The 72,089-nt window shown below is 41.9% G+C and overlaps 1 protein-coding gene across 1 annotated transcript; it reads left to right on the forward strand.

Annotated features, from left to right (window-relative positions):
* Positions 1–2,674: 2,674 nt before the first annotated feature.
* Positions 2,675–49,698, forward strand: LOC148013854 (uncharacterized). Its single transcript, XM_087666986.1, has 4 exons — positions 2,675–4,679; positions 4,949–5,547; positions 48,102–48,305; positions 48,422–49,698. The coding sequence occupies exons 1-4, from the start codon at positions 3,101–3,103 to the stop codon at positions 48,620–48,622; spliced, it is 2,583 nt and encodes an 860-aa protein (XP_087523112.1). The 5' UTR covers positions 2,675–3,100; the 3' UTR covers positions 48,623–49,698.
* Positions 49,699–72,089: the final 22,391 nt, after the last annotated feature.

The raw sequence follows: 72,089 nt of genomic DNA on the forward strand, positions 1-72,089 counted from the left end.
ATCTTTGCATTCTAGGTAATCATAAATCTATAGGAAATCCAAAATGCTTGATCCCTTGACCCAAACCAATGTCTATCAATCTAAGTCTAGCAAGATACCATCATCATTATGATATAGCTTCATCACTTTAACTTGTCCTGACTAACTTTGAAATCAAACTCATTATAATTCTTTAATAAATTGGTAATATATCCACATTAACTTTGAAGTTAAATTTTTTAGAGAAATCATTGTAGACCTTAAATAATTGTTTTAGTTTTATTATATGCATAAAGGGTAATTTATGAACAATGTGAATGCATTGGTTTACCATGTATGGATTAGGGTTTGTTTCATATTGTAGGTTATCGAAAACCCCTAATGCTTTGTGAAAGTAAACCCCTAACCCTAATTTTGTGAAACCACAAAGTATGTTATGATGTATGAAATGTCATGCACTAGGGTAAAGGGGCCAATACTAGAACAACTAACATGATGCACTATGCTTTTGTCAAGTAATGAACAATTTGTTGCCCTTTTGCCATAGATCCATTCACAACATGAATGAGAAGTGGGGAAAAAAAATTTGCCCATGTGATGAACGATGATATCATGCCAAAGATTAGACATGAAATTACATTGAACGAAAACGAGCCTTGCAATTCCAAACACACAATGGCCAAACATTCTACAAGGTTGGACTAACGATGAAATTGGGCTTTATTCCTTCATCCTTGCACAATGTAGCTATCCATCTCAATATAGCAACTTGCCTCTCATACACTTTTATGTTGGGAATAGGGACAAACCATTTTATTATTGGGCCATAGTAGCACCAAGAAGGTTTTTCATAATTAGCACATGTTTCATAATTGGCCCCTCACCCTATGCTTTCTCCCTTATAACTTTTCCCTAGAAGGAAAAGTAAAAGCAAGAGGAGCATTGTTTACATGTGCAAGTTGCAAAAGAAGGGGTATTATATACATACATCTATATCTATACTATATATATATATTTTGTGACTTCGGTAATCCTTGAACCAGCATAGCTTCTCCTGAGCCTACAAGTTTCGTTCAAACCTCCCAAACCACTTTGTCTAGTCAATTTGAATTTGAAAAGAAGCCAATACATTTAATGAACTCATCAACTTTTTGATCATTTTTTTGTTTTTCTTCTTCTTCCTCCCTCTCTCATACCTATTATCTCTCTCCTGTGCATCCTCGTCCACCTCATCCACCATCAGTGCATGAAGCCATGGAATGAAACCAACTATGAATCACACACACACACACACACACACACACACACAGACAAAAGAAGCCCACATGGATGGGATAGGATGAAGTCATGGATGGGGCAAGTGAGACACAAATGATCTCTCTCTCTCTCTCTCTCTCTCTCTCTTTCTCTCTCTCTCTCTTTGTGTGTGCCATTGGGAGTGGTGACAACACCAACCAATGGTGGGATGGTGCCTAGCAGGAGTGGTTATAGCAAACAGTGGTGGGAGTGGCAATAGTTGCATTGCAAATGACATGAATGCATCAGCTCTATCTCTCTCTCAACCAAGGGGAGTGATAGGCCTAGGGGAGGGCATGCATGTTTATCTTCTAAATCGAAGGCAATGTGTGAGGGGGTAAAAAAAATAAAATGGAGGCAGTGGATTCTGATCGAAAACTTGCAAGGGAGAGTCACACTAGCAACATGGACATCGTCTCTCTCTCTCTCTCTCTCTCTCTCCTCTACCAGCAAGACTGGTGATAACAGCCACTAGGGGGAGGGGACTTGGTGGTAGCAACTGATGGCAACACAAATGGTAGCAGTAGTGGAAGCACGCAAAAGAGAGAGAGAGAGAGAGAGAGAGAGAGAGAGAGAGAGAGAGAGAGAGAGAGAGAGAGAGAGAGAGAGAGAGAGAGAGAGAGAGAGAGAGAGAGAGAGAGAGAGAGAGATTGCCATGTGAAGTTCGGGAAAGTGAAATAAAATGCGTGGGGAAAAAAAGTGAGGGGAGACAATGAGAAAAATGAAATATAGTGTATAAGGAAGAAGCGAAGGAAGAGAAGCGAAGTTGTTGTGGGATAGCATGGCAACTTTGCTTCCCTATCGCACAACAACTTTGCTTCCCTTGCAACGTCACACTGTTGTGAAGCGGCATAATGTTCCTTGCATAGAACAATAGTACTAACAAAGCCACAATATGCAAAGATCCTCTTAGAAAGATTTGGTTGGCTAGAAATGAATTTCCTTTTAAAGGGAGGAGAGTGTAGGTCTCACTTAGTAAGCTATCACATAACATGTCACATCATTCCACTAACACATGTTACATTGCTCTTCTCCATATTCATAAAGATTTGGATGGCTAGAAATGAGATTCTTTCTAAAAGGAGAAGGAGAGCGCATTTGTGCTTAGTACATTATCACATGACATGTCATATCATTCAGTTGAGGAATGTTACCTCACACTTTTCCAAATAGAGTATCGGTGAGTCATCATAATGGAAACCTCTTTGTATGGCACACGGTATGTTACACCATAGGGTAGAGGGGCCAATTATGAAACACTTTCTTGGTGCTGTCGAGGTCCAATCATGAAACATTTGGTTCCTATTCTTGATTCAAAAATGTGAGGGGCAAGTGGCGATATTGACGTGGATAATACCATCGTTTAGGGTGAAGGTCTAGGGTTTGCAAGTTTGGAATTGCAAGGCTCGTTTTGTTCAATGCGATTTCATGTCGATCTTTGGAGCAACATCATTGTTCATATCATACGAGCATGTTTTAGCTAGCTCTTAGCCAGTCCCAGAGCTAAAGCGCTCAAAGTACTAGACCTTTCTTGATTCATCTCTCGGACTACCTTAAACCACGAATAATAATTGCTTCCACCCACATTATTATGTAAGCCACCTTGCTTGATGATCTTCACGCGTCTATACCATCCTTTCTTGCTCGTTGCAGAACATCCGGAGATGTTTAATCAAGCGGTCGTTTATGAGCAGCTTCCTAGCCACAATCCTCCCCAGTAGTACGCTCAACCTGAAGGATGGGGTCGCCTTCCGTAAATTCTTAAGCCTCTTCTTCCAAGCAGCATTGCTCCCTGTTTTACAGGAATTCATTCTCGGACAAGGGGATGGAGATCCCCTTGCTTACAACCGCTGTTGTTTCCATCAAGTCAGGTGCGAGGCTTGATGCTTGTGACATGCCGGTTGAAATTCCGAGTACTGGTGGGAAAGACTTGGGCAACAGACGTAAAGTCTATTCGGTCCTCCGCCATAACAACTTAAGCACAGTAAAGAAGCAAGCTTGCGACAAAATGTCAGATTTCAAGCACTGGTGGAGAGATATACATGAAGTATATCGAAAGGACACATCCACTTGGGGCTTTGGTACCAACCCCATCTTCACAGTATACGAAGGGCCTGATGGTGGGATAACGAAAGTCTTGATTGACGAGGATGAGATTCAAAGGCGCGCTGGAGTTAATCCCTCCCAATCGAATATCGAAGCACAAGAGAGATTTTTACTTGCAAAAACTTTAGCGAACGATATGGAGACGGGAAACAAGAAACCACCAAATAACAGCACAATCTTTAAAATCGTGAAGCATAGGAAAGAAGGCAAAGACAGCAAACTCCTTTACCACGTTGAGTCTGTTATAAACAAATCTGCGCCAGTCATTAGATCTGTCTCTTCTCTTGTTTTGCCCATCTATGGCATTTGCATCCTATGGGGAGCATACAAGCTGCACTTGAAGCGGTCTAAGGGGGACACTGTCACAAAGGACCAATCAGCAGCCAGACTCATGAAGATGAAAAACTGGAAAGCACGGATTGACGGAAAAGAAGACATGGAAACGATAAAGAAAGTCCAATACTCGGCTGATGTTCCATCTGACTTTATGAAAAAAGTGCAAGAAGTTAGGGACATGGCAAGACAAGTGAAATATGAGCAAGGCATCGCTCTTGAAACACAAAGCTACTCAGGCTCTTTTACACAACCAATAAATGGGCATATGAAGCAGACAGAAGTATGTGAAACAAGCATAGACAACAAGGAAAAATTAACCAATGCATGCCCGGCAGTTGATGCTCCAGCAACAGATCTACCTCCAAGGGAAACTTCTGCACATGTCAAGGGGATGGTGGACAACATTGATGCGCCAGTAATAGAAGTCACTGTTCAAGGTGATGGCCTTGGTAACATGTCTAAGCCATTGTCAAAATTGAGGCCTCATATCATTATGTCTTTGGAAGAAGCAAAGTCTACCCTTGCTAGTAGAAAAGCAAGATTTAAAAGACCTGCTGGTGTTGCTACACCAACAGATAAAGCAAACGATTCACCTCTCGTAGAAACGAAATCAACAGTTGATGATGGTCTTGCCTTCCACAAGGGGATTCAAGAAGAGTGGAGTTCTATGAGCAGATCTTCTGCAAAGTTGCATGTATTGAGCACGTCTGCTGAGACTACAGGGTCGAGGGGTGCTGACATAGCAACTGAACTTGATCGAGATGAAGATTGCAAAGAACAAGCTGGACGAAGGAGAGAGGAAAATGAATTAAAGAGCATAGTAGCTCATTCAGAAGATAGTGAATGGAAGGTTCCTGGGGTTGATCCGGAAGGCATGGAGATCAAACCTTTGCGTGGAATCACATCTGTAGTGCCGGAGAATGACAAGCCCGGTGGAGAATCTGTAAAGACTGTACATTCAAGTAAGGGTCTAAGCTTGATAACCAAGCCATTGCAGTGATGGTTTGAAGGAAGTATTTGCTGTAAAACCATTGTGTTTGTTGTATCCACTTGATCAAGCATGAAGAGTCCTGCTGGTTTGAGAAATTGTATTTCAAATTTTGCGATTGTTTTAATTGAGAGAGAGAGAGAGAGAGAGGCCAATTTTATATATATTTGTCTACTGCAAGGGAAAACCTTAGGTTTTGGATGCCTAAACTCATCCACTTTTTTTTCTGGGTGTCCTGCTCAGATGATATCAAAATGAGGCATCCTGTGGAGGAGTACTGGAAGGATCCCAACACAGCAGCCCGTTCACTTTTGCTGAGTCAACCCAAGGATTTTGAACAGGATGTACTCCATGATCTGACAGGGGATGCTAAAACTTCATACCCCCACATTGAAAGACTGTCAAATACAGCTGTGCAGTCTTCAAAGCCAGGAAAAATTTTAGTAAGAAATGCATCAAGTAAGCTTCATGATACAAGGGATGTAGTTGGAAGTGGACAACCATTGAGAAAAGAAGAGACATTTGCAAACACCAAACGCTGGGGGAAGGAACTGCAGAAAAAGTATGACATCGAAAGAGATCCGGAGGTTAGAGAACTAATGAGGGAAATTGGGTCTGAATTGGATAGCTGGGTTACAGAGCAGGAAATAGAGGAGGCAGGAAGGCTAGCTCTGAAGCTAGAAGAGGGAGGAGAGGATTTTCTGGATGAGCACTTGAAAGTGCAGCAGAAAATAAAAGAACAAAAGCAGAGGTTTGGCATTGAAGCTGTCTTGAATAAGTATAAAGAGTATCAGCCTGATCGAGAAGACAAATTATGGTGGCTTGATCTTCCTTGTGTACTGGTATGTTTCATGAAACCACCTTCTTTCATGCCCCCTCCCCTTTTTTTTCTCTTTCCTCGAGGAATCGTTTAGTCATACTTTTCAACAAAGTCATTGTGCCTAGGAGAGAGATTGTATTTGATGAGCGGGACACTGTGTAGCCTCTTGCACTAGTGGACCCCTCTTCATCCACATCTATGCTTACATCTCCAGCAATTGTGCCTTTTGAGCTTGGCCTACTTCCAGCTCCTAACCCATCTGAAGAGTCTTCAACTCTATGGCCAACTCCTAGGGACCTGTTTGGGAGAGTGCAACAGAAAGGAACAATGAACACAGAGTCAATAGAGAAGAAGGAGACAAGAAGAACAAAGTAAAATGAAGGAACGAAATTGACAGAAATATGAGTGATACAAGGATGGTCTGAGTCAGCCCCTACATGCAGCACCGAGCATCAGTGAGGTGGTAGACAGAGGCAAGAGATGAAAATGATGAGGAGGGGGGTTGATACAAGAACCAAGTGTGTGACTGAAAGTGGAGTGGCAGAGCAGCTATAAGTAGGACAAAATGAGAGGTAAAATGCACTAACCGCTGCCTACCTCCCCAATAACCTGAGCCTGCCCAATAACATGAGCCGTGCCCATGGAAATAAATGCTTGCCCAAAAGGTACGAGGGAACCACTAGAGGAGATGGTGGGGGATGGGGGGTGCAAAAATTGGAATGGGTGTTGCAATGGAAAGCTGACTTAGAGGTTCCTTTGCACTAAAAGGGGAATGGAGCAGATAGAGCCCCTTCTCTTACCAACTTGTCACAAGAATGGCTCCTGGTGAAGAGTTCTCAACAAAGATGGTGTGCTTGGTGAGGATAATCTAAGTATTGAGTCATATGACTCAAAGCTCTGTTGTTGATGAGCTAGGGCCTCTTGGAAGACGAGTTAGTTGAAGAAGACTTCTCCAACTAATGGAAGGAATGTTAGACTTTCTCATAACGGCGGATGTAGAGTTAGATATAGACAGATGTTGTGTTGTCGATACTTTCTTTGTGCTTGAATGAAGGTGAAGAGGATGCGTCATCCAATACTTCTCCTTGGGATGCGAGATCTTCTCATCTTGGGATATCCTTTGTGCTTTCCCTCTATGTTGGCATCAGAATCGGAAGATTGATTCTGATTTCTTTGACTTCTTCTTCTCTTTTTTTTGCTTGGATTGTCCTATACTTAATGATGATGTTGCAAAAGCATGGCTTTGTGCTTTGGTTCCACAAGAATGTCTCCTTGTGATGCATATCCTGCTCTAGGGCCATAGGGAGTAGCCCCTCCCAAGTGATACTATCCTCTGTACAAGTGTTGAGAAGACTTGTATAGGAGACACCATACTTTGTAAGGGAGATGTGGCTGAGGCATCACAACTAGGTCTTTCGAAGCCATGATCTTCCCAAGGGATACAAGCTCATTCCGAATCTCCTACATCTTGTTGATTTGGCCCTTTGTTGTGGGGGAATTCGCAGATAGAGAGTTGTTGTAGCTTCAATTCAAGAGCCACTCGATGCTTAGATGTTCGAACTTGATATAAGGTTGCCAATTGGGTCTGGACCTTTGTGGCGGTGTGGATATGCCTTTTATCACAAGCACAAAAAGTGTACAGCTCATAAAGGGAAATGAGTGGGTTTTGTTATTGAGCTGATCCCATAAAGCTGCCAAGTCTTGCATTGCTACAACTTGGGGATCCACGGTAGGGTGGTGATGAGGGACTATGATGGACTCCTAGAGGTCAAAAGTGTGGAGGATGCACTCAACTTTGCATGACTAGAGTGAGTAGTTGGTCCCATCTAGCTTTTCAGAAGCGGGGAGAGAGGGTTGGATAGGCACCAAAATAAGGGGTGCCATAATACCCAATCATGGACTCAAAGCCATGGAAGGGGGAACAAGGAGAGAATGGTATATGAAGGTGGTCAGGAGAGAACTTGGTCACAGTTTGCCTATTGATCCATGTCATGATTTGTGTCTCATTCTTTGGCAGTCTTTGCGATAATCCTCATGGTCACAATGGTTGGAATGCTAGTCTTCTTGGTCTCTATCATTACTTCAATGGTACTTGCGGTCCTGATATGCATGATTCTGCCGGTTGTAGTGGTCTGTCATTGAAGCATCATAGCTACCTGCAAAAAAACAAGGAATAATTCTGCTGCTGATGAAAATGGCGTGAAAAAGATGTCACCTGCCTGCAAAGGTCTTGCCTAGTGCTCTATAGCAAATTTGTGATGATGACAGCAGTGAGTTTGCGGAGGAAACAGGGCAGACCTGTCACAATGTAGACGTAGGAGGATGATGGACTGCAAAATGTGTAGGGTTGTTGGATGTCTGGGACAGAAAATGCAGCTATTGGAGAGCTGGTTCTAGTCAACACAGCTTGAAGACACCCAGCCTGATGAAACACAGTGCAATCAGCACCAATCTGATATCACCCAGCAATCTGAGATGGCCCCAGCATGCAAATGATGCCTCCCAGCTAGGAGATGATCAACTAGTTGCTCCTCTTTAATCAACTTTGGTTCCCATTGAGGTGAATGATACCATGCGAGAGTGCATGATAGAAATGAACAATGAACACGGAATGAATAGGGGAGAGGAGACGAGTGCAATGAAATGATGAAACAAAATTGACAGAGATTTGAACGGATACAAGGCTGGTCTCGGTCCCCCTACGCACAATATGGAGTGTTAGTGAGGGTGTTAGATGGAGGCAAGAGCAAGAGATGAAAATGATGAGGAGGGTTGGCACGAGAACTGAGTAGGTGACGGCAAGGCAGCTATAAATAGGACAAAATGCTAAAATTGGTTGATTTGTATTGAATGCAGGTTGGACCTGTAATAAATGCCATAAATGCTAGATGAAATGCACTAAATGCCTACCGACCTACCCAGTAATGGCTGCCTTGCCGATGCCAATAATTGCTTGCCTAGAAATGAGGGATACAGGCTGCTAGGTGACAAATACAAGGAATGATCTCCACATAAGGTTCGTGGGACAAATGAATTGACAGGCAAATACACTGACAAAGTTTCCAATGTCCTTGTTTGACTTAAATTGAGGCTCACACGCAAGAGACAACCATACATGAGTTGTGACACACAACTGTTAACAGTGTTACCTTGTTGGTCATTGGTAGATCATGTGGGATTTGGGGATCCTTCCACTAGATTCCATCCTAGGGGGTTTGAGATGAACTTGTCATGGAGAAGGAGCTAAGAGCATTGACCAAAAAGGGATTGGGACCTTGGTGATTGTCTAGGTCACTAGAAGGTTATAGGTTTGAAGTGGATTTTTCGTGCGAAGCTTAATGAAACCAGCCTTTCTTCTTCAAAAGGGTTGGCGTGACTATACACTAATTACAGCAAGCCATAAATTTCAATTTGGATGGATTGACCTCTTGGAATTTTTCAAAATGCCCAACTTCCAACAGCTGATTCCAAGTGGTATGCCTTCAATTCTTTGGTAGGGGACCCGAGGTGGCTAGTGAACCCTAAATTCTATAGTAAAATAGGGTTTACAGCAGCAAACACACAACTGCTTTTCACCAAGGCTTGAGAATGGCTGAAAATTTCTGAGAATGGTTGAGAATTGGTTGGACATATGTAGAAAATGCTGAAAAGAGAGAAAATTGAGAGGGTTGTCACCAAAATTGGCTGAAATGTGTTGGTGCCCAACTGTGAATTGTGTTGGGTGTAAAGACCCTTTTGCTACTCCCGTGTATATATTTACTTGTACATGTGAACACACCCTTGCAAGTGTAAGTGTACCATACCCTAAGTATAAATACATTCTCTTATTCTTTGTGTGTACCATACTGGTACACACCCATCTTGAGTCTCCATTCTCTTCGCACACTCTCTACTACTAAATACACCTCCTTTGTCTCGCACACTACCTGGGGCACTTCTGCTCGCCCTTCAAACTGGTATTAGAGTTGCGGCAAGAGTGCTTGTGCGAAGGAGGAGTGAGCTCGCCATCGTTCTGCCTGTTCAGGGGCAGTTGGTGTTCGTTTTGACCAATCTGCAGTGAGTTGATTTGCAGATGGCAGTTGGTGTGAGGCGTAGTTAGTTGCAACAGTGCTTCAGGGAGTTGGCGGTCAGTTTTGACCAGTGGTAGCAGGTGCAGGTCACGAGCAGGCGCAGTGGTGTCATTTCAGACAGTCTTCGTCACGTTTCTAGCTAGGCGGCGACTAGGTGCAGGTAATAGCAAGTCACGAGAGGCTGTCACCAGGACGACGACAGTATTGTGGCATATTTTAGGCAGTTTTCGTCATTTTTTTATATACATTATTTTATTGCCTGCAAGCAGGTCCCCTACTCATTGATGGGGGTTCACACACGTAAGCATAGTCCTTAGATTTGTGAAGATTTGTACCTGGAAATTTGGGGCTTTTCCTAGATTTGATGCTGTTTATGCAAAATAGTGACATCTGACCCAAAAATTGCAGACATTGTGCGATTTGCTTCAAAAATTTGGGGCTTTTCATGTACAAGTGAAATTTTGCTTAGTCGAGCCGATTTCATTGAAATTTGTGCACATTTGGACCATATTTGAGGGTTTTGCAGAATTTGTGAAATTTCTGCAACATTTGTCCGTATTTGACACTCGAGATGATGTATTAATGCAATTGGGGCAGATTTATTGCAAAAATTTTGGGGCTTTTTGCATCGGTGATGCATTTTAAGCCAATTTGTGCTTTGATAGTGAAATTACAGCAGATTCATTGCCAAGTGGGAGAAATTAGGGACTTGGGATGTATCAAATATTGTAAAAGGGCAACTTTTGTTGGTACATGTATTGCTGAATGCTCATTATGTAGTGAAACAATGGTACATACAATACTTGGGTTATTGCATTTGGGCATTATGGTGATGTATTATTGAAGTGGGAGTTGTCTTTTATGCATATGTATCAGATTGGGTTCATGTGTATGCTGTAATCAGCCCTAGGGACTGAAATTGCAGTATGATATCTGCTTCTTGGGCACTTTTGGAAGTACAAGTGCGTGCACTTGCTGTTACTTTTAGTAACCTTGCTCTTGGCTGAAAGTATTTAGCAATTTATTGCTAAAAATGGCTGGCGGTGCATCTACATCTGGCACAAAGAATCTTTTTGAGATTCGTAAATTTGACGGCAATGGCTTTGATCTTTGGAAAGATCATTATACAGGGTATACTTTTTTTGAAGGATTGTGATGATGCCTTGGTAGAACATAAGCTTGTTGCTTTATCAGATGAGGATTGGGCTAAAATGAATAAGAAAGCCATTACTTACATCAAAATGGTAGTCATAGATGATATCTTTATTGATATCAAGGGACTTCCACTCCTTATGTAGTTTGGGAGAAACTCAAGGCTATGTATGAGAATGTGACTCTTGTTAGTGAGGTACATCTCATGTGAAAATTGGTTAACTTGAAACTTGATGAGTCTAAGCCCACCTTAGAGCATTTAAATGCATGCATTGGTATTTTGAGTCAATTACAGGATGCATGCTTGCTGGCTTTTGATCCTAAGCTGAAGGCTATCTTCTTGCTCATGACTTTGCCAAATTAATGGGAAGCATTGGTTGTGTCATTGAGCAACAATCCCAACTTGACATTTGACAGTGTGAATGGTTCTATGTGTGTATGGTTCTATTCTCAATGAGGAGATTAGACGCAAGCAAGTGGGGAAAACAATGGATCAGGTTGCAATGTAAGATGATGAACTGAAAAGAGGTCAAATGCTGCAAATAAGCACAAAAATCATAGCAAAAGCATCGAAAGATAGCAAGGTGTCACTTGCTATGAGTGTGGATGCAAAGGGCATAAAAAGTCCGATTGCAGGTACTAATAACTATGAAAAGGAGCAAGAATGCAAGAGGCAGGCTAATGCAAAAGGCAAAAAGAATGAGAAGGATGGCAACTCTATCCCTACAGAAACAGAGAAGAAAAATGTGGTATCTAATGTTATTGAGGAGACAGAAGAAGATAAAGATGCTAATTTACCGGTTGCATCTTCAGAACCACATGCTATGACAGTGGAAGACATGTATATCACTAAAAGGGATGTGATAGATGCCTTGTTATCTGCTCATGATGGTTTGTCACAATCGTGGATTGTTGATAGTAGTGCTTCATTTCATGTAATTCTATCTTTGGAGTGTTTTTCTTCTTATGCAGTAGGTAACCTTGGGAAAGTCTACCTAGGGAATAACTATGCATGTGATGTTGAAGGAATAGGCACTGTACACTTAGCTCTTGAAAATGGTCAGGAATTGATTCTTTATGATATTCGGTATGTATCTGGCATTAAGAAGAGCTTGCTTTCTGTTGGATAGTTAGATAGTAGGGGGTTACTTCACTACCTTTGGTGGTGGAATGTGGAAGATATAGAAAGGATCCATGCTAGTTACTAGAGGTGGTAAAAAGGGAACTCTATATTATCTTCACTGCAAGGCACTTCCTGGAAAGTTTGTTGCGGTTGTTGAAGTGCAGTCACACATAAAGTTATGGCATAAGTGTCTTGGACACATGAGCCAAAAGGGTTTACAAGCACTTTTTTCACTTGGAAGAGTTGATGTGAAAAACTCAAAGCTTGACTTTTGTGATGACTGTGTTTTGCAAAACATGTAAAGAGTTCATACTCTCATGGAGCCCCTATGAAAGCATATATTTTGGATTTAGTCCATTCTGATGTATGTACCATGCCAATAAAAACTCATAGTGGTTTCTGTTATTTTGTATCTTTTATTGATGACCACTCTAGAAAGCTATGGGTTTACTTGCTTAGGCAGAAAAGTGAGGCATTGGACACCTTCAAAAGGTTTCATGCATTTGTTAGTACTCAAAAGAGTTTAAAACTAAAATGCTTAAGAACAGACAATGGGAGAGAGTATGTATCTAAAGAATTCACTAAGTTTTGTGATGTCAATGGCATTTTCATGAGAGCCTACAGTTCCATATTATCCGTCATCTAATGGTGTGGTTGAGTTAATGGATCACACTTTATGTGAGAAGGTTCGGTGTATGCTGTCCACAGCTAATCTCCTGCAATCGTTTTGGGGGGAGATACTTAAAACCGTGGTGTATATTTGCAACTGATCTCTGCATCGTGTACTTGAAAGTGGCACTTCTGAAGAGGTTTGATATGGCAAATCTGCTTCATATGACCACTTAAGGGTCTTTGGCTGCGAATGCTATGTACATGTACGTGTTGATAGCAGAACTAAACTTGACATGAAATCCCATAGAGGCATCTTCATGGGTTATGGAGATGAAGGTGAAATGGGTCCAAGCATGAACAAGGTACTACATAGCCAAGATGTGGTATTTAATGAGTCAAAGCTGTTGAAAAATATCACATCTAGTGATTTAGACAAAAAGAAAGTAAAATTTCAGCATGATCAGCCACTGAAAATTCAGCTACATTTGATGCTGGTTTTGATAAGCAGCATGTCATTATTGAGCCAGATGACAATGGGCAGCAAAGGGATGCTGAAAATTAGCTTGGGCAACAAAATCAACATGCTGAAAATGAATTACAGCAGCCTAAAAATGTATTACAACAACCTGAAAATGTAGTTCAGCAGCCAAATAATGAGGTCATTGACATTCCTTTGGATGTGGATCCATTACTTGATAATATAGATCATTGGGTTAGAAGGTCTACACGTGTCAGGAAACCTATACAGGGGTTCGATCCCTCTTTGGACTGCATTTTACTCATAGATTAGGGTGAGCTGCTCACATATAAAGAGACATTATCGTGTGAGTTAAAGAAAAAGTGGGAGCTAGCTATGCAGGAAGAAATGAAATCTTTGTATCAAAATGATACTTGGGATTTGGTTCCATTGCTCAAAGATAGGAAAGCTATTCCTAACAAATGGGTCTATAAAATCAAGTGTGTGGATGGCAAACCCAAATACAAAGCTAGGCTTGTGGCTAAGGGTTATACACAGAAAGAGGGGATTGACTTTTAGGAAGTCTTTTCACCTGTTGTCATAATGACTACTCTTCGAGTATTGTTTGCTATCGTAGCATCTATGAATCTTGAAATTGATCAGATGGATATTAGAACTGCATTTCTGCATGGTGATTTAGAAGAAGAGCTATACATGAAACACTAAGAGGGCTTTGTTATGCCAGGAAAGGAGCATTTGGTGTGCAGGCTTAAGAGAAGCTTGTATGGTTTAAAACAGGCTCCTAGACAACTGGCACAAAATTTTTTATGCCTTTATACTCTCACATGGGTTTAAAAGAAGCAATGTAGATCAGTGCTTATATATAAAGAAGGTGAATGATGGAAGCCTTATAATACTTGTGCTTTATGTGGATTGTTGGGTTTCACTCACGCCTACGCTCACAAAGGAGTGTTGGTGATCAGTAGGATACTAGGGCACTTTTTATTCTCGGTATGAGAGGTCTTTTCCCCCAGACTTATTGTCTTCTTTCGTATGTGCTTATATCACACGCTTATGGGTACTTATCGTGTTCGGGTGTGAACACCCCCTACAACCCTAAGGTTTAAGGGTTGTACTTTGTACTTTTAGGTTACACTTTTTCAGTCTATTGCATTGGGTGTTGTGCTTCACTCTACACACTGTCTATTGGACTCTCAGTTGAGCTTCGATCCTCTTACTCTCACATTTGGTATCAAAGTTGAGTTCAGCTGAGTTCAGCTTTGCTCAGCCTCCGGGAGTTCTTGCTCAGTCCAGCTCTGCTCCCTATTGCCATTGCCCAACAGGTCTGCTACGTGCATCGCCATGTCCACTACATCAGTGCCTTGTCTAGCCCGTAGCTCTTACCAACTGCGCCACCCAACGCCTCTTCCAACTCGTCTGCAGTAGAAACGTTGCGCCCAGCACCGCCTGTGAGCCAATGTCCGCCTTTGCCTTTGCACCGCCGCCTGCCTGCCTTGGAGCCCACCGGTTTGCTTGGGGACGCCACCTACTAGTGACCACACTGCCCGCGACCCCTCTGACTTGTTGCCTGTGCTTGTGCTAGCGCCCACACCGCCGGCTAGTCAGTTTGGAAGCGCCTGAGCTAGCTCTTCCCACTCCCGCCTTTAGCACCGTCTGTGTTTGAGCCAGCTTTCACCACTCTCGTCTCTAGCGCCGCTTGAAGCCTTGCTTTGTGGCCATCGAGGTAAATTTTTTAAAAAATAAAAAATTAATAATATTTTATTCCAGATTCATTTGTGGACAAGGACAGACACAGAAATCAGGATACGTGTCTAGGACACGATTGATGCAAATTTCTTGACAAATAAGTTAAGAATTTTGGGGCTTTTGGGGTTTTTGAAGATATCGGCAAATGTACTGCAGTCTCAGTCAAAGATAGACTGTTTTTGACATTTTTGGAGCAAGAAATTTTAGGGTTTTTGCTCACATAGTGTTGCTGAGCATTGAATGCACCTTGGACTACGTGCATTCTAGACAGTTTAGACAGAGTGTACCTCAGTGCACTAATTGCAGTAAGCTATTTGCTGTAATTTTTGGAAATTTCGGAGATTTTCAGGTTGTTCTAGCTTGGACATTGCTCTTTTGCCCTCTTTTGATATTGACTATCATGGCAAATCAGGGAGGGGATGTATTTACCTATGTAACCAAGGAGGATAGATTGGATGGTAACAACTACTCACTTTGGTCCTTCATGATGAAGAATGTGCTGGTTGTGAAAAATCTTTGGAACTAAGTCAACGGAGAAGAAATTAGGCCCAGAGTTGTGGCTCCTGCTACTCCTTCTCTAGGAGGACGTGGACAATGGGCACCTCAGCCTGTTTAGCTTTCTCCACTTCAGCCACTTTCCCAAAGATCAGCAACTCAAAAAGCATGGGATACATGGGATGCACAGGCTTTGTCTCTGATTGCATTGGCAGTTCAGCGGTCCCCATCATTCAGCACATTCGGTTTGGAGCTTCTTCATGAGAAGCTTGGCTAACTTTATTGCAGATATTTGTTGGTAATAATGAGACCCGCATCTCTTTCTTAAAGAAAGAGCTTGAGACATTGAAGATGGATGAGGGAGATTCTATGTAGGATCACTTGAATGAAATTTAGGACTTGCATGAGCAACTTATGAATGTCGATGAGTACTATTCAGATGCACAACTGATATCTACTAGATTGAACTCACTACCTTCTTCGTACTTGGCTTTTCATACGGCCCTAAACCTCACCATGAGGATTGCCCCATAGCCTATTACTTTTCTTCAGGTAGTCAGTTTGCTTCTAGAGGAGGAGCAAACAAGAAGAAATAGCGGTGTGGATGTCACAGCCTCTGAGCAGGCTTTTATGGTAAGATAGAAGTGTAAAGGCAACCAAGTAAAGAATGCTCCGTTGAGCTCTGGGACTTGAGGCACTTCACAGGGTAATAAAAAACAAGGGGACACGCAAGCCAAGAAGAAAAAATTCCATTATTACAAGAAGTCAGGCCACTACATCATTGAGTGTAGAAAGCGCATTGCCAAGGAGAAGAAAAAGGAGACAGGGATGTCTGTTTCTGATGCTCTTTCCACTACTGCTGAGTTAGCGTCCTTTGTTGTAGACAGAGACTATTGCTTTTAGACATGCAATTATGACTCTTCTTGGGTTGATAGAGCATTTAGCTCTATTGAGGATGCAGACACTTGGTTTTTTGACAGTGGTGCTTCTAAGCACATCACATATCGCAGAGATTTATTTTCTTTTGTTGATGCAACTTTAGTTGGCCAGTCTGTACAGTGTGTCAACAATGTATCATACCCTGTTCAAGGTATTGGGGAGATTGTGCTCATAGCCATTGATGGCTCTATTCTCCGCCTATAGGATGCTTTGTTTGTGCCAGGTATAAAGAAGAATTTGCTCTCTATTTCTTCTTTGGCACGTTGTGGATTGCAGGTCACCTTTGATGATCACAGATGCATGGTGAGAGATAAGGAACATATGACTTTGGTCTTAACTGGCACTTTATGTCATGGGTTATATGAGTTGGATGCTCTTTCAGTTGATCAGTTAGCTTACTTAGCATCCACTCTTACACCTGTATGTTACAGGCAGAGTTATGGCATGTTCGTATGGGGCATGTGAAATATGGTAGCTTGATGCTCTTACAACGTATACAGATGCTAGATGGATTACCTCTTTTGGAGAGGCCTCCTGAGCATTTGTGCGAAGGATGTATTTTGGGAAAAATGCATCGGTTTTTGTTTCCCCGTGATGTTGCTTTTAGAGCTACAGCTAGGTTACAGTTAGTGCATTCAGATGTATGTGGCCCTATGCAAACAAAGTCATTGGGTGGATATTACTACTTTGTGACTTTTATTGATGACTTTACACGATTCTATTGGGTCTATTGTTTAGTGAAAAAGTGAGAAGTGTATGATGCATTCTTGGCTTTTGTCGCACTTGTTGAGAACCAATCTAGCTATAAAATAAAGACTCTTTGTTCAAACCAAGGGAGGGAATATATGTTCTCTATGCTGAATTCCTTTTTGAAGCAAAAGGGCATTGTGTATCAGTTCACTATTGCTTATACTCCACAACAGAATGGGGTTGCAAAGAGGAAGAATCGGTCACTCATGGAGATGGCTAGATGTATGCTGAAAGCAAAGAGCTTGCCACAGTTTTTGGATGGAAGCCGTAATGTGTGCTTGCCATGTTTTAAACAGATGCTCCACCAAAGCATTAAAGAATGTTACGCCTTTTGAGGCTTGGAACAGCCGGAAACCTTCTGTTGGGCACTTTTGTACCTTTGGGTGTCTTGCATATGCACATATTCCCTAGATACTCAAAAAAAAGTTGGATAACAAGGCTGTCAAATGCATTTTTGTGGGATATAGTAGTGAGAGCAAAGGCTACAGACTCTATGATCCTATCTCTAAAAAGGTGTTTGTCAGTAGGGATGTACTCTTTGACGAAAAATTAGAATTATATTCCTTGCTGGTTTTGACACATATCAGGCTGCCTTTGATGTATTTGAAGGGTTGCTGCCCATTTCATTTGGTGATTCAGCTGGAGTTTCAGCAAGTGAACTTAATGTTCAGCCAGTTGCTCCATTGGAAAATGCAAAAAATCAGCCATTGGCTGATCTGAAGATTCAGCAAAGTGCTGAAATTGAAATTCAGCAAGAGCTTGTGCACAATCAGGAGGCAAGACAAATGCCTACGTGGTATTTACATATTATAAAAGATAATCATCTGGATGCACCCATGGTTGGTCGTACTAGAAGGCAAGCTCATATGCATGATATTGTACATACGATGGAGTTTGTTATAGCAACAAGTACGATTGATGATGAGGAGCTTGAATGTTTTGAGGATGCACAACAAAGTGTGCATTGGATAGCAGCAATGCAAGCTGAATTTGATCCTATTATTAAGAATCAAACATGGGATTTAGTGTCTTTGCCCTTTAGGAAGAAAGCCATTGGAACAAAATGGGTCTACAAGCTAATACAGAATGCAGATGGATCCATTGACAAATATAAGGCAAGGCTTGTAGCTAAAGGCTATGCACAGAAGAAAGGCATTGACTATGAGGAGACATTTGCTCCTACCTCCCGAATGACTACCATCAGGTCTATGGTTGCTTTGGCTGCCCATTATGGATGGATTGTGCATCAGTTAGATATTAAAATTGCATTTTTCCATGGGGAATTTCATGAGGAAGTTTATGTACAGCAGCCCATAGGTTTTATAGTTGAGGGATCTGAACACTTGGCTTGCAAGCTGAAAATGGCTTTATATGGCTTGAAACAAGCTCCTAGAGCTTGGTATGCAGTGAATCATAATCACCAACCCAATCAGAATCACTGTAAACATGTAACTGTAGTGGTCCCCCCTTGGCATAAAGCAATCCAAGAGATCTAGTACCCTGCAACTAACAAAAGACTCGCTTGACAGCTTGCCAATGTGACATGCATGGCTGATGCATATATCTGCTCGTGGCTGAAACTGCAAATTGTATGTCCGGCCTAGTGTTGCATAGGTAAATAAGGCATCCAACTGCTGGAGCATATGTGTGTATATCAAACAAATCACTTTCATCATGTAATGACAGCTTTAGTCCAGGTTCCATTGGTGTACAAACTGGCTTGCAATCTTATAAGCCAAACTTCTCAAGAAGTTTACCGATGAATCTTGATTGTGATAAACCAATACCTCTAGCATTATGTATGAACTGAATGCCCAAGTAATAATGTAAAGACCCCGAGTCTGACATCTCAAAAGTTTGCTGCAAATTTCGTTTGAATGCTGAAATTTGATTAGCATGTGTCCGTGTAAGCAAAAGATCATCAACATATAGACAAATGATCAGCATGGATCCCCCCTCTTTACATACGTAAAGGGTAGACTCAGATGAGTTGTTTATAAATCCTTGGCTTAGTAAAAAGGCATCAATCACTCCACTAGTGGCAATTGTTTCTTTCTTGGCCCATCTTGCATATCTTGGCTTAGCAAGAAACAGTCCACTGTTGCCACATCGTCATGTGAAGCTGAATATAAGGCAACTTTCACTACCACAGCTGAATGCGCATGGATTAGATGCTTGCTAGTTGATATAGATGTATTTGTTATGGAGCCTACTCCTTTGTTCACTGACAGTCAGAGTGTCATTGTAGTGGCACGGAACCGAGTGTTTCATGCACACATGAAACACATTGAGACACATTATTACTTTGTTAGAGAGAGGCTACATGTAGGTGATATCAGCCTTGTCTATTGTCCTACCACCAGTAATGTGGCAGACATTTTCACCAAAGCTCTTCCTCATGACAAATTTGAAGCATTTCGCAATGCTTTAAATTCGATCTCCTTTGGTGCGGATGATCCTTGTATATTTGATCACTCTTCACTCCAGGGGGGTTTGTTGGGTTTCACTAATGTCTACGCTCACAGAGGATTGTCGGTGATCAATAGGACACTGGGGCAGTTTTTACTCTCGGTACGAGAGGTTTTTCCCCCAGACTTATTATCTTCTTTTGTATGTGCTTATGTTACACACTTATGGGCAATTATCGTGTTCGGGTGTGAATACCCCCTACAACCCTTTGTACTTTGTACTTTCAGCTTACACTCTTTCAGTCTATTGCATTGGGTGTCGTGCTTTACTCTCCACACTGTCTATTGCACTCTTAGCTGAGCTTCGATCTTGTCAGTCTCTCACATAGATGATATGCTTATTGTTGGAAAGCATAAAAGCTAGGTTAATGTACTAAAAAGATAGCTGAATTCAGCCTTTTCCATGAAGGACTTGGATGCAGCTGAATACATTTTGGGCATGTGTGTGACGAGAGATAGAAAGTAGCAGCTCTTTATTTCTCTCATAAGAAAAGTACATTAGCAAAGTACTTGGTAGATGCTAAGCCACTTGGTGTTTCTTTACCACCATACCTTAAGCTTTGCAAAGCAGATTGCCCAAAAGATGATAAGGCAGCCAACACTATGAAGGGTGTTCCTTATGCTTCAGCTTGTGGATCACTCATGTATGCTCTGGTTGCCACTAGACGTGACATTGCTCATGCAGTGGGAGTTGTGAGCAGGTTTATATTAAATCGTGGCAAAGCATATTGGGAGGTAGTGAAATGCATCTTTTGGTACCTTAAAGGCACACAAAGAAAATGTATTTGCTATGGAAAGGGTATATCAGATTTGCATGGATATTGTGATGCAGACATGTCAGGTGACTTGTGTCAAAAGATGACGTATCAGCGAGACAATAGGGTTGGCGGGGAGGAACATGGAGTGAACTTGGCAAACATGGAGAAGAGAGAAGGAACTCTGATGAATGGAATGATGAAGTTCCGAATCATGGAGTGAATGTGATACAAGAGAACAAGGGTGCTGTAGCACAAGGAAGATGATGATGACAGCCACGAACCACGAACTGCAATGTCCTCCTAAAGGGGTGTGAGGGTAGTGGAGAGGCTGGGGAGAAGAGGTGATGGACTGAATGAATCAACCGTAAGGAATGAATGAGAGAGTGGCCTATAAATAGGCATAGTCATTCTAGGATGGCGCCCCTTTTTGGGGCTGCAAACCCTAAACGCAAAATGCAAAAATGCAAACTGCGGGTGAAGGGTTTCTCAACACCCCCTCTCAGGCCCAAAAAGGGGGAACAAAAGAAGAGTGAGGTGAAGATGCAATGCTACATGTTGAAGAATGCTCATGCAGCAGGTGCTACTTGGACAGTGTCCCGCGTAAGGAAATTGTTCACTTGCCCAAGCGCCCTAGTACAAAGATGATGAAATCATGCAATGTAGAGGAGGAATGTCGGACTTTGTATGGTGCCGAGAACCATAAGGATATGGCCATACTTGATCTTGGGAGGTGGCTCCATTCTGACCAAGTGACCAAGGCAAGAAGAAGAGGAGGAAGAAGATGCAAAGGATCCCTAAGATCCAAGATTTTCATTGGAAAGATAACTTGTAGTAAAGGACAGTAGACAGAGTGAATTGGAGAACCCGAAACTCATCCTTGGGAGAAAAGCCACTAGCTCTGTGCATCCATGCTGGAAGGAATACGAAGGTCTCGTCACCAAGTCACGGCTGAACCTCCGAGGTCCCGATCTAGGTGGTACCTGAAGATCCTGGATATCAGTAGAAGAGATGACTAGTCGAAGACAGCCACCCTAAGAAAGTAGAGGATGGGTGAAGAACTTCATGTGAAGTAGGTTCCTCCTCTGAGGTGGGAGGTGGAGAGGCCCCCGCTGAAGTCGAAGAAGTAGATGCCCCCTCTGAGGGCAAAGAAATAACATCCCCCTCTGAATCCCCCTCTGAAGTAGATAGGGAATCCAAAAACTCATGGATCATAGACTCAGAAATGTTTGATGACGAAGGAAGTGCTGCCGGTCATACCGAAGAAGGTATCTGGGGTGTTGAAGAGCTTCCAGAGGTAGCCTCTCGAACCTGAGTAGTCGAGGGTAGGGAAGGGTGGGGCTCAGAATGAGCAAGAGGTGGGCAAATAGTCGCTGTCTCTTAGTAGAGCAGACTGGGTAGCCAAAGAAGAGAGGAGTCGAGCAGCCACTGTCTCTCAAAGTCGCAGACTAATGAGGAGACGGTATCAAATAATCATTGTCTCTCGATAGAGCGGACTGTAGAACCGCGGGGCCGTCGTAGCCACTATACTCGAAAATAGGTGGGAGAAGATTGCCGCTGACATTGTGACGATCTCCAGGAGGTCGTAGCACCAATCGATCCTCCATGTGCTCGAAAGGAATTAGTGTGCATCGGATGTGTCTTATTGCCTTGAGTATAGTACTCTGATAACAGATGTAGAATGATCTTTGTGGCCCAGAAAGGAGAGGTGGCACAAGGAGTGCCTGGTGGAAGATGCATATACTCCGGAGGGGTGGGGAGCAAAGGTCAAAGTCGGCAAGCATTGGTGGTGTGTCCGGTGATGCCATAGTAGGAGCACCCAGTAGTTTGGTTATCTGTTGGTAAAGAAGCCATGGATACCAGTGTGCCTTGCTGAAGAAGGAAGAGGTCAGCCACCACCATGAACCACAAACCACGAACCGCAATGTCCATCTCAAGGGGTGTGAGGGCAGTGTGAAGCACGAACCGCAATGTTCGCCTCAAGGGGTGGGAGGGCAGTAGAAGAGCTGGAAGGGAGCTGCTAGTGGGAGGAGGATGCTACCAGCAGTAAGAGGTTGCAACTAGTAGAAAAACACAAGTGAGGAGAGAGACTTAAAATGCTGGCAAGACAGCCTGCAGGAGAGAGAAAAACTAAAAATGCAAGCAGGAGGAGAGAGAAAGAGACTAAAAACATAGGCAGGACAGCCTGTAGGAGAGAGAGAAAAACTAAAAACGCAGGAAAAAATAGCAGCAACAGTCAATATGCTGAAATCAGCTCCGAACAGTGTGTGATAGGTTGGAAACAAGCACCAAATTGTTGTAGACAGCAATGGCCAGCTTGGACCACGATGTCCTCTGCGTCCGAGGTGTGGGTAGCAAGTTGAAATACTTGAAATCTGCAAAAACGAGATTTTGATGCAGCGGAAGAAGAAGAGAAGTGGATGCGGAACCTGCCACTGGTCTTTGCCTTCACTGGAGTGGAGGATCTTTGCCGCTGTTTGAGCAGAACCAGAACTGATACCATGTCAAAAGATGACGTACCAGCGAGACAGTAGGGTTGGCGGGGAGGAACACGGAGTGAACTCGGCAAACATGGAGAAGAGAAGAGAAGAGAGAAGAACTTTGATGAATGGAATGATGAAGTTCCGAATCATGGAGTGAATGTGATATAAGGGAATAAGGGTGCTGTAGCACAAGGAAGATGATGATGATAGCCACGAACCACGAACCACAATGTCCTTGTGAAGGGGTGTGAGGGTAGTGGAGAGGTTGGAGAGAAGAGGTGACGGACTGAATGAATCAGCCGTAAGGAATGAATGAGAGAGTGGCCTATAAATAGGCACAGTCAGTCTAGGATGGCACCCCTTTTTGGGGCTGCAAACCCTAAACGCAAAACTCAGAAACGCAAAAAATGCGAACTGCGGGTGAAGGGTTTCTCAACAACTTGGATACTTGCAAGTCTACTAGCGGGTACATATTTACCTTGACTGGGGAGGGCGGTTTCTTGGTGCTCTAGATTGCAAAAGATAGTAGCACTTTCTAGTATTGAGGTTGAATATATTTCAACCACTAAAGCTTTGAAAGAAGCTATTTGGCTTGGTCGTTTGGTCAAGGATTTTGGGCTGCCCACCAAAACACATGTACTTGGATGTGATAGCAAGAGTGCTGTATGCCTGGCTAAGAATGCCATGTTTCATGCACATATCAAATATATTGATGTGCGGTATCACTTTATCAGATAGGTTCTAGATGATGGTCTAGTTACACTCACTAAGGTCAGAACACAAGATAACCCTGCAAATGTTCTCACTAAAAGTCTTGCAAAGGCTCAACATGAGCATTGCATTCGGTTAGTGGGAGTTGGTTAAAGGTTCGCTTAGGACCTTTAAGTGGGAGGTTGTTGGCTGTAAAGGCCCTTTCGCTACTCCTGTGTATATATTTACTCGTACATGTGAACACACCCTTGCAGGTGTAAGTGTATCGTACCCTAAGTATAAATACATTGTTTTATTCTTTGTGTGTACCATACTAGTACATACCCATCTCAAGTCTCCATTCTTTGCACACTATATTGCTGAATATACCTTCTTTGTCTTGCACACTACCTGGGCACTTTTGCCTACCCTTCAAAAGATGGCTGATCAGCTGCAGCCCAACCTCCACTCCACAGGAGCTCAATATGCTGTTGTTTGCCCCTAATAGCACCAAATCAGCTGTTGCTTGTAGTAATTGACCTCCTTGATGGCTGGAAATTGCTCCTAAACAGGTACCTACTGCAGGAAATAAGCTTTCCTTCCTCTATTAGCCTTCAAAATGGCTGGAATGACCCTCAACTAGCTCTCACAGTCTCTCTTCTAGCTCGCAATGGGAAAGTTTACCACTTGGCAGCTTTCTAATTGAAATTTTTAGCCATTTAAATCAATTTCTAGAATTAATAAATTTGAAAATCAATTTATCCTTTTGTCCCTACGCAGATGCATTTATTAGTTCTTGAAGTGGCATTGATTATTAAATAATGCCTAGTTCCTAGTGTCACCATTGATATTCATTGGCCAACTAAATGCCCCAAGCCAACGTTACACTAAGCAGTGAGGCATCCACTAGTACTTGAGAGGGTCTTTGGTATGTAATTGTGACTAAATTGACTTGCACATCACATGTGTATATTTACTTAATGTTCAAGTCAAATGTTAAGTTGAGCATTAAAAATACACATTCCTATGATACTTAAGTTGATAGGATTTTAGATATATACAAGGCTCGCATTGTTATGGAAGGGTTTTGCCAAAAGCATGGGTTTGATTGAGATGAATAAAGTATGGATGGGACTTTTATTTAAAGTTATTTAATGGCATATTGTTTGCATAATGGGTTAGTGAATCAATGGAAATAGCAGCCATAGCTTGAAAGATCTTGCAGTCTTAGTTGTGGTGGTCCACCCTATTTCACAATGTTGCGAGGTTTGTGAAGGTGATGAATGCTAGTGCACAAAAGTTCCAATCAGAAAGGACAAGATGGAGCTAACACCGGTATTTGCACGATAACCATTTGAAAAGTAGGGGATAGATTTTGTGGGGTCTATAAGTCTTGCAACTCAATATTTACAGGCTAAGTATATTATTGTTGCAATTGATTACCTAACCAAGTGGGCTGGGTCTAAAGGGATGAACAACAAGATTCTTATGGGACTAGGTGATCTCATAGTTCGACTATCCCATTGAGATTGCGAATGTCGAGGGTACTCACTCCATTAATGAGGTACAATATCAGCTTAGAAGCTGATCTAAGAAATACATCTGGTTGATCGTGCACTTATTATCTACCTTTATGATTATACATCGAAAATCTTCCCTATATAATAACAGGGAATGGCCATTCCGAGGCCCCGAAATGCGGGAATGCTATCCTGAACAGATGGGCTGAATGGGGACACCAAAATGGGACGGGGACATCCCATGTTCCGTCCCCTCGTCCCAACCGTCCCCTACCCTATCCCCTTGTCACGTCCCGTGTTAGGAGATGTTTTTAACTTTTTTTTTTTTGGTGGAGTGGGTGTCTTTTAGGGGGTGGTTTTCTTGTGGGTTTTTTTGTATGTTCTTTGGTAGCATACATTCACCCACACACACAGTAACATGGGACTAGTTTGGGGGATAGGGATGGGAATAGGGACGGGCCCACGGGGACAATAATAATAAATTGCCATCCTCTGTTACCATGAGAGGGGGTTCTAACATGGGGATGGGATTGGGATAGGAAGCTACAAAATGGGCAGCCCCTATTACTATGCCCACACATCCATCCACCACATCACATGCATACATTTTCAAATGCTATTTATGTATGCCATTCCCTCCCGTGTCCCACCCCCCGTCTTCGTTCCTTGCTTTTAGCCATCCCCCGTCCCCGTCCCTGACCCTGTCTCTGTCTCCGTTCCCGTTCCCCGTTCCATGTTACTATAAAATGGTCAAGCTAAAGCTACCAACAAAATCCTAATAAACGTGCTCATAAAAATAATCTCTATTTCTCAAAGTGATTGGAACAATAAACTTATGGGAGCATTGTGGGCATATCGCACAACCTACAAGATTGCGATTGGCCAAATCCCCTTTAAATTGACCCATGATATTGATGCAATCATGCTGATGAAATTGTTTGTCCCAAGCCTGCGAGTGGTTGTGCAAGAAAGGCTGGAAGACCAAGAAGCTTGGATCAACCACTTAATGGAATGTAATGATTACTTGGATCTTGATTATTGGCAACACATGCTCTTATCTGTGAAAAGGCACAATGAAAGGCTTGGCTCAACAAACATGTCAAATAACAGGATTTTGAGAAGGGTGACCTTGTGTTGTATTAATCCATCAAAGGGCATAAATAGAAGATGAAATTTAGAGACCTAGGCCCTTTCCGAGTACGTGCAATCAGTAGAACTAGCAATGTTGAGCTTAAAACATTGGATGATGAAGGCATAGGCTTCTTCAATGGAAGCTAGATCAAGAAATATCACCCCCCGTTACATCCGTTGTTGCAAGAACCCTTGATGGCACTGCTGCCCCTCATCATAAAGGTTGTTAGAATCATCGAGCTTCATATTGAAGATGAAGATCCTATACCCATAGCTTACTTCAGAGTCACATGGAATACAAAGATATTCCACACAATCAATGCTCTAATCGATGAAGGGGTTGATTGTGATGTTATGATATATAATGAATGGATAAGTATCAGACCTCTACTAACTTTGACAGCTACAAAGGTGAATCCATGGGGAGAAACTTCTTACGCATTATTAGAGGAAGTTAAATCATGTTGATTATTGAGACTAAAGGTCTATCAACTATCTTCTACATGTTGCCTAACACCGAAGGAGTTAACAATGAAGTACTGTTGGGATACCCATTTAAATAACTAATCAAATGTATAGTCGACCTTGAAATGCAATGAATTCGCTTGGAGCTACCTAACATCAAGATTATAACAACTTTTAGTAAGGGTTCTAGGGCTTCAACTACGAAAGTAATGCCACTGACACCTTTAACATCTCTCAATTTACCCTTCATGGAGAGTAATGATACTCTTTTCAAAGATCTGCTCACAATAGCAGATAAATTAGCTTGTACCTAAAACAAATCTATATCACCAAAAGTAAATTCTGAAATTGTCATGTAAAAAGGGATAAGGCCACTTACAGACTAATTGCTCGCAAAAATCAATCCACAACCAAGAATGGCGAAGATGCAACGTTACCCCAATCTAACTAGATAGGTTCTTAAGGCTCTCGTCAAGGCCCAAGGTTACTATGCTGGCAAGAAATAGATACGATTGCTAAAACTTACACAGAATGCTTTCACAATATTCCACTTGCCTAAAATCAAGAGCATGAGACTTCCACAGCTAGGACAACAAGCACCATGACTACGAGTACCAAGTGTTATACCTCAACAACTCTACAAAACGAAAGAATAGAAGTCATAACTGGTCAATCCTACGAAAAGCTTGTAGGCGCGGGGAAGAACATTTAAGAATGACAATAGTTTAAACTTAACCAATTCGATCAATTATCACCATGAAAATGAGAGAGAGAGAGAGAGAGAGAGAGAGAGAGAGAGAGAGAGAGAGAGAGAGATCAATACCAGGTTGAGAGGGAAACCGGCCCCTCTCCGTTTACAAGAATTTATTAAAACAAAACCATGGGTACCAAGTGTCTGAACCATATATAAAATGTTGACTTGCTACAATTTTGAAAATTAGGGTTTTAAAACCCAAATTTTTGCAAACTTGGGCAGCAAGCTGATTTTCTTCTTTAGTGCTTGGATTTGATCAAACTAAGTAGAAAGTGCTTCTTCGATAAGAGAGAGATAGAATATGAAACTAGCCTTCCTTCCGTGGATGGGTGGTAAATCCCTGATTACAACTTAATTACAGCAGCATACAATTAATACAAATCTGAAAATACAAATTTATCTATTGATCTTGGACAATGCACACCCGATTGGCCCCAAAATTGACGCCCCTTTCGGTATTTCTTTAGCTTTGTTGAAGAAAAAGTTGATTCATAATGGGATTCTCCCTATCCCCTTCGCAATCCAAACTCCTGTTACTGTCCAAAGTGACCAGCAAGTCTTCAATCTGATTTGCCCCTTGATTCAGGCTCTTAATTGGCCTTCACTTGCTTTGATGGAGATGGAAAAAGCCCCAAGGTCAATTATTTGCTGGTCCATCCAGGCTAAAAACAGCTTCAGCCCTGTTGAATCCAAGTCTTGGAGCTTCCAATTTTTGGCACGTTTCACAAGGCTGCTGGTAAACCCTAATTTTCAGCAGAAATTAGGGTTTACTGCAAAGAAATTTGCAATTTCTCAGCCTCCAAGGGTCCAAATGCTGAGATCTTCAGAGCAAGGCTGTGAAATGGCTGGGAGATGAGAGAGAAAGTAGTAGAGAGAGAAAATTTAGAGTTTTGTCACGAAGAATGATTGAATATTAGTCAAATGCAGCTGCTGGCTTGCCACAACAGCTTGTAGATGCAAAGAACTGAAGAAAATCAGTCATTTACTACTGCTGCCCCATCTCAACATCTTGTAGATGCTGTCACCTGCTGTTGATTGGTCTTCTCTTGCCCTTGGCTACCTCAAAAGGTCCTCCAATGGTTGCAAATTAGACCAGTAGCCTCTTCTCCCTCTCTCTGGCAGCTGAATACACTAAAAATGCCTCTCTTTAGCCTCTCAAGACGTTTTTCAGTCTTACATGGGCATTTTTGACAAGTGGCAACCTTTCCAAATGGTTTTTTCAGCATTATTTATAACTAAATATTAATTTTCAGTCTTTAAATACTGAATATTAATCTAATAATTATTTCGGTACCGTGAAAATTAATCAGACTAGCCAATAGTTAAATTGGCTAGGCATCTTCTGCTCCTGAGTGTCTCTGCGCTCTCGTTGGCCATTAGATTGGTGTTAGGTACCATTAAATGCCACTTCTCTAGTGTCACCAACCGACACTTATGGCCAAATGAATGACCTAGGCTAACAACTGGCACCAGATACCACCAAGTATTTGTGCGGCATAACTTGTAGTAACTTTTACTTTTGACATCCTATGATTTCCTCGAGTCTCGGGCTCGTAAATTTACTTTAACCCCAGTTGCACCTCACATGTGCAACATTTACTCAATCATGTGATTAAAAATTAATCCACATGTTTAGTGAGGTTTCAAAAATACATGTTCTCATGACAACCCTCCCCCTTGAAATCCTTGCAATCGTCCTTGCTTGCACTGCCAAATGCATCAAAAGCAAAGTACTAGACTGGAATTTCCATAGGGCATCATAGTCAATACAACATTGCACACTGTTGTTTAACCATTCCATATGCCCAACATATGCTGAAAATTACCAGCCAACTAACATAATATAAGACTCACAAAGAATCTCAAAAACATTGCTAGATTATCATGTGACATGTCCATTTCTCATGAGCTCAACGCATCTGGCAAAACCAAACCATAGCATAACATAACTAAGCATAGACCATGGCTAAAACATCAATGGCATCATAATATATGTTGTTGTCCATGGATCTAGATGTAAACCTTTGAAAATTGAGCATAATCTGATCATAAATTGATCACTTGTTGATCTAAGAACTGATCACAAACTGCTGCAAATGTGACCCCAAAGTGATCACAAGCTCATTGCAAAAACTGACCAGCAATCAATGCAAAAAATGATGCAAAACTGATCCAAAAAGTGACCATAAATGGTTCTCAAGCTGATCAAAAACTGAGCTGAATAGCACTGAATATTAATGATCATACTTTGAAAACCAACATTTGATAATCAGCCCCTGATGATCATTAACTGATGCTACACCAAGCATAACCAATGCCATACGAAGCATAATTGATTACACACCGAGCATAATGGATGCAAATGTACAGTTTCAGAGTTGCAGTGAAAACCATACTGATTTACATACCAAACATAGTGACTAGTACATTGAATAGTGATCCCTTGGCAAACATACTGTTTAGCTATAATAGTGTGAATGTATGCTGAATACATTCAAGATCCACTACTTCTAGAGCTGTCCATTACTGAGGAGCAGAGGTGCTAGCTCCCTCACAAGCATCAGGTAATACTCTGGATCTCTGCTTTGCTGAACCTTATTGAGACCGAACTAAAGTCGGTTCTAACTGGAAAGCATCAAGGTAAAGCTACAACAACTAAGGATGGTCTACCAAGTCATCCTCCTCCATCCATTTGGTATCCATTGGTGAATAATTTTGAAACTTCACTAAATACCTTCTGGAACTCTTACCCCTGATATTCCTCTCTTTGTGTGCCAAAATCTGCTCTGGTACCGGTATTTCATCGAGCTCTCCAACCTTTGGCTGAATTTCAGCATATACATCCTTTGATACATCTCCATGAAAAGGTCTAAGCAAGCTCGCATGAAAGGCATTGTGTATCGGCCAGTGTGGAGGTAATTTCAGCCTATAACATGTATCACTGATCCTCTCCAACACTTGAAATGGCCCATAGTATCTCATAGACAACTTTGTATACAATTGCTCTTTGCCCTTCATTTTTTTCAGCCGTGCCTTTTCAAATCATAGCAATACATAATCGCCCTCTGCAAAGTGCAAAGCACGCCTATGACGATCAGTTGCTCTCTTTTGCTTATCCTTAGTGAAAACTAAGTAAACTGAAAGATGATTTTTCATTACTTTGGAAATAGCAGAAGCAGATAAAACAGGGATAGATTCCCCTTTCAATTGTACATCCAAAGTATGAACTTTGCCTCTATGGAAGAGGGTCACAATCTTATTATGAGAATCAATCACTACATGCACATGATGACACCAAGGCATATCAAGCAAGACATCACATCCTTCCAATGGAGCAATAAAAAACTCTTCACTGTTCACATAACTTTGAATGTGCAAACAAAGCTTTCCAATGATAGGAGTGACCAGCTCTGCATATCCCTTGCATGCCATACCAATCTCACCCATGGGCCCCATCTCATCCTCTCTAATGCCTAAATGGGTTGCCATATCAAGAGATGAAATTTGACCGTGTCCCTGGATCAAGAAAAATCAATGCATGCTGATCTCTGATTTTGCCCCATGTCCTACAAAGTTCAGTACTATCTTGATTAGGTTGATCTGCTACTACATCAAGCACTAAACCAGCAGTGGTTTTGCCTTTCTTTCCCTTATTATCATACTTTTCAGCTTGCTGTTTATTAGGACAGCTGCATGCCATATGCCCTTCTTGCTCACAAATATAGCATTTATTTGCAACCATCAGCTCCCTACGTCGTGTATCACTTTTCCCACTCTTTCTTTGCGATCTATTCCTCTTTCCAGCCCTATTTTCAGATCTGCCCTGATTTTCAGCTTTATTTTCAGATTTACCCTTTTTCTCAACCTTTGCCTCTTTGACATGTGACGCGGCATCATCATCGTGGAATCCTGCATCCTTTCCACGCCAATGTGTCGGCTGTAGTAGTAGTTTCTATAAGCTGAGACATGCTGGGATCAGTGGACTTAATGCAAAAATCTTGAATACCCTATGGCAAACCACAAATATACTTCTCTATCTACTCATGGAGGGGTATCGTGCGATAAGAAGTAACTGGCAACAATGCATCCCAAAACTTCTTATTGTACTGATCCAAGTTCTTGCAATCTTTGGAATTCAACTAATTCCAAGCTGTCATAATGTCTACTTCAAAGGTACTTATCAACCAATTTGAAGCAAACATTTGCTTGAATTGGATCCAAGTGGTAGGTGACTTCCCTTGAATAAGAAGTGTAGTCCACCACTGCAATGCATTTCCCTTAAAAAACGTGGCTGCCTTGTGTATCTTAGATGCCTCCAGAATAGGCTGCATTAAACTGTCGAATAAAAACAAGTGCTTTCAGCCTATCTTGTGCACCACTGAAAGGTTTAAACTTCACACTTTTGCCTCATTTGCTTTCAATACTTATCAGTTGCTTTCTTTTGTTTTTTTAAAGATCTTTGGATAGCTCGTCTAAGTTGGGTGAAAGCTATATTCATATCACGCATGAAATCATCGGCATAAAATATCTCCTCCTTGGTTTTGAGAATAGGTAACAAGAGTGGTTTTCCGTATATGATCTCAAATGGTCATTTATCTATAGAAATATGAACTGTGTTACTATAGGTATATTCTACTAAAGGCAAATACTTTTCCCATTGTGTGTTGGCTCCATGGCAATAGTACTTTAGCATATCCAATATTGTGAGATTGACTATTTCACTTTGACAATTTGTTTGAGGATGATAAGAAGAAGAAAATGTAAGCTTTGTACTTAAATTTCAAAAAGAGCTCACTTAAAGAGACTAGTGGTTTGTGAATCTCTATTACCCACGATGGATTGTGGTAACCCATGATACTCAAAGATTTGTTGAATAAATATTCTAACCATATATTGAGACTCGATGGTCTTCTTAATTGGAATGAAATAAGCTTGTTTGCTAAACCTGTCAATAATAGTTCATATGCCATCATTGCCATTTGTTGATTTTGGCAAGCCAAAAATAAAATCCATAGCAATGCTTTTCCAAGGTTTGCTCGGAATTGATAATGGTTGTGGCCATAATACCATGATGAGCCATGTAAAGAGCCGTATGACATTTTTCCATTACTTTAGGTCTGAAGTCTTTAGTAATATCTAACCTATTTTCCATTAAAAGAAATCCATCTTTGATAACATAAGAGTTTACCATTTTACCAAGTTGTAAAATCTCGTAAATAAATTTAAAATCTTAATCAAAAGCATATACGTCGCTCATACTAGTGAAATTTGTATGATAAATCATGGACACTGCATGAATATGAGGTCTTCTTGATAGGGCATCAACTATCTTGTTTTGCTTTCCAAGAATGATGAGAAATTCTCCACCTAAAAGATAGTGTCTTCAATCTTTTGAAGCTTGAATGATGGCCATTAACTCCTTTTCATTGGTAGTAGTATTCTTTTCCACATTTTGTAACCTTTTGTTGTATAGGCAATTGTATGCTCTTCCTGGTTTAAGATTGCACCAATGTAGTCTCCTAAAGCATCACATCTCATAAAGAAAGGTTTCGACAAATTAGGTATAATCAAATAGGTCCGTTGCTGATATAGAACTTTAAAGCTTCAAAAGCCTCCTTCTCTAGTTTGGTCCATTAAAATACCACCACTTTCTTGGTTAAATCATGCAATGGTTGAGCAACCACTGTAAACCATTTAACAGATCTTTTGTAATAAGAGCATAATCCTAAGAAACTTCGAACTTCATGAACACTAGTCAATTCTGGCATCTACAATAGCCTTGACTCTTTTTGGATCCATCCAAAATCTCATCTTTGGATATAATATGGCCCAAGTAGTGAATCTCTTCTTGGAAAAATTCACTCTTTTTCCCATTTACATAGAAAATACATGTAAACTTTTGATGCACTCTAAAGATTATTTCCATCATTGTATGAAATGTTATAGAAGCATTAGTGAGACCAAATGGTAGCACAAGAAACTCAACAAACCAAAAGTTGTCCTGAATGTCGTTTTATGAATATTTTGAGGAGCAATCCTTATCTAATGGTAGCCAGTCTTTAAGTCAATTCGACTGAATACTTTGGACCCATCCAATCTATATAAGATATGATCAAATATTGAAATGGGAAACATTTTCTGAATTGTAATTTTGTTGAGGGCCCTATAGTCCACACACACGCGCCAAGATCTATATTTTTGCACTAAGGGGATTGGAGAGAAGAAATGTGAGGAATTGGGTCTTATTAGATCTTTCTCCAAGAGCTCATTCACTTGCTTCATAACCTTCTCTTATTGTGTTGGACTTACTCAATAGGGTGGCCTATTTGGAGGTGAGCTTCTAGAAATGAGATCAATGTGATAATCTTCTAGCCTCTCTGATGGTAACTCGTCAGGTAAAGTGTTTGTAAAATAGTCTTCATACTTCTTTAAGAAACTGATTCAATCCTCATTCATATTTGTGATGGACTCTTTAATTCTAGACTCTTTGTTAGAATCTTTGACAAAAGTCAAGTACAAGGAAATATACTTTTTCATTGCTTTATAGATTGTACATGGGATAAGATGGAAATAGAGTTTCCTTTCACTTCCACATCAAAAAATACATTTTTATTCTTAAAAGGGAATCTATCAATGGTTGGGTCTATTACTCTATGCCAAGGTATTTCTAATCTTGACATCTTGTTCTGGTGGATTGTAACTGTCTGTTCTGGTGGATCTAGCCCACACTTCAAGGCATCAATCCTTTCTGTGTGCGAGTCTAGCCCTGATATGCGTGAGTTCTAGTCACAGGCGCCCAATCGGGCCATATAGGTGGAAGTGTGAACTATCTTTTCTCTAACCCACCGCGTGGGTCCACCATAACGTGTGACCACTCATCAGTGGCCAGCTCCAATGCACTTTTCTTTATATCTAATTAGTGCAAAGGAAATAAATTTAATAAATCATTATATAGACAAATTAATGAAAAAGGATACAAATTCTGTTTCTATAGAGTTGTGATTTTCTTTGTTTCCAGAAACGTGTATGAAATAAATTTTCATAATTAATTATTTTTTCAAAAGAGTTTTTTTTTTCCATTCTGAGTCTCTTATCAGAATAAATACTGTGACTATTCTACCATTTAGATGTGCCCATCAGCGCCTGACCCTAAGATGGGTATAATCCAATTCTATTACCAAGGAACATTAGCATGGCGTACTCCTCCTGTCTCAACTTTTGGGATCAAATTCTTTTTTGGAAGGATAGACAAGGCGATTCAGGTGAAATCCTATGGGGATTCAACTTTCTATTCTTTTTGTTTCAAAATCATTTTTTCGAGTTATGAAAAAGATCTATCAATCATTTTGATTTGAAAATCGAGGATAGGTATACCCACTCTCCTCCTCTCTGCTTAGAAGGAGGCGGATAGCGGGAATCGAACCCGCGTCTTCTTCTTAGCTGTCACAACTCTATAGAAACAGAATTTTATCCTTTTTCATTAATTTGTCTATATAATGATTTATTAAATTTATTTCCTTTGCACTAATTAGATATAAAGAAAAGTGCATTGGAGCTGGCCACTGATGAGTGGTCATAGGTTATGGTGGACCCACGTGGTGGGTTAGAGAAAAGATAGTTCACACTTCCAATTGTGACAGGATCTTGTCACCTAGAAAAATTCTTGCAAAGAAGAAGTCCTTGCTCTGATACCAATGTAAGTGTGGGAAAGAACGCGAGAATGACAATACTTTGAACTTAACCAACTTGATCAATTATCACCATGAGAGAGAGAGAGAGAGAGAGAGAGAGAGAGAGAGAGAGAGAGAGAGAGAGAGAGAGTCAATACCATATTGAGAGGGAAACCAACCCCTCTTCTTTTACAAGAATTTATTGAAACAAAACCACGGGCACCAAGTGCCTAAACCATATATAAAAGGCTAATTTGCTGCAGTTCTCAAAATTAGGGTATTGAGATTCAAATTTTTGCAAACTTAGGTAGCAAGTTGTTTTTCTTCTTTGGTACTTGGATTAGATCAAGCTAAGTAGAAAGTGCTGTGAGACACACACACACACACACACACACACACACACACACACACAGGATCAAAGCTCGGTTGAGAGTGCAGTAGACAATGTGTAGAGTGAAGCATGACACCCAATGCAATAGACTGAAAGAGTGTAACCTGAAAGTATAAAGTACAATCCTTAAACCTTAGGGTTGTAGGGGGTGTTTACACCCGAACACGATAAGTGCACGTAAGTGTGTGACATAGACACATATGAAAGAAGACGAAGTGTGGGAAAAAAAACCTCTTGTACTGAGAGTAAAAAGTGCCCCTATGTCCTATTGATCATCGACACTCCTCTGTGAGCGTAGGCGTGAGTGAAACTCGACAAATCCCCTTGGAGTGAAGAGTGATCAAAAGTACAAGGATCATCCGCTACCAAAGGAGATCAAATTTAAAGCATTGCGAAATGCTTTAAATTTGTCACGAGGAAGAGCATTGGTAAAAATGTCTGCCATATTACTGGTGGTAGGACAATAGACAAGGTTGATATCACCTACATGTAGCCTCTCTCTGACAAAGTGATAATGTATCTCAATTTGTTTCGTGCGTGCATGAAACACTGGGTTCCATGCCACTACAATGACACTCTGACTGTCAGTGAATAAAGGAGTAGGCTCTGTAATAGATACATCCAGATCAGCTAGCAAGCGTCTAATCCATACGCATTCAACTGTGGTAGTAAAAGCTGCCTTGTATTCAGCTTCACATGACGATGTGACAATAGTGGATTGTTTCTTGCTAAGCCAAGATATGCAAGATGAGTTAAGAAAGAAAGAATTGCCACTAGTGGAGTGACGTGAATCATAATCACTAGCCAAGTTAGAATCACTGTAAATATGTAACTGTAGTGGTCCCCCCTTGGCATAAAGCAATCCAAGAGATCTAGTACCCTGCAAGTAATAAAAGATACGCTTAAGAGCTCGCCGATGTGACATGTGTGGCTGATACATATATCTGCTCAGGGCTGAAACTGCAAACTGTATGTCTAGCCTAATGTTGCATAGATAAATAAGGCATCCAACTGCTGGAGCATATGTATGTATATCAAACAAATCACTTTCATCATGTAACGACAGCTTACGTCTAGGTTCCATTGGTGTAGAGACTAGCTTGCAATCTTGTAAGCCAAACTTCTCAAGAAGTTTACCAATGTATCTTGACTGTGATAAACCAATACCTCTAGTATTATGTATGAACTAAATGTCCAAGTAATAATGCAAAGACCTTAAGTCTGACATTTCAAAAGTTTGTTGCAAATTTTGTTTGAATACTGAAATTTGATCAGCATGTGTTCGTGTAAGCAAAAGATCAATAACATATAGACAAATGATTAGCATGGATCCCCCCTCTTTACATATGTAAAGGGTAGACTCAAATGAGGTGTTTATAAACCCTTGGCTGAGTAAAAAGACATCAATCTTTGCATACCAAGCATTAGGAGCTTGTTTCAAACCATATAAAGCCTTTTTCAACTTGCAAACCAAGTGTTCGGATCCCTCAACTGCAAAACCTATGGACTGTTGTACATAAACTCCTCATGAAGTTCCCCATGGAAAAATGCAATTTTAATTTACAGGACTTGGGCTCAAGTTTGCTGCGTTTTTCTTTACGAATGTGCACAAAAGCCTCGCAGCCAAACACTTTCAGGTGAGCATGTAAAGGTGGCTTGCCCGACCACACTTCTTGGGGAACTCCCCTCCCAAAGACCTGTTTGGTGACCGATTAATTAAGTGTACGACTGTCATAACAGCCTCTTCCTAAAAACCACGGGGTGATGTAGCATGAGACAGCATCATATGAACCTTATCCTGTATGGTCCGATTCATACGCTTTGGAACTTCATTTTGGGGTGGATTATGAGGGGTTGTGAGCTCCCTCTTTATCCCTTTGTTGTCACAATGCTTTAAAGGCCTTGGATACATATTCCCCACCATTATCAGAGATAAGACACTTAAGTGTCTTATCTGTTTGATTTTTAGCCAATGCCAAGAATTTTTTAAATTTGTCAAGTACTTCATCCTTGCTACGAATAGGATAAACCCATACCTTTCGTACAGCATCATGGACAAAAGTGACAAAATATTTCTTTTCTCCTAAAGATAATCGTGGCATTTGACATACATCCGAATGTACTAACTCTAGAGGAGAAGATTTCAAAGAAAGAGACTTTTTATGAGACGCCTGTGCATGTTTACCATAAATACAATGATCACAATGCTCAAAATCAGCATTACGAAGACAAGGCAAGTAATCCAAATGAGAAAGCACTTCCATTCCTATTTGACTCATGTGTCCCAACCGGCCATTCCACAAAGAAACGCTTGGCTGCTCGGTCACTACAACAACATGGTCACGCACATTAGATACATGAAGTGGATACAAAGTATCACTTTTGCAACCTCTGACAATCACTCTAGATCCCTTACAGATCTTCCATTTTCCATCACCAAAGGTGGTATGAAAACCATCATCATCTAGCTGCCCTGTGCTAATCAAGCTCTTCTTGAGCTGAGGTACATGCCGTACATGCTGAAGTGTAAAGACAGAGCCATACTGAAACTGCAATTGCACACTGCCAATACCTGCAATGTCACATACATTGTTGTTCCCAAGATGGGCTTTCTGTTGTGATCTGCCCCTAGTATGCAAAGCATTAGAAGACTTATTGGATACATTGTTTTGCCGATTCATTTCTTCCATGAGTAGAGCACTCTCTACGTCAGCATACAAAAGAATCACATTGGAATTGCTCATAGCAGTCCTAAATGTATCCCAACTCTCTGGAAGAGTGCAAAGCAAGAACGTAGCCTTAAATTCTTCATCAATCAAGAACTTCAAGGTAACCGGCTGGCTGAAAATAGAGTTAAACTCACTCAAGTGAGTAGACATTGCTATACTCTCCTTCATACGCAAATCCATAAGCTTTTTCAGCCAATACACTTTACTTGCAGCACTCTTCTGTGCATACAGTTCTTCCAGTCTAGTCCAAATAGCATATGCAGAATCCAAACCTTCAATGTTGAACAACAAGGCATCAGAAATCGATAGCTCGATGGTTTAGTGTGCAAGCTCATTTAACTCATCCCAATCGTCTTGTTCCATATCTGCGGGCTTTGCCCCTTGTGTCTTAATCGGCTTTGCCTGCTTCTTTTGCAACAGGATATTGTAGCACTGTTTTCGCCAAATTGCAAAGTTATGTGCTTCTTCAAGTTTCTTTATGTGCATAAGATTACTGTTGTCACTGCTGCCAGCCACGATTTTCAGCCCAAATGTGACGAAAAAACAGCAAATGCAGGCCCAAAATTGTCACCCAAGTGACCAAGGTACAAACAAATACCAACCAGCAATAAATGACCACGTAGAAGCACAAGTTTCAGACCTGTAATGAAATTTTTAGAGGCACCGAACCATGTGCTACAGCATTCTATAACTGATTACAGCTGTTCCAAGGGCATATGCATCACGTTACATGAGAAATCCCAAATTTTAGCTGCAATTTTTGTTGTACATATACCCATGGGCATAAAATTTGATACGAATGATTAAAAGCCCTAAAATTTTGTGCTCAAAGCATCAACCACACATCTGCATTTTCTCTGTCATGCTAAGAACAGGCCAATTTTGCCAAAATAGAGCAATTTCAGCAAAACCCCTAAATTTTACCAAGTGTTGATATCCAAATTGCGTGGAATTGAACCTACATGTACATAAAATGACCAAATGCTGCACAGATCTTGCCGAAACTGCAAAAGCATCTTTAGGTTTTTAGATAGATATATATATGTAAGTACAAGTGCTAAGGGTGTGTTCACACCCGAGCACATTTAAAGGCACGAGGACCTTTATTCCCAACACCATCTAGCATCTGTGTATGCTATAAGAGCATCAAGATACCATAGTTCACATGGCCCATCCGAGCATGCCACAACTCTGCATGTATCATACCAAGAGTAAGAGTGGATGCCAAGTATGTTGATTGATCAACTGAAAGAGTATCCAACTCATATAACCCATGACATAAAGTGCCAGTCAAGACCAAAGTCATGTGTTCCTTGTCTCTCACCATGCATCTGTTATCATCAAAGGTGACTTGCAATCCACAACGTGCCAAAGAAGAAATAGAGAGCAAATTCTTCTTTATACCTGGCACAAACAAAGCATCTTGTAAACGGAGAATAGAGCCATCAATGGCTGTGAGCACAATCTCCCCAATACCTTTAGCAGGGTATGATGCATTGTTGGCACACTGTATAGACTTGCCAACTGGAGTTGCACCAACAGAAGCAAGTAAATCTTTGCGAGATGTGATGTGTCTAGAAGCACCACTGTCAAAAAACCAAGTGCTTGCATCCTCAATAGAGCTAAATGCTCGATCAACCCAAGAAGTGTCATAACTGCATGTGTAAAAGCAATAATCCCTGTCTGCAACAAAGAACATTGACTTAGTTGCAGTGGAATGAGCATTAGAAACTAACATTCTTGACTCTTTTTTCTTTTCCTTGGCGATGTGCTTTCTACTCTCAGTGATGTAGTGGTCTGGCTTCTTGCAATAATGGCATTTTTCCTTCTTGTTTTGCGTGCCTCCTTGTTTTTTACTTCCCTGTGAGGTGCCTAAAGTCCCAAAGCTCTGCGGAGCATTCTTTACTTGGTTGCCTTTGCCCTTCTGTCTTGCTATAAAAGCCTGCTCAAAGGCTATGACATCCATACCACTATTTCTTCTTGTTTGCTCCTCCTCTAGAAGCAAACTGACTAATTGAAGAAAAGTAATAGGCTGTGGGGCAATCCTCATGGTGAGGTTCAGGGCCGTATGAAAAGCCAAGTACGAAGGAGGTAGTGAGTTCAATGTAGGAGATATCAGTTGTGCATCTAAATAGTACTCATCGACATTCATAAGTTGCTCACGCAAGTCCTGAATTTCATTCAAGTGATCCTGCATAGAATCACCCTCATCCATCTTCAATGTCTCAAGCTCTTTCTTTAAGAAAGAGATACGGGTCTCATTCTTACCAGTAATTATCTGCTCCAAAGTTAGCCAAGCTTCTCGTGAAGAAGCTATCGAATGAATGTGGGGGATGAGGGATCGCTGAACTGCCAATGCAATCAGCGACAAAGCCTATGTATCTCGTGTGTCCCATGCTTTTTGAGCTGCTGATCTTTAGGGAAGTGGAGCAAGCTGAATAGGCTTAGGTGCTCGTTGTCCACATCCTCCCGGAGGAGGAGTGGCAGGGGCTCTTCTTCGCCATTGACATAGTCCCAAAGATTTTTCGCAACAAGTACATTCTTCATTATGAAGGACCAAAGTGAATAATTGTTACCATCCAATCTGTCCTCCATGGATACAAAGGTAAATACATCTTCTCCCTGATTTGCCATGATAATCAATACCAAGAGAAGGGAAAAGAGCAATGTCCAAATTGAAATAACGTGGAAATCTCCAAAATTTTCAGAAATTACAACAAATAGCTTGTTGCAATTAGTACATTGATGTTTACTCTCTCTAAATTGTCTGGAATGCACACAGTCCAAGGTGCGTTCATTGTTCAGCAACACTGTATGAGCAAAAGCCCCAAAATGTCTTGCCCCAAAATTGTTCAAACCAGGCTATTTCTCACTAAGACTGTTGTACATGTACCAATGTGTTTCCAAAATACAAAAGCCCTAAAATTTCTGATGAATTTGCCAAGAAATTTGCATCAATCGTGTCCCAGGCACGTACTGAGAGTTCTGTGCCTGCCGGGCAGAAGCTCTTCTTTCCAGAGGCGAATCTGGTGTATAAAAAAAAAAAAAAAGACCTCTGAAACTAGTCGACTAGGTACAGTACAGACCACAGGGTGTGGTGGTGCAAGCAGCACTTCAGGCGGGCGTGGCACAAGGTATGGGCGGTGGACAAAGTATTGACGGGGGCGGACTCAGTGGCAGGCGATGCAATGTCAAAAGATGATGTACCAGTGAGACAGTAGGGTTTGCGGAGAGAAACACAAAGTGAACTCAGCAGACACTGAGAAGAGAAGAGAAGAGAGAAGAAACTTTGATGAATGGAATGATGAAGATCTGAATCATGGAGTGAATGTGATACAAGGGAATAAGGGTACCGTAGCACAAGGAAGATAATGAAGACAGCCACGAACCATGAACTGCAATGTCCTCTTGAAGGGATATGAGGGTAGTGGAGATGCTGGAGAGAAGAGGTGACGGACTGAATGAATCAGCCGTGAGGAATGAATGAGAGAGTGGCCTATAAATAGACACAGTCAGTCTAGGATGGCACCCTCTTTTTGGGGCTGCAAATCCTAAATGCAAAATGCAGAAACACAAAAACGCAAACTGCGGGTGAAGGGCTCCGTGACTCCATGCTGGAAGGAATACGAAGGCCTAGTTACCAAGTCGCTACTGAAGACCCAAGGGTCCCAAACTAGGTAGATCCTCTAGATGTTGGGTATGAGTAGAGAAAATGGTTGTTAGGAGAGCCACTCCTCAAAAGTGAAAGGTGGTGGTGTGTGAAGAACTTCATGGCACGTAGGGTCCCTCTTTGAATCGGAAGGAGAAGTAGGATCCCCCTCTTAAGCCAAAGAAGAACTGGAAGCCCCCTCTGAGAGCGAAGTAAGAAAATACCGCTTTGAATCCCAGTTTGAGAGAGAAAGGGAATCCAACCGCTCATGGCTTACGGATTGCGAAGCATTTGATGACGAAGGAAGTGCCGCCGGTCATGTTGAATAAGGTATCTCAGGCTCGGAAGAAGAAGTCGGAAAGCACCCAAAAGGGGCGTCTCGAACGAGAGTGGAAGAGGGTGGGGAAGGAGGCTCGGGATGAGCCAAGGGTGGGGAATAGTCGTAGGCTCCTAGGAGAGTGGACTGTGGAGGAGATGTGGGCCGTGGAAGCCACTGTACCCAGAAGTGGGTGGGGGAAACCTCCACGCAGTGGGGTGGTCTCTAGGAGGGCTTAGTGCCTTGGAAGGTCTTAGAGCCTTCGTGTGCTCGAAAGGACTTAGTGCGCGTCGGGTGTGGCTTATTGCCTCAAGCATAATACTTTGATGGCCGATGTAGAACAATCTCTGCGGCCTAGAAAGGAGAGGTGGCACAAGGAGTGCTTGGTGGAAGACGCATATACTCCGGAGAGGTGGGGAGCAAAGGTCGATGTCAACAATCTTCAGTGGGATGACCGTTTGTGCTGTAGTAGTAGCACCCAGTAGAAGGACAATTTGTTGGTGGAGACGTCATGGTACCGGTGTGGCAAATTGGAGAAGGGAAGTGGGAGGGAGAAAAAGGATATCTCCCAATGCGCAATGGAAATGATAGAGAAATCAAATGTTGATGCTGAATCCACCATCGGTCTTTGTCTTCTTTGACGAGGAGAGAGAAATACTAAAAACGCAAGAAAAACTAGTAGCAGCAGTCAGTATACTGAAATCAGCTCTGAACAGTGTGTGGTAGGCTGGAAATAGGCGCCAAACTATTATAGACAGCAATGGCCAGCTAAGACCGTGATGTTCTCCGTGTCCAGGGTGTGGACAGTAAGTTGAAATACTTGAAATTTGCAAAAACGAGATTATTTTCTGAATGGAGAGTGATCAGCAACAATCGCTTTGCTGTAAACAGCTGTAAACTGTGGGTGAAAGGTTGGAAACAAGTGCCAGACTGTAGATGACAGCAAGGGAGAGTTGAGACTGTGATGTCCTCCACGAAAGGGGCGTGGGCAGCAAGCTGAAAACACTTGAAACCTGCAAAAACGAGATGTTGATGTAGCAGAAGAAGAAGAGAAGTGGATGTTGAACCCGCCACCGGTCTTTGCCTTCAGTGGAGTGGAGGATCTTTGGCACTGTTTGAGCAGATCCAGCTTTGATACCATGTTGAAAGATGACGTACCAGTGAGACAGTAGGGTTTACGGGGAAGAACACAGAGTGAACTCAGCAAACACTGAGAAGAGAAGAGAAGAGAAGAGAGAAGAAACTTGGATGAATGGAATTATAAAGATCTGAATCATGGAGTGAATGTGATATAAGGGAACAAGGGTGCCGCAGCACAAGGAAGATGATGAAGACAACCACGAACCACGAACTGCAATGTCCTCTTGAAGGGGTGTGAGGGTAGTGGAGAGGTTGGAGAGAAGAGGTGACGGACTGAATGAATAAGCCGTGAGGAATGAATGAGAGAGTGGTCTCTAAATAGGCATAGTCAGTCTAAGATGGCGGCCCCTTTTTGGGGCTGTAAACCCTAAACGCAAAACACAGAAATGCAGAAGCGCAAATTGTGGGTGAAGGGTTTCTCAACACGCAGGGCGCTAGGGATTGGAGCGACGCAGCAACAGACTAGCGAGTTAGAGAGTCAGGCGGGCTCCCTTGTTGACTAGCGGTGCTTCCGGGCGAGCTGGCGGGCAGTTGGCACAAGCGGGCTTGGCGTTTGTCAGGGGCGGGCGTGACTAGAGGTGGTGTGGCCCAGATCCCTGGTCAGGGGCAGAGCAACAAGAAGAGGCGCAGGCGGCACACCTAGGGCATGGTGGCTCACGCACAAGCTGTAGGGCGGCTGCAAGGCATCTCAATTGGTAGAGCTGACCAAACCAGTGATGGGCGGTGTTGTGCAGGGCACAGGGGCAGGGCGTCTCTTGCTGGAGTGACAACGTCTGATGCACCTGTCAGCTGGTATTGCTAACGAGCACCTAACCAGGTTTAGGCCAGAGAGCATAGAGAGAAGTCTGAGCTGAAAACAGAGAGAAGACTGAGCTGTACTCTGCTATGATACCAAATGTGAGAGAGAGAGAGAGAGAGAGAGAGAGAGAGAGAGAGAGAGAGAGGATCGAAGCTCATCTAAGAGTGCAATAGATAGTGTGTAGAGTAAAGCACGACACCCAATGCAATAGGCCGAAAGAGTGTAACCTGAATGTACAAAGTATAATCCTTAAACCTTAGGGTTGTAAGGGGTGTTCACACCCGAACACGATAAGTGTTCGTAAGTGTGTGACATAAGCACATACGAAAGAAGACAATAAGTCTGAGGGGTATGAGAGTAAAAAGTGCCCCAGTGTCCTATTGATCATTGACACTCCTCTATGAGCATAGGCGTGAGTGAAACCCATTAAGTGCTGCTTGGATGAGAGAGAGAAAGGAGAATACAAAGCATGTGGTTGAAATTTCAGCACGAGAGCTTATTCCAAATGAAGAAAGAGATCTCCAATATAGGTGTAGCTTGGATGCTAAAAAGTGAAAAGTAGAGTTACAAATGACAAGTATTTGTTGAAAATGACTAAGTGTAGGGACACTTGTCTTAAAAATGACACATGTCCTCTTGTAGATGTCACATGTCACTTTTTTAGAGAAAGAAGCTTCCAAACCTTTTACTCTAAAAATCTCTCAAATGGTTAAGAATTTGAGATAAGTGCTGAAGACAAGAAGCATTTGATACGAACAAAATTTCCATTTGAGTAACTTCCAAAAATAGTAACCTCCTAAATTTTAGGAGTTACCAAATTTAGCTTCTGGAGAGCTTTATTATATAGGTTTATTGGTTCATGGTTTGTTTCTTTGATTATGAGCATTTCACTTTCTGAAACTACTCATTATATGGGCTTCTAGTCAATGTGACTATTTGAGTATAAAAGTCTTAGTCATCTGAGCTTTTTGGTTAATCTGACCGCTCGACTAAACTTTTAATTTCTCTTGGGCATCTCATCAATGACGACCCCAGTGTAATTATAGGGCGCTCTAACCATTGGCCACCCTTAAATAGAAAGATGAACATTTAATTCTTACTTTGAAACATTTAAATAATATAAATCGCCATTCAAAGTACACGAGCATCAAATTAATTTGGAATCTTGAGCCAATATGTCTTAGTAACAATTAATATACAAAATGTTTGTTACAAGCTTAGGCTTCGAACGTTCTCAAATATCCTGCAATGAGTCACAGACTACTGAGATCTCAAATGCAAACTATCTCCTTATCACACTAGCTGCCCCTGACTGTGAGGCAAAGTGAACAATTGCTAGCATTGTATTGTACACTAATCCTCAAGCCTAACACCAACTAGTAAATACAAGAAACCCATCTAACTTTAACGATGACCTCATCTCGGTACCAACAACGAGCAAGGATCAAACATCTATACCTTTGAATTAAACTAGTTCATTGAAGCCGAGTCCACTCCTAAGCCTATGACCCTCTTACAAGAGGCAATGCCTCATGGAACTAGCTGTTTATATGGCCGCAAATATTGATCACGACATAGTCATATGTATTTGACGGTTGGATAACACCTTCACTTTGTTCGCGTGCAGCTATGAATGACTTGACCTAGGTCTTCTTGATGAGAACACTGCCAACAATGTGAAGTCTCTACCCTGCTCATGGGAGGAATTTGAATTTATCATCACTAAGGCCTCCTTGATCGTGATGAGCTCATTACAACTAAGATCTCACTCAAGTAAGCCTTGAAAGGACGCATGATCATCTTCTTCAAACGTAGTTTGTATTGGGATATCCCTTGGATCTTGCTAGCCTTGATCGTCTTGCATAATCAGAGGCTTCATTCTTGTAGCAATGATTTACATTACGTGCACAATGGGAAAGAGTGGGATGCCCAATTATGACTAACACCAAGCAATGTTGCAAGAAAAGATGTTAGAATACGATCCTACTTATGTCACTCCCACTTCGTTTCAAATATTTGCCTTGACCTATAATAACTGCTCATTAGAAGATCATGTGATGATGGATTCATATATGGACTAGATCCTTAGCAAAAAAGAGCTTCACATTGCTAGGTGAATAGGTTTAGGTGATCTCCTCATCGATGTCTTGACCTACATTACCCATATGGATCAGTACGCTACCATGGAATACAATCCACACTTCTACGAATGGTTGTTATGAAAGTAGTTGGGCATTTTCTTATGTATATACAAGTGTACAGGCACCTTAAGGTAATCCCTTTGTGCAATCTTGGAAGTATTGCAATCCATTGGGAGGGTGAGGGAAAGGGGCCTTGCAAAAAAACTTTACAAATCGATTGTTTTCTTAGCTATAATATTATTTTTTAGGTGCAAATATATTTTTTTGCTCATCACACAATGAATGTGCAAAATAGGACATTGTGTCCTGTAAATAGGACTTGTAAGACCTAACCCCAAAGTTTCCCTAGTGCATTTGCATCAAGTTACTTTACAACCATTGTGACCAATACTACAAGTGCCATCCAAATGTTTAGGGACATAATACTTGCTATATGTGGAGTTACAAGGTTGCCCAATGAAATCTCTATGCCAAGAGGAGAAGATTGGATGCTATCCACACTTCATCCATGTTGTCCGCTAATATTCCATGGCTAAGACTTACAATTTTTGCAGCAAAGAAGAGAATAATGGCTATCTTCAAACTTAGCTACTCAAAATGAGAGAAGAGGAACCCCAATAGCCAAGATAACTTTTCCAAATGAGTAACCGACGGTCCCTCAATTGTATCTCATTTTTTATTAAGGGCTAAGTAATCTTTTAGTCATTAATCGCAAGCTGATCTCATGATTTTTGTAGGCTACTTTTTTGAGGCAAAAGCCTATTGATCCTCGGACTAACAAGGTGATTGTCCAAAGAGATGTCATTTTTTATGAGAGGGATATTGTACATAGTACTACACCATCCTTGAGCCGATCCCTACTCCTTCCACATCATAGATAGTGCCATCTAAGCTAGGGTTGCTACCCGCTCCTAACCCATCCACTATCAAAGAAAAGTACATGCCATTAAGGGTGGTAGTGGATATCAACCCACAAAGATCAACATGGATCAGTCTAAGAGGTGTCTCAGCTCTATGTATAGTCTGTTGAGGGAATGGACTACGATGCTGCTTCCCGAGTTGACAAGTTGGACAGACATTCCTATACAGTTAAAGGCAGGAAGGCCCTCAACCATCTGACAGTGTGAGAGCTAATAGAGTGAGCTATATCCAAGGTATCCTAAGCAATAGTACCAAAGATGCTCATTATTTGTAAGCTCCCGTGTGGTGGCTAAAGCCTAGTAGAGGTGAAACTCCAAGTTTGAGGCGGTCGGCTAGTAAAGAAGCCGAGTCATCTCGTAGAGGCCACTAGGCTGTCTCTTGCCATGAGTAATCACTAAACCAAGTAGAAAGTCTATGACCTTGATTGTGGTTGGTGTATGGTCATTGTAAAAAAGATTGCTCACCCCAATCGGTAAAGTTGTTGAATAGACAATAAGTTCATCCCAAGCTGAGGGGCATGTATACATTGGCCAACAAAGTGAGCTAGAGCAAACACTTGACAAAACCCAAGCTCCAGCTCTATTGTGATGTTAGGAGTCAATACTCGCTGGAACTAGAGCAAACAGATGACAACCCCAACATTTCAAAGGAAGGACTGTCACCCTGTCGCTTTTTTCTGTATTGAAATTTCTCTTGATATTTGCTGGAGCTGTAGTGGACACTTGAGAAAGACCAAAAGTCTCAAAGGAAGGGCTGTCACCCTGTTGCTGTTTTCTGAATTGAAAGATTCTCTTTACTTCTTTGGAGTTTTGTGAGCACTGGATTCAAGAAAATGCATCATCTGTTGAAGTTCCTCTTGCTTTGCTTATTTCATATATTGAATCTGTACAATGTTAATTTGTTTGACTTCTTTATAGAACATGGTTTAATGTATTCTGAAATGCATGTAAAACTTGCTGTTTGTCATGTTTAAAAGATTATTTTCTAGGTGTATATTGTCTCCTGGACAGTCTTTCTGAGCAGCAACTTGTGTGTTTTGGATCTATCATGCAGCATGGTTTAACATATCCTGCAATGCTTTTAAGATTTGTCTATGCCAAGGTGTTTGCTGTAGCATCACCCAAGAGGCAGTATCTTGACTCCTTGCATGGGGAGGTTTTTAAGGAATTTAAAGATGTGCTTTGTGCAGTGTGTCCTGGCAACTTCCAAGACTCGAGATGGGGGTGGCCTTTACAGTTTAGATATGACCATTGACCTTGAAGGCAAAATCAAGCAGGGAGCTAACCATATTATTGCTTTTGAAGACCGGAAAGATGCAGTGCAGTTCTGTCATTTATTGGAAAACAAGTCACAGAAAATTCATCATGCTCAAGTTCTCCCATTTTGTCCCAAGGTTAATGATTTGGAAATTGTTGATTTCTTCTTATGGGTTCTGCCACTTTTGCATTAGCTCTTTTTTCATGTGCTAATCTGAAAATTCACTGCAAGAATTATGAATTGCATTGGCAGGAACTTTTTAAAATTGCAAGGCAGGAAGGTTATAAGGTGACTATTTTGAAGAAGGGTCAGATTCAGGCTACCATTGAGCAGACAGTTGAAGAAGTGGAAGGCAAAATTCTGGAAATAGGAACACGTGCTTACTGGGAGAAGCTTGAAAGAGAGCGCACCATAGATGTTGACAGCATTCTCTCCCAAGGTTTTGGGTTGTGATGCAGAGACAAAGAATGGGCAATGTTTTTCAAGGCAATATGTAACATGATTGAAAGCAGTTATTCCTGACAGCTCCAGGGATCACTCTTATAAATCTTGTTGCTGTTGAACCTCATGTTCATGAGCACTTCAGAAGGATTGAATAGTCAATTTATTCGACATGTAAACTTCTCAATCTGTAAAGCCTGGAGTAGACACTGCTGCTTGGTCTGTGTACTCTATGATCTGTTCTTGAGGTGAGTACTCATACCTTTGGCACTGGAAAAATCAAGGGCGGGTAGACAGAATTTGCTATTGTGCTTGGAGATGTTGTTGTTTGGGTTAGCACAGAGATAAATATTCAGATCTGTAGTCCATAGCTGGATGTGGCCAGATCAGACACCACAAATCTGCTGGGTACGATGACTCAATACCATAAATGCTCCCCATTGAGCTAAAATTCTCCGAGCAAAGTCTGCATGAGTTGTTGGTTCTTCTGTGTAGGGACCAGGGTTCAGCTTTTTAATCTTATCAAGGAGCTTTGGGGTTACCGTGGTGAAACAGTTTGACTTAAGTTTAGAGCATGAAACAGGGAAGTAGTTTCTGCAGAGTGAATGAAAAGATTTCTGGAGATGCATGCAATCAAGACCTTTTCACCTTGGAAGATTCAAGCATCTGTGCCATACAGCGTGGGATCCAAAGTCTACCAGAATGGCCTGCAGTCCAGTGTGTATGGTCCCAAGGCTTTGATAATCATCCTTGTCTAAAAACCTTTTTGTTGTTTGAGACTGGCTCTCAGTCTAGCCTCTGTGCTCCCAAGGGGTTTGGTCATCCTCATCTGAAAATTTGTTTCTCAATTTGGAATTTCCAGTTTTGGTTAACATTCATCAAGGGTCAGAGAACCGGGATTCAGAGTTCTGAGGAGAGATCACAGGTTCTAGCTGCTTGGTCGCTTCTGTACATGTCCATACATGTAGAGGTACATGTGGATGTACATGTACACTCGTGTGGGTGATACAAGAGAGGATTTTTCTAGAGTTTAGGCACTGAGAGTATCCTGTACCATCACACGCTTTAAAAGCTATGTTCTTAGTACTCTTTTCTATTTTTTGTATTCTTGACTATCGACAACTTTAAAAGCTACGCTTTTAGTGCTCTTTACTAAGAAGTGAAAGAAGTACTCTTTTATATGCAAAACTACACTAGATATATGTCACGGGTAATTTGTTTTTCAATGTTCTCCCAAGAAAGTGATCGTGATTTGGTGACAAGGTCCTTAACTTGAGAGGTATCTTATCACATGTTACTATATATTTTTGGTTTTGTATGGATGTTTATGGATACCATACTTTTTATCTATAAAAATAGCCATTTTAGGCGACCATGATGATTTTGGGGGACTAAAAAATGACCCTACTTTATATTTGATTTGTTTGGGCATATTTTTAGCCTAAAAAGTGAAAATTCACCTAAACGAAAAACATTAGTAGGCTTTTTATATGCAGCAAATGCAACCAAGAGCACTCTTTCAAGTTGTTTCATGTATGATGTAACTATCTTGTAAGAGGCAATTATGTAACCATGAATTATATAGTCCTTTTTTAATTGAAACACCCACAATACTAGAATCACCATGCAATCATTGATATGGCACTCTTGGGAGGGTATCCTTCTTTGAGGTGGTGTAGAGAGTTTGCCTTATTTGTTGTATACATATTCATGCTTCATCCTTTAGAGGTTTAGGTCTATCTTTGGACATTTTTAAAAGTTCATGCATCAAGTTGATGTGTTGAATTGATATCGTGAGAGAGAATTTTTGCATGTATACTTGCCACATGCTTAATTTTGCTTTCCCGTAGTTCATGCTAGCATTGCTTTCCCGTAGTTTATTTCTTGCATTTGCATCGTTGTTGGATTTTTGTTCCCACATTGCACCATTTCAAAGATCAAGATGCTTTGCCTATGATGTGTTGTGACTACTTTCTCTCACGATTGCTAGTTGTCTTACGTCTCAACTTGCATTCATCTCTATGTTTTTTTTTTTTTTGGATGTTCAATTTCACTCGATCTATATCCACAAATCAAAGCCGCTTCTTTCACTGTAGTCACCTTTATTTCCTCATGGAAGCCTCTTCTTTCACTTTGGTTGCCTTCATTTCCTCTCATGAGCCTCCTACCTCTATATTTTTTCTTTCTATTAGGCATTGAAATCAATCCAATAGGGTTAAGGCTTCATATAGTTCAAATGCTTTATTCCAATATGTTAAGAGCCATGAATGAGACTTATGAGATAGCAATTGGTCCTCCACCTAGTGTTCACGAAAAACCGCCCTTTTGTGTAATTTTCCAAGGCTAAAGTTGGAAAAAAAGAACATTTTTCAATGGTCCTTTTATATAAAGGATAATTTCAAAGGGCGTTTTTTGAATGTAAGGAAAGAGAGATGATTTGTCTTTTAATAAAATATATTTATATGTTTATGCATTTATTTTCAAGGTGTATATAAAAATTCATCTTTAAATTGGATATATGATATAAAGTATTATTCATTATAATATTTATATTTTTAATTTTAAATCAATTATAAGATGTGTGTGTGTGTGGGTGAGCCTAAAAGGATAGATGCTTATGTAGATAGATTATCTCCAAATGTACGAGTCCTTTCTTTTTGCATTTTGGATTTTGGAACTTTGGCACTCTCTTGTGGTTTGTTGCTTTGTGGCATCCGGATTTTGGGAGCGAGCTTCAAAATTGAAATGCGTATTGCAAACCCAAAGCCACACACGTCATTGAACAAATAAGCAAGCTATTCTTCCTTTGCATGTGTGGTTATTAGCAATTGCTATTAGAAGAGTCAGGATGTCTTGAGCAAGTGAGTTTGTCTTCCTGTGAGGAAGGATTCAGGAAGCAGCCTACCACATGGACCTTGCTATTGTGAGCATGATTGTCGCTTGGGACATGGACTTATGGGTGTACGATGTGCCAGTGGGCAATACAAAATTGACAAGAGCTTTAGCTACTCACCTTTTAACACAAAAGATTCAAGAAGCTCTGATTTGTGTTGACATGTCTAAGAGTATAGATCTTCTAATTCCAATAATAAGAAAGAGAACCGGGATTCAATAAAATAAAGCATACTAAGTTCTGACCGATTTGTCCATGCATTATGTGACATGCATATCTAAGTTGTCCATGCATCAAACTGCTTGGTCTTCCATTATAGGCTGTTGTTTGTGAGAGAGAGAGAGAGAGAGAGAGAGAGAGAGAGAACTAGGGAGGGGAATTTGGAAAGAAAAGAGAGAGAGAGAGAGAGAGGGGGGTGATGCACCTGCACTCGTTACCCAATATGGCATAGAAAGGAAACATGATATGTGAGAGCAAGGTATACTCTTGTAGTATTCAATCAAAGAAACAATACAAAATAGGCATATCCTAGGACTACACCCTCATGATGTCACACATAAGAGGTTCACCACTGGGTATAGGGAATCACACGTAGAGTGGACACCAAACAAGGCTTAGAGTCACTACTACTCCCTATATAGGTGTTTCCGGTCATAACGCCATGGTATAGCTGCAAAGCCCTTGCACTCACACATGCTTACTGGATTGCTGTCCTTAGCAATCTAAGGGTAGCGTTTATTTGACTCATCCGGGGTCTTAACACAGCTTTTGCTAACAAGTTGGCCAATGTGCACCGGTCTGGGACTTTGGTGAGATGATCGCGGGGTCTTAACATAGTCTATACTATTAGACTGGTCAGTGTTTGCCCGCACTACACTACAAGATATAGACCTTATACCGACGTTTAAAGCGACGAAAATACAAACAACAAAATTTGCCCCCGTCGTCGCAAAAAGCGTCGTTATTAACGATACCATAGAAATGTTGCTATGAGCGTCGCTATTTGCGACGCTGATAGCGACGCCAATAGCGATGCAACCAGTAAATTTGCGACGCTAATAGCGACGGTAACAGGGATAATTTTTTTTTTGTGGCAGGGCAGCCTGTGTGCTATATGAGAGCCATATAAAATAGTTTCTACACTACTGTATACAAAGTACTTGCAAACAAAAAGAATGTATACTGAAATCATAAAACTGATACATGAAATAAATACATGATCGCATAAAAAGCGACTGGCACAATCATGACAGGATATCACTAATACATAGAAAATGTCTACATAGATCAGGCGACTAAAAAATAAAGGTGTGTGAGCTCCAAGGATCCAAGGGTGAGCTACAAATCCTCGTCCCCCGAAAGCTCGTCCCGCTGCAAAGGAGCATCGAACGGACTCTGCAGAAAAAGAAACAACACATCAATCCACCATACAATAATGCATTCAAATATCTCATGGTAACTACGGACAAGAAAGATGAGTGACTTACAGGGCCGCCGCGTCTATACAATCGGTCGATCAATGCATTGAGACCGTGCCTCTCTGCATATCGAGTCTCAAGGCCTATCGGATCGCGATTTGTAATGGAGTGCTGCAAAGAAAACAAAATGCTAACTGTTAGAAACATGATTGTCAGTACAAAGAATATTTCAAAAAAACAAACAAGCAAAACAAAAGAAAAACTTACAAAGTCCTCCAAATATGTCCTGTGGCCGCCACTCCCAAGATGATGGACCACTTCGGCCTCGAGCCGTGCCCTCGCCGCCTCCCGCTCTGCTGACTCCAACGTCCTGGAGAATTTGTAGCCTCCTCCCTCAGTCGGCGCCAATCGTCTGCATCTAACCACTCGGGCTTTGCAGCCCCACTCTTGATTGCCTTGCGTGCGTCGGATCGTCTATGTGATATGTATGCATGCATGCAATCCATCATCCAGCCCGTAGAGAATCTATCTACTGCGGCTGGCACCGGAAACTCCTCGTGCAAGGATGCTATTATGTAGTCCTTGCTCCCCTCTGGTATGTTCTTCCAATGATCCAAGATGTTGTGCCGAAAAACTTGTTGGCACAACTCTCTCATGCGAGCCATCACCCTCCTCCCCTCATCATTCATGATGATGGCTCATGACCTACTATCGACCAGATATCCATAACCCCTAGGAGTTTGCCTACGATGGGTCCTCTCCCATCTGCGTCCACGCTCCTGGGCATATCCAAGAGACCCCTCTACATCCGGTGTATCGACGGGGGTAATCTCTCTCGGAGTGGCACCCAAAGGGGTGGCATCCAAAGGGGTGTCACCTGCTGACGGCTGCGCAAAAGCCGGAGTAACTGGAGTAGACGTCCCCACAGGTATGACAAATCCTAGAGGTGACGCAGCTCCAGTTGAACGACGAGACGGAGACACCACATTCGTGTCTCCACAGCATTATCCCCCTGATCCCGATGCACTCCCTCCCTCTGGCCCAGGTCGTGAGCGTTGAGATCGTCTGCTCGAAGTCGAAGCATCCGATTGTGCTGAAGCAGATCTAGCAGAGCGCCTTGACGAAGAACGAGACAGCTCCTGGTCTGCCATCTCTCTGAATCTCGCGAGCTGGTCTGGAGACATGTGTACGAAGATGTCCTGTAACTCCTCATCGCTCATCCCTCGACTCATCGTGAAAATGTCACCTGCACAGATAAAAAATGATGTTAGAATAATCAATTTAAATCATACAAAGCACAGTAATATAAATCATTTTAAAAAAATCTCTCTTGAAATGCATATCTTATGTACCTTTATAAGAGATTGGTCAACGAATTGAGTAAGTGGATGCCCCAAGTATGAAGTATCCTATGGTCCCATGTTAATCTCCTGACACAACTCCGCATACACTGGAAGGTCGATAGACATGTCACCACAAAAGAATGAGTTTGCCTCGTTCTCAAAAAATTCTTGGACTCCTATATTTCCATCATTGTTAGCCGATGTTGGCTCCAAGCTTTCGACGGCCTCCACCCCTTGTAATATCGATCCCTCTATTTGCATATTATCATCTATGCTCGGAACATTGCTTTGATCATATACTCTTGCACTTCGGGGAGTTGAAGGTATAACATACCACCATCGAGGTTGTCGGGGGTTTGGATAGAAGATTACTTGTTCACAAACACGTACAAGAGAGTGATTAACCATTGTGACATAAACCATGTCGTAATACAATTAGCAAGCAAATGACTCCATGCACTTGTTCACAATGGGCCGGTAACACAAAGGTGTCGCGCAAATCCGTCCATTTTTTTTCAGAATCTATTTCGAGAAATCCCTATGGACCTCGTCGAACTGTTGCTCCAGCTCCTCCAAGTACCACTTTGAACCATTGCACATCGAATAGTATCATGGAGAAGCTACGGTAATCCACCGTAATAATACTTTGCAAGTTCCCAAAATACTCCATCTCATCCACAACCGTGTTTGGATCCGTTGCTCATCACCGGCTCTCTTGCTCGAACCTTGCCATGACACCACAGTCCATTGTGGAGTGCATTTTGTCAATACGCTCCACGCGAAAATGTCGTCCACGCGACCATGCTGCACTATATATTTTGTACTGTACATTGAAACACTCAAATTAGATGTCGCATATAAAATTTAGATACGACAGATTCTAAACCCCTCATCACCTTTGGACTACATCCCCTCGAGAATTTCCACTCCTCCATTGAGTCCCTTCGCTGGATGCTGCGGTCAAGGCTCCATGCAACCATCACGTTGACATAAACCGTGGCATCTCCTCCATGCCTTCAGGATATCGAATCGGTCGATGACGCGTACTACGTCGGAATTCAGCTCGCGCTTCCTCTCGATCTTGCCTTGCAATCTGGTACTTGGCGAGCCACGTCTCCATGGAGGCATGGTGCAACATACAAAAGCGATTCACCTTCTCTTCCATTGAGGCATCCATTCTTTTTTCTACCCCATTTCCAACCACCACATCTCCAGTCAGTCTATCATCGTCCTTTAGCGTCCATAGCATTTCATTGTCTGGTTCTACTGTTGGTAGCCATTGTGAAATATGCACTAACGCCTCTGACACCAACCAACCTTCGGCCATGCTACCTTCTGGCCGAGCTCGTTGTCGCACAAAGCCTTCCAGGGTTTTCATGAAGTGCTCCAGGAAGAACATCCATCGCGTATGGACACGTCCAGCAATCTCCACTTCATCCACAAGATGCACAAGAAGGTGGATTTGTATCGTGAGCATGCTAGTGGGCAGGTATTTCTCAAAGAGACAGACCGTCTCCACTGCTCCCCGCCTCGCGGATTCAATAGAGGACGTCTTAATCTCTTTTTGTGAGATCCATTGCACAAAAGTCGACAACTTGTAAATGGCCACGTGAATTTTTGAAGGCATCCTGCGATAGCGATTGGTAGGACAAACTGCCACAAATGAGAAAGCATTATGAATAATGGTCACTTTTTAAATTGCAAAATGCCCACGCTAATTACAATCCATTCGTAGCACAAACCTGACATATCTTTTGCCAATCATGGGATTTTAGCCCCGATAATTGGTCGTCTTTAGAAAATGCGGACCTGAGAGAACGCATCATACCCATCGGAGTGCGGATAGACTTGATTACTTGCTTCACAATGCGCTCTTCTTTAGTGGACAAAACCCAAGGAGTGCGAGAAAGCTGCATGTGACCATCAACACTCGACTGCGGCCAAAGCGCCTCCATCTTACCTACCTCCTTCAAATCCATTCGTGCCCCTATAGTGTCTCTCTTTCCTGTGATGTGGTCCCATAGCAAGCTGCCCACATTCTTGAAAATATGCATGGGATCCAACAAGTGGTTGACCTGTAAGTGGGTCCAATATGTCAACTCATAGAAAACTGAGAATCATCGCATTCCATTTGGATGTGATTCCGCGTGGAGCATTTTCAACTCGTACCAGCTTGCGGCGTTCATACGTGTTGGAGGTCGTCCAAGGAAACCTTCCCTGAGTTCATGATCCTCCGGCAAGAAAGCGGCGTGTCCTTGATATACCATCTTCTTCATGGTTTGTGACCTTCGGGAGTCTAACTGTGGCCCGCACAATGGACATGCATGATAACCTGAGGTAACCAGACCTGTTCCAACACCACGGCCTAGTGAATACTTGATTGAATGAGATAAAATATAGATATTACCAGCGAGAACGGAGGCCTGCTCACTTGAGCACTCTCCCAATCCCGGAAAGTCATGCATCGTCCACGTGAGAATGGCTCAAATATTGGCTGACCGCCGACCATCGCGCTTGCTCATATCTTGCACAGTGACCCTCTCCTCCCACAAAATCTTAAGTTCATTGACTAATGGACGAAGATACACGTCCATATTTTTTACTTTGTAGCGGCCTGGGACGAGCAAGCTAAGGATGAGATGTCATTTCTTCGTAGAAAGCCATGGAGGGATGTTGTAGTTGATAAGGACTATAGGCCACACACTGTAAGAAGTTGAGCGCAGACCGAATGGGTTCACGCCATCCATTGCGAGACCGAGCCGAAGATTCCTTGGCTCTTGCGCAAAGCCTGGGAAGGTAGAGTCAATGTGGCTCCATGCGCGCGAATCCGTTGATATTCATTGAACTCCATCCGTGGACCTATTCTGCACATGCCACGTTGTCAAGCTCGCCATGCCGGACGTACGAAACATGTGGTTTATGCGGGGGATGAGCGGAAAGTGTCTGAGAACTTTTTGAGGGATGGTTTTCCCTTGCAAGTCCTGTCGATACCTGTGAGCACCACACTTTGGACATGTCTCCATAGTCTCGTATTCTTCTCGAAACAGTATGCAATCGTTTATACATGCATGGATGTTATTGTAGTCCATGCCAAGCTTCCGTAAAACATGTCGTGTATCATCACGAGACTCAGGCGTGGTATTCGTAAGTGGTAATATATGATATTTCAATAATCTGAAAAAAATCATAAAACACCTTGAAAAAACACAAATGTTTGTAATAATAGTGTCAAAAAAAAATCAATGAAGCCTATGTGCAAGGTACCTGAATAACTCGGTAACACTCATATTGCTCCACCCGTATTTTGCTTGCACACTTAAGAGTGCAAGTAGTGTCTTCAATCGAGATACTCGGCACCCATCATATAATGGTATGGATGCTTCCTCTCTAAGCGGATTAGAAGTCTCAACATCCATGGGAATCAATGCATCGATCATTGCCTCCATCTCAGGCTCCAAGATTGTAGGTAGGTCTGGAAGGTTGTCTGTCTCCTCTGGCATTGACGGTACAGATTGGCCTTGCGAGTGGTGGATTGGCTCCTACACTCCATCTATCGCATGCCCACGAACTCTTCTAATTGGCCGCAAAGGGTGCACTCCCCCTTAGGACGAGACATCACCTCCCTGGATAGAAAATTTGCCAACAAGACGCAATCTTATTGTATATGGTTTTCAATTAGCTTGCGAGTACAATGCATGATTGATATTAACTTCAAATTACCGTTTGCTGAAAATCTCGTTTTCGTCTAATTGCCAACTTGCATTGAGAGCAAGGACATGGGACACGCTGATTAAGTTACGCCTCGCGATCTTGAACAATAAGACCTTCTTCATTTTCCATCTTATCTACATTACAACAAACGAGGCTCAAATGGATAGCTTTATGGAGATGTATGTCTAGTTGCAAGTTGACCATAAGCTCTTGCTTGAGAGGTTTTAGCCTCTGCAAGAGATTGAGAAGCAAATTTTGTAAAACATTGAGATTGATATTGATGCATCCATGGTGTTGAAATCTAAACTTCAAGATATAAGAAATGCTTTACTGATTGATGTAAAGAATGCATGGGACATAGTAGTTGAGAGATTTATTGATGTTATATCTCGGCCATATACCATGCTCAAGGATTTGTTTGTTCCGGTAGATAATTATTCATTATTGTAAAAAAAAAAAGCATTGGTTCATAAGGTTCATGAGTCGAAGACTAAATGTTTGGACTTGACTAAAAGATTGGATAATGCCTTAGATGCTAAAAGGAAAAGTGATGAATATGTTACTTCATCATTGCAACAAAAAGATTGGTGACAAGGATGCTATGATTAATGAAGTTCTTCACGAGGTGAATATAGAGTTGAAGGGGATGGAACACGATTCTTCTTTGGGATTTAATGGTGATCAGTCAATTATTGAGGTGTCTTCTTGTGTAACCATTATACCTTATATACCTAGCTATGGTCTCTAGGTTATGTACTTTGAGTATCTTAGAGGGGCTCTACTAGGATTACTTATACAACTGCACTAGAGGGCTTTGAGTATAAGTAATCCATTTATGAGCATCATTGAGGATCTCTTAGTCTAATAATATATCAGTTTCAACAAAAAATATCTTAGTAATGTGTTTTTTTGTCCTAGATCCATGTATAAAAATTAATGCCATCTATGAAATTTATCAACTATAGTTATAAAATTTGTTCCAATCAATTCTACTCATAGTCATAATATTTGAAGAAAATATCCTATGCTCAATTTAAGGGATTTTTCTTCTATAGCAATACTTTTGGGTTCATTTTGATGAAGTACCATAATGACCATTAGCTAGGGTATCATTTTCTTTTAGTCCTTCCGTTGACTAGTTGGCATAATTACTAATTTGTTATGCCTATAAAGTTAATACAAAAACAATGAATTACACATATCACAATTAGATCCCCTACTTGGACATTATGAAGGATATGACCAATTTTAAGCCATCTTAAAGAGTCACCAATGTACGTGGCCCATGGCAAAGCACATTGCATACCATTATCGATAAGTCTATTATCGTGCATCTTAAATCTCCTAATTAGACTTTATAAAGTGTATGACTAATTTTTAGCCATCTTAAGGAGTCGATGTAATGGTACCCATAAAAAAAGTAAAGTGCATACCATTACCATAATCATGGATATGTTATCGTTCCAATATATACACACACAGGTGGACTACATCTTGAGTAGACAAAAGCTATCCATTTGAGTAGACATACATCTCCATAAAGCTATCCATTTGAGTATACATCTCTTTATCTTTCTCTCCCTCTCTCTCCCTCTTTCTCTTTTTCTCTCTCATTTCCTCTCCCTCTCACAATATATCCTAACACTCTCCAAAAGCAAAAGGGAGAGGGAGAGAGAAAGAGAAAGAGATTTCCTCCCCCTCCCTCTCCCTCTCCCTCTCCCTCTCTTTCTCTTTCTCTTTCTCCCTCTCTCTCTCTCTCTCTCTTTCTTTCCCTCCCTCTCCCTTTCCCTCTCTTTCTCTCGCATTTCCTCTCCCTCTCACAATATATCCTAACACTCTCCAAAAGCAAAAGGGAGAGGGAGAGAGAGAATGCACTCTCCCTCCCTCTCCCTCTCCCTCTCCCTCTCCCTCTCTTTCTCTTTCTCTTTCTCTTTCTCTTTCTCTTTCTCTCCCTCTCCCTCTCCCTCCCTCTCCCTCTCCCTCTCTTTCTCTTTCTCTCCCTCTCCCTCTCTCTCCCTCTCCCTCTCTTTCTCTCTCATTTCCTCTCCTAAACAAGCAAAAGAGAAAGTGATCTAAACCTTAAACAAGCAAAAGGGAGAGGGAGAGAGAGAATGCACTCTCCCTCCCTCTCCCTCTCCCTCTCCCTCTCCCTCTCTTTCTCTTTCTCTCCCTCTCTCATTTCCTCCCCCTTCCTCTCCCTCTCCCTCTCTTTCTCTTTCTCTCCCTCTCTCTCTCTCTCCCTCTCTTTCTCTCTCATTTCCTCTCCTAAACAAGCAAAAGAGAAAGTGATTTAAACCTTAAACAAGCAAAAGAAGGAGAGAGGGAGACTCACCGATGAGATATGGCGAGTGTGGGGCGGCTCCTCTTTGCGATGAAGGCTCCTCCTCTCCTTCACGAACAACGGCAGCGGCGGCAAGTCTTCTTCCTCTCCTTCTCTCACGATGGTCGCTCTCTCCCTCGCTCTTGCACTCAAAACACAAAACGCGAAAATGCGAAATAAAGCCACGCTCAGTTTCGGCCTATTTTTTTTCCCTGTGGACCGTCGCTATTTGCGTCGCAAATAGCGATGCCGCTACCTGCCATCGCTAATCGCCGTCGCTATAAGCTCAAATCCTTGTAGTGCTAGGACTTGGGGGTCTTAACACAGCTTTTTCTAGCAAGTTAGTTAGTGTCTGCCCATCTAGACTTGGTAGGGCTCTTTGAGTTTATTGTTTTTGGGGTTACCATGTGAGTCCACCCTCGACTCAAGTATATTTGAGGAGTGGAGGCGTTATTGGGCCTATGATTGAGAACCGTTCGTTTGGAGAGGCTCAAGGGGCATTGGAAGGAGTAGTGGGGTTCTTCTTGAGCCAAATGGTGAAGGTGTCTTTGTCACGTTTGCACGCCTCCGCTTTCGAAATCCAAGTGGCTTCCTTGAGGGGGCACCCGCGCCACTTGGTGAGATACTCAGGGTATCCTTTTTGTTCCTTGCATCGGAGGATTGCTTCTACTTTGAAGGGACCGTTGGAATGGAGCATTGGCACGTGCCGTCCCCATTGGTTGTTAGGATAGACCCTGCGCAGATGACGAGCATGAAACACATTATGAACACATTCACTTTTTGGTAGGTTGAGTTTGTAGGTGACTTCATTCAACACTTGAGTGATGCGGTAGGGTTGATAGTAGCGGTGATTGACTTGGGGCTCATTTTCTTTGGGAGTGACATATTCTTAGAGTTGATTAGGACCATGTCGCCTTTAGTGAACATTACGACCTTTCTCTTTTTGTTGGCTTGCTCTGTCATGGTGATTATGTTTTGTTCTAGGCTTTGCTTGGTTGCCGCATTTTGATCTCTCCATTTCTTCAAGAATTCCTCTCCATCTTGATCTTTAGCTTTGGCCACTCCTCCAGATGCTAAGGCAAGTGGGGTGATGACTTCTTTTCCTGTGGCCAATTCAAAGGGCGTGTAACCTGTGGCGGCGGAGTGGATGGAGTTGTTGTAGTGAAATTCCAACACATCAAGGTACAATGCCCAATCTTTTTGGTCCACTTGGGTGTAACTCTTAAGATAGTCTTCAATGCCTTGCTTGAATCGTTCTATTTGTCCATCTGTTTCAGGGTGCAAGGATGATGAGAATCTCAACTATGTTTCCAGAGTCTTGAAGAGTTCCTTCCACATGTCACTTATGAATCTTCCATCTCTATCTAACACTATGGCTAAGGGTAGGCCATGTAGTTTGAACACATGTGTGAAGAAGAGGCGGGCCACCTCCTTGGTGTTCAATGGTGGTTTGGTAGGGATGAAGTGGGCTTGCTTAGAGAAATAGTCCACCATACAAAAAATGATGGTGTATCCATGTGATTTGGGGAGCTCCACAATGAAATCCATACTAATTACATCCCATGGGTGGCTCGGTACAAGCATAGGTTGAAGGAATCCCACTGGCTTTGAGCGTGGTGCTTTTACAAGTTGGCAAGTAGGATATGTCTTGATGTAGTCAATGACTTCTTCTTTCATGTTGGACCAAAAAAACTGCTTCCTAAGGGCCTTCAGGGTTTGGCTTTGTCCTTTGTGTCCTCCTAGTTTTCCATCATGTATTTCATGTAGGATGAGTTCCTTTAGCTCCACATTGTTGGGGATATACAATCTCTTTCCTACAAATAGGATTCCCTCCTCGAGGGTGTACATTCCATGTGGGGTCTTGTCAGCTTCCACATCTTGTACAATTTTGTGCATGTCTTGGTCTTGTTCCACGACTTCCTTCATTAGCTCCATGAAGTTGCTACTGACCACATTGACGGCTTTCAAGTCAGCTTTACGGTTTAAGGCATATGCTATCTTGTTAGTGGAGCTTGGCTAGTGTTTTATCTCCAAGTCAAATTCAGCTAGGAAGTCTAGCCATTGAGCTTGTTTTGCCGATAGCTTGGGTTGGGATTGGAAGTATTTGAGGGAGATATTGTCGATGAAGGCTACGGTGTGCTTGTCTTGAACATAATGCTTCCATTTTCTGAGGTAGTGGATGACTGCGAGCATTTCGTTCTCATGTGTGCTCCACCTAGTTTCAACATATGTGAACTTCTTGGATTCATAAGCTATGGGGTGGCCTTCTTGCACCAGTATGCCTCCAATGCCATAATCAGATGCATCTATGATCTCAAAGGGCTTGGTGAAGTTTGGTACTTTCAAGACAGGGGTTTGGCTCATGCATTTCTTCATCTGTTCAAAAGCTTCCCGTTGTGCGCTACCCCATGTAAAAGTGTTATATTCTTTGGTGAGGTGGGAGAGTGGGGCAGTGATGAGGCTGTAATCCTTGATGGGCCTTCTACAAAATACTGTGAAGTCAAGAAACTCCCGCACTTCCCTTACAGTCTTCAATACTATAGGCTATTTTCGGACAAATTCCACTTTCTTAGGGTCCACTTTGATACCAGCTGCTCCTACAATGAAGCCTAGAAATTCTAACTCCTTTACTGCAAACTCATATTTTTCTTGTTTGGCATATAGCTTATGTTGCTACAGCTTCTCAAAGACTAAGCGTAAGTGTTGCTTGTGTTCTTCTAGGGTCTTGCTATAGACTAGTAGATCATCAATGTAGATAATGACAAAGACATCTATTTCGGGTCTAAAGACTCCATCCATGAGGCCACAAAATGCGCCTGGCCCATTGTTTAGGCCAAATCCTAAGACTAACCATTTGAAGCTACCATATTGGGTGCGGAAAGCTGTTTTAGGGATATCTTCTTCTACTATGTGGATCTGATGGTAACTTGACCTAAGGTGTATGCAGATAAAGTACTTGGCTTTGTGTAGCCTATCTAAGAGATCCTCCACTAGGGGCATGGGATATTTGTTTTTTATGGTGATTTTGTTAGGGACCTATAATTTACACACAGTCTAAGTCCCCCATCCTTCTTCTTATAAAAAAACACTAGAGCACCAAAGGGGGATTTGCTGGGGCAGATGAAGCCTTGTTCTTCTAATTCATGCATCTGCTTCTTCAATTCCATGAGTTCGGTGTGATTCATGCGACAGGGTGCTTTAGCCAATGGGGTGGATCTTGGAATAAGTTCGATTTTATGATCTACATCCCTTCTAGGTGGTAGACCCTGGGTAGCTCTGCTGGCATTACATCTTTGAACTCTTCAAGTATCTCTGCCACTTCTGTGCTACTGGTTTGATGTTTGGGATCCTTGGTGTCCTCTTGCTCATGAGTTCGGTGTGATTCATACGACAGGGTGCTTTGGCCAATGGGGTGGATCTTGGAATAAGTTCGATTTTATGATCTACATCCCTTCTAGGTGGTAGACCTTGGGTAGCTCTGCTGGCATTACATCTTTGAACTCTTCAAGTATCTCTGCCACTTCTGTGCTACTGGTTTGATGTTTGGGCTCCTTGGTGTCCTCTTGCTCAATGGGTCTAATCATACATAGGTAAACCATGTCTCCCTGCTTGACTTTTTTCTCCACTTGCTTGGCATTACACATCATGATGCGTGGCCTAATAGGGTCCCCTTGAGCCGGTGTTGCTTGGGTTGGCACTCTTGGTTGATTCGGACTTGACTTCGTTGTTGGCATGAGACTCCTTGCTTGTTCTCCTTCATTTGCACTTTGATAGCATCATCTCATTAACTCCCTTTCCAAACATTGCAATGACATATTTGTCATAGAATTCCAAGCCTAGGATAACTTCAAAATCATCCATGGGGATTCTACTTGTACTGCAAAGACCTGCTTCACTTCTTTGGCCTCTCCTTGTGTGAATGTTACTGTTAATCCTTCCAGGGCCTTAGACAATTTCAATCCATGTTTGACTGCACATTTCGGGGTGATAAAGTTGTGATTGGCCCATGTGTCCACCATGATAGCTTGATTCCCTTCACTCACTTTGCCTTTGATGTATAGGACTGTTGCTACTCAGGCAGCCATGCATTGGGGTCATGCAATGAGTGTTCCCACTCTTGGGTGGTCCCTGCTTTCATCACTTCCTCTTGGGATTTCTTGGATACACAGGGATTGCGGTTCTTCTCCTCCATACACGCTAGTGGTGTTCACCCTTGACCTGCTTGATGAGGCAGTATCTTCAGTGGGGCATCTGTTTTGATAGTGTGGTCCCCCACATTTGAAACATCTTATCCTTGTGGTTGGGCCTGGGGTTATCCACCATGATGTGTTTGATCCTGTGGGGCCATATGACGCACTGGGAGTTGGCCTATAGTGTTTGTTCCCCCATCTGCCTACTACTCCTCTTGGTACTAATGCGGACTCCGATATGGCTAGTGTTATGTTGGAAGTTTGGCTTCGCATGTCCGTGAATGGGCCTCTAGGGGCATTGGGTCTCAGGGTCTAGGAATTGTTGTTGAGTGTGGGGGGTAAAGGTGCCTCTGCCTAGCCGCCCGTGTATTACTACACTGACAGTCACCGCCACTGCACACTGCAGGTGGCGGGCGCCCGTCACTGTCACTTTATTCTTTATTCTTTTAGTGACAGTTTGAATAAAGGAAGGCCCGGTCACACATTGTGACTGTTGGAGTTCCCATTTCTAGTGTCTCCCTTTCTTGCTCTTGCTCTCCCACCATAGCTCTCGAGTCCAACCTTCGATCCGTCACTCCCTTTCAACTGGTATCAGAGCTTTGCTTTTCGACTCTTGAGCTTGGTTCGTGGCATTCTCAACATCCCATCAACTCCCTACTTGCATTGGGTCTCCTTCCCGGTAGCCATATCCGACTCCTTCGAGCTCCTGTCACTCCCCGGCTTCCCGAGCACCTTCCCGGCATTGTTGGGCACCTTCAGGGCATTACATTAGAGGTATTTGATCATTTTCTTCAGGGTTTACTTCAGTTCTCAGGTCTCACAGGCTGTAAACAAGTTGTGGGCAGCCATAGCTCACACCTCTTGGAGCTTCCTTCACCTGGATCTTGCTTCCAGCCTATCAAGGCTTGCTGAGGCTTGGTGTAGGCCTTCTTTGGCCCTCATTTGTGCCCCCTTTGGGCCTCATTGTTGACACGTGGGACAGCAGAACCCCCCCCCCCCCCCCCCCCCAACCAGCTCACGTTTTTTTTGTGCTTGTTTCAAAATCTAGCCCAAAAATCACTCTTTTTGTCATATCTCGGGCATTCGGAACCTGATTTAGGCAAGGTAAGAGTCTAAGTTGGGGTTTTGGCATGCTCAGACGCGATGGTGATGTCGGATTTGCCAAATTCTGATGACAGAATCTTTTGCAATAGATTTTAGGTCTGAGACAGCATGTATTTGTATGCCTATGCTTGTTTGGGCATGGCTACATATCCGGTTTGATGCCTATTGCATCCGGATTGATTGGGGGATTGAAGCTACATGTAATGCTATGATTTTGGCCTGATTTTGGGGCTGGAAATACACAGTTTATAACAGTAAATGCATGCTAAATACTCTTGGACTGAAGCTATCTTTCATGCTTTGACATATGCTTGTTGGTTCCAGATGTATGTCTTGGGTTATGCTTTGATGTATTGATCATTGAGGGACGACTTTGAGCTTGTCATTGAATCTGGATGCTTTTGGAAGCTTGAGCTTATTTCAGCCTGCGCTTATTGACATTGGTATATGCTTTGACAGTGATGCTTCTTGGGTTTATGCATACCCATTGCCTACGGCTTGATGCTCATGTCACGGTTGATTATCCTATGCATACGTTGAGCTTGAGTGCTCATTGAAGCTCCACCTTGGATGCATTTTGGATTATCTGGAGTAGTCTTGGATGTTACTTGGCTTGTCAAAGTTTGGATTGGGATGTATTTGATGTCTTACATGCTTACGGATGCTACATACGGATGCTCTATCGCCTACATGTTCGGGATGTACGACTTATGTCATTGGCACTGTGTCTTGCCTTGGCTTGAGCTCTTGAGCTCGTACATACGACTTTTGTGCCAGTGGGAGCATTCTTAAATGCTTATCAGACATTGAGCAAGTGGTACTTTTATGCATTGAGCCGTTACATGCCATTGAGCAGTTATAGACACTTGAGACTTTGGGACTTCTTACCTTTTGGGATGATACATCATATGTCTTGGTTCACTGTATGCTTATGAGCTAAGTCTCAGTTTTGGATCCGTATCTTTGTGAACTGACACCTACTTGTGTCAAGTTTTGGTAGTGGCAGGAACACTTTGCCTCGTTGACTGGGGGGTGTGCCTACTCACGGGCAGATGTTTGTATGACATACTTGGGCGTTGGATTCATGCTTATTGACCGTCATATGCTTATGCTATGCCCGCATGATGCCGGCTTTGGTCTTGGCAATATCTGATTGCCTTTGGATCCGATTTTGGCACTGTTAGCTCTCTTTTACTGAAATTTAAAATTTATTACAGCAAGCATATATGTATGGACTGACATGGATTTTTCATGTTGAAACACTCTGAAATGATGTACTTTCACTAGTACTTGGTGGGCAGCAGCTTTGGTTCCACTTTCCTCGCCATTTTTCCTCGATTTTGGTGATTTTTTAGTCATTTTCTACAGTAAACAGCAAGCGGTTTTGAACTGTCTACGGTCTTCCAGCCTGCATTATGGCGAGTTCGTCCACTGATCATGCTATTTTCAACATCATTAAGCTTGATGCCACGAATTACTCTTATTGGAAGAGCCAGATATGACAGGTGTTGGTGCAGAAATCACAAATATAACCTTTGAGGTTAAGCGGGCATTTGCCTGCAACTATGCCAGATGAGGAATGGCTTGAGCTTGATGAGTTATGCAAGTCCACCATTGTATTGTCTCTCACAGAACAGGTTCACTACAATGTATTTGAGGAAGAACAGAGTGCATGACAGTTGTGGGATAAAATCAAGAATCTCTATGACAAGAAAAGTCCAGCGAGTCAAATGTATTAGCTGAAGTATCTTATGGATCTGCGCATGAAGGAGAATGTGACTATGTCTGCTCACTTGAGCCAGTTCCATGCTATACTCAAGAACTTGTCTTCGCAGGACATCACTTTTGCAGAGGATGTCACTCCTCTTTTCTTGCTTGGCACTCTTAATGAGTCATGGGATGTATTCCGCACTGCATTATGTGCCTCTACTGCTACCTTGAAATTATCTGATGTTGAGAGTGCTCTTCTGTAAGAAGAGGTTAACCGCAAGAATTTGAATGCCTCTCGTGTGTCGCATGCTATGACAGTTAGAGGCAGGAATGATGGATATGGAAAGCATGGCAGTGGCAGTGGCCATGGACGGGATTCTTAAAAGTCTCGGTCCAAGTCTCGTGGGAAGTCACGTAGCAAATCCCGTGGCAGGAATGCAGATGTTACTTGTCACCATTGTGGGAAAAAGGGCCATATTAGGCCACAATGCCATGAATTGTGCAATGAAAGGCACAAAGATAAGGGGAAAGACAAAGTGCAGGATAAGTCTTCTGATCGCAGCATAGTGCTTGCAAAGTCCCGTGTTAAAATTGAAGAGATCAATGTTATGCAACGTAAGGATGTTGATGATGATGATTATATCCTTATAGCTTCTTCTAGTGCTTCGCAGATGACAGAGATACACTCTATGTAGGCACAGTGTTGGCTCTTGGACTCAGGTGCATCCTTTCATGTGACACCTTGCCGAGAGTGGTTTCATTCATACCGTACTGTTTCGAGTACTGTGCGCTTGGGTGATAACAGCTCTCTTGATATTGTGGGCATTGGTGATGTTAGGCTGCAGTTTCCTTCTGGCAGCAGTTTTGTTATGTAGGATGTACGTCATGTACCTGCTTTGACAAGCAGTCTCATGTCAGCTGGACAGCTTGATGACGCAAGTTATCATGTATCTTTTGGAGACTCCGCATGGAAGATCACTCACTCTCTTGGGAAGGTATTGAGTAGTAGGTTCGATGTCCACAAATACTTTCTTGCAACCGCTTGAACTCCTTATCTGAGATCTCATACTGTGGCGCCGCATTCTGAATCTGCTCTTGGATGCTCACAATGGCAAAGATATCATCGACACTCATGCCATCATATCGAGCCACCTCATCAATATGTGCTGGCGCATCTTGTATATCAAAATCTATTAAATCATCAAGTGCATCACAGACCATGATACAATATAGCTCTTCTTGCCTTAGCTCCAAAATTTCTAGTACATCCTGCATAAGTAAATATTCCACCCCCTCGATGATGATAGCATGGAGAGAAGCAAGGGGTGGCCCATCGCTTGTCGACATCTCAACAGGGCAACGAGGTGGGTGCACAATGGCTAAGCTTTGTACTTCCTCTACTCTCGGATCGAGTGTGATCTCCTTAGGCTCCCTCTCAAAATACTCTAGCTGTGGCCGAGAGGGTATGTCGATGTCTTCCTCACTGTCCTCTTGCACCTCAATGCACAAAACATATATGGCAAATGCTGCATCACGCTCAATGAGATCCATCGTGGCGTGGTCTTGGGATAAGGTGGGCACTGCTCTAGCGTGGAGATGCTGCCCCATATACACGAGGGATTGATTTATTACCTTTGCATGGCTTGATCCAGCATGTAAACTATCTAAGAAATCTATGGGGACCCATCTAAAAGTAGAGTCCGGAATAGAGTAGGCGAGAGGGTTTGCCACATTACAAAACGATGCCAATATACTAGAGCTAGGGTCTACGACAGAAAGTGAGCTCTCTAGACTCAAGGTTGCGCAAAACCTAGGGTATATTTGGTCTCCTATGTGTGCGTAGCATGTGGAGCTAATCCATGCGGTGAAGGCGGGAGTGGTAGACATGGCACACAAAGAGAGATGGAAGGAGAGCACAAGTGTAGGAAAGTAGAGAATGAAGTGAAAATGAGTTTGGAGTTATAGCTTTTATGTATCTAGGGTTTTAAATAAATGTTCTTTTTTAACCCTAAAGTTTCAAATTAAAACTTTTACCTTAGTTTTTTTATTTCAATACAAATTAACCGTTAAAGTTACTCATACAGACAAATGCTTCATTCTACATTATTATATCCTCGAATATACTTGGATGGCTGAGTATATTCAAGTCCAACTACAGAAAATATGGAAAATTTTTATGAAAAGAAATCTAAAAGACCTTCAAAATCCCTTGGATCCAATTTAATATTTAATTTTAAGAAATAAGTAGAAGAGATGAGCTACAATGCAAAGACAATCTTGCATAGATTATAGAACTTCAGCCTACAATATAATTATAATTTTAACCAGTACGATTGACTAATTACAATATGTATTATCGCACGCTTGTATCATAGTAAACTAAGATTATCTACATTGAAAGTACTTAGAGACTATCCAAGGATCAACTATGTGCCATGTTTTCTTTTCAATATTGTCAGCTCTTTCATGCAAGCAGATTCAACTTAAAATTCTTCTCACACCGATGAAATATTGCAATGAGATCACTCACATCAATTTTCTCTCACAATTATGACAATACTAAGCTATCAAACTCAAAGTTGAAACATTTTCTTCCCAGTATTATGCTAAAAAGTAAGAATTGGAACCTCGTGCCTATTTTGTCTCTTGCCTTGCACTACGCCTGATTATCTTTGACCTTGGGCTTACTATTAGGTTCTATGAATGCAAAAACATGCTACAGTATTTGCTTAATGCAAGGAATGGGGGATTACATGATGGATTACATTAGTTATTTCGATGATGCTGATTGGCCTCTGACAAGTTCCACCTAAAATCAAATTATGTGAACTCAAAGTATGCTACAGTGTTTGCACTATACACAAGCTTTGGCCATTATTGATGATGGATTATAGCACTCCTGGGTTTTTGTGATGCTTATTGGGTCTCTAATACAAATCGACCTGAAGGTTAGCTGTTCCATAATGATTTGCACTTGTGAGCTTTTCACGAGAGAGAGGGTTTTGCTCTTTCTCCTGCCATGAGAGAGAGGGTTGCCTTCCATGGCTAGGCATGAAAAGGGAGGAGGGGAGTAGAGAAAGAGAGAGCTCTCATGCCCTCGGTAGGTTTGCGACATTTTAATTTAGATTTAAGAACATTTTGGTAGTTCAGTGAATTCCAAAACCACAACCAAAGCATAACTAGTAGATGCATAATCATAATACTCCCCGTTCTTGTTATTATCATCTCTTCTATTTTTTGAATAGTCATCTACAGTAACCTTTTAGACCATATTCTCTCCTAGCATAACTTGTGTTCTATCTACCACATCCTCTATGATTACGTTTCAATTGTAGATAAATAAAACACCAATATTCATGACTACCCCTAATTTTGCCATAATGACCACCACGTGACCTCTACCACCACAATCTCTACCTTTACTTGTGTTAAAGTAGAGCACTTGTTTTGAATTGTTCTATTGTTCTTGATTCGGGACGAGCACAAGACCCAAGTTGTCAAGGAAACAAATACATAATTTTTGTTGAGGCGATTTGAAAATTGGATGTACAAAATACATCAAATGCTTAAATTCTATGAGAAGCCACTTGCATGCTGTAGGGTATGTTGTCAGGGAAACAAATACAAAATTTTTGTTGAGGCGATTTGAAAATTGGATGTACAAAATACATCAAATGCTTAAATCTCTATGAGAAGCCACTTGCATGCTGTAGGGTATATAGGCAAGTCTTGGAGCACATAACTTTAGCATGATGCTCTCTCCCTACGATGAAAGATTCATAACCCTATTGCTCCAAATGTGATTGCACGACGAAGGGGATATTGGCCTTTATTTGGCTCTAACAAAGACTATCCATGGAGCAACTACATGCCATGCTTTCTTTTCATTAGTCGGCTCTTTCATGCAAGCGGATTCAACTTAAAATTCTTCTCGCACTAATGAAATAACAATCTCTACCTTTACTTGTGTTAAAGTAGGGCAAGTGTTCTAAAGTGTTCTATTGTTCTTGCTTTGTGACAAGTGTAGAACAAGACCCAAGCTGTCAAGGAAGCAAATACAAAATTTTTGTCGAGTCAATTTGAAAATTGGATGTACGAAATACATCAAAATGTTTAAATCTCTATGAGAAGCCACTCGCATGTTGTAGGGTAGAGAGGCAAGTCTTGGAATACATAACTTTACACACGACACAGTCTCCCTACAATGAAAGATTCGTAACCATGTTGCTTCGGATGTGATCGCATGAATAAGGGAAGATTGACGTCTTGGAATACATAACTTTACACGCGACACTGTCTCCCTACAATGAAAGATTCGTAACCATGTTGCTCCAGATGTGATCGCATGAAGAAGGGAAGATTGGACTTTTACGCACGACGCTCTTTCCCTACGATGATTCAACTTAAAATTCTTCACTCACGAGTCTCATCGATTTCCTCTCACAATTATGACAATACTGCAGCCTCCACCACAGAGCAATTGGGTCAGCAAAAATCCAACCTACATGACACTATACAATCAGCTTCTTCAGGGTCAGTCAAAAATCCAAGCTAAATGACAGAGCTGGGCATACAGCATCCACCATAGAGCAATTGGGTTGGTCAAAAATTGAAGCTAAATCACAGACTGGGCATACAACATCCACTACAGTCAGCTCTTTCAGGCATTGAAGCACAGTGCAAATGTGGGGTGAGTGATATTCTGGCACACTATACATCAAACTACAGTCAGCTCCTTCATGCATTGAAGCACAGTGTAAATGTGATGCGAGTGGAGTCAGCAGGGGTGG

This window comes from Lygodium microphyllum, chromosome 25 (assembly GCF_053477565.2).
Source record: "Lygodium microphyllum isolate KBCC chromosome 25, Lygodium_microphyllum_v1.1.10, whole genome shotgun sequence".
NCBI classification, from domain to species: Eukaryota; Viridiplantae; Streptophyta; class Polypodiopsida; order Schizaeales; family Lygodiaceae; genus Lygodium; species Lygodium microphyllum.

Excerpts from the sequence above, each read along its gene's own strand:
- LOC148013854 (XM_087666986.1), top strand. The coding sequence starts at position 3,101 with ATGGAGATCCCCTTGCTTACAACCGCTGTTGTTTCCATCAAGTCAGGT. Across the intron at positions 4,680-4,948 it reads TGTAAAGACTGTACATTCAA|ATGATATCAAAATGAGGCAT; the intron begins GTAAGGGTCTAA and ends TGTCCTGCTCAG. Across the intron at positions 48,306-48,421 it reads TTCTCCCATTTTGTCCCAAG|GAACTTTTTAAAATTGCAAG; the intron begins GTTAATGATTTG and ends TTGCATTGGCAG.